Consider the following 72,089-nt stretch of genomic DNA (forward strand, 5'->3'; position numbering starts at 1 on the left):
GCACCTGACCGCCCTCCTTAAGCGGGAGACTCAGAACTTCAGCAGCAACACAGTATAGTCTTTTGTCCCAGAAGAAGTCAACGAGCATTCTCTAGATGTTTGTGACAAAGTCTGGGGGAGGGGTCAAAGTGACCAGCCGGTACCCAAAGATGGCGGCAATCAGCTGGTTTATGACCAGAACTCGACCCCGGTAAGATAGCACTCGGAGCAGTCCTGTCCAGCGCCGCAGGTGAGTGGTGACTTTGGTCTCCAGCTCCTGCCAGTTCACCGGCCAGGATACCTCAGCAGGGCAGAGATGGACCCCCAGGTAGAGGAGGCTGGTCCTGCCCCAGGTGAAAGGCCTGAGCTCCTTGGGTAGGGGATCCATCTGCCACTGACCAACCAGGAGTCCAGAACATTTACCCCAGTTAATCCTGGCAGAGGACGCAGCAGAGTAGACCTCCTGGCACTCACGCATCTTCCGCAGGTCAGCCGGGTCACTAAACATAAGGAGCATGTCATTGGCATAAGCCGAAAGGACCACCCCGATGCCCGGCCCACGCAGAACCAATCCCGACAACCTCCTCCGCAAGAGGAGCAGGAAAGGCTCCATGCAAATAGAATACAACTGGCCAGACAGGGGGCAGCCCTGACGTACCCCTCTCCCAAAGTGAAGGGGCGCCGTCAGGGACCCGTTAACCTTAACTAGACATTCTGCAGCAGCGTACAGAAATCAGATCTGGGCGACGAATTGCGCCCGAACCCGAATGCTCGCAGAGTTCTGAATAAATATTCATGATCCACCCTGTCGAACACCTTCTCCTGATCAAGAGACAGGAAGGCGCTTGACAGACCAGCCCTCTGGGAATAATGGATGATGCCCCGGACCAGATGGATATTATCAAAGATGGTATGGCCCGGGACAGTGTAGGACTGGTCAGGGTAGATCATGTCCAACACGGTGCCAAGGCGAGAAAACATAGCTCCGGCAAAGATTTTGTAATCCATGCTGAGGATGGAGACTGGGCGCCAGTTTATAAAGAGGCGGAGATCCCCCTTCTTAGGCAGCAAGGTAATTACCGCCCTGCACCACGAAAGGAGCATTTCTCTGTTTGCAATACTCTCCCCCAGGACCCCCACATAGTCGCTCCCCAGGACGTCCCAGAACGCCCTGAAGAACTCCACGGTCAGCCTGTCCAGCCCCGGGGATTTGCCCCTGGAGAGACTGTCGAGGGCGCTGGTCAGCTCCCTCAGACTTATAGGGGAGTCAAGCTTTCCGGCACCCTCCGGGCCGATCTGCGAGCATCCTCGCTGGACGGATCCGGAGAGAACAGGGCAGTATAGTAGGCTTTGGCAATGGCCCTAATGCCCTCCGGATCCAAGACAAGGGATCCGTCGTTGGCCAGCAGCATAAGGAGCTGCTGACAGACCCTGTGCCTTGTTTCCAGCGAGTGGAAGAAGGGGAAGCCGCGGTCCAGGTCCTGAAAGAACCAGATCCGTGACCTCATGTACGCGCCCCAGGACCCGACGAGTTGCAGGTCCCGCAGCATGTCCTTCTTCTCATCGTACACCAGCCGCAGGGCCGGGTCCGCATCGGTATGACGGAGACGTGCCTCCAGGTCAAGCACCTCCTTCTCCAACTCCTTGACCCTGGATTTCCACCTCTTTGTCGACCCCCTCGCGTACTCCTGACAAAAAACGTGGACGTGAGTCTTGCCCACGTCCCACCAGAGCCTCAAGGAGGGGAAGCTTCCCCGCTTCTTTCTCCAGCCGGCCCAGAAATGACGGAACAAGTCCAGGAACCGCTCATCTCATCAGGTTGTTAAAGTGCCAGTACGCGGACCCTGTCCGAACACAGAATGGAGCGAGCTCCGCCCACACCAGACAGCGGTCCATGCACGGCACCTGCTGCACAGAAGCCTATGGAACACAGGACACGAACGCCTTGGAAATGTAAAGACGGTCAAGTCTGGACACTCCAACTCCAGGTGACACGAAAGTGAAAACGCTGGAATCAGGATGGAGATTTCGCAGATGTCCACCAAGTCGAAGGACCCCACCAGGTCCCGCAACTTACTCACACCCAGCGTGCGTTGCTGGGCACCGTGACAGTCCCGGGCCTCGAGGGTGCAGTTGAAATCCCCCTCGAGGACAATGCACTCGCTCACATTGATGGAGCGAGATGAGTGGACACTTCCTCAAAGAAGCTTACTTGCTGCTGCGCACCCAGGGGAGCGTACACATTCACAAAGTGAAGCGCCGCGCACCCCAGATGCACAGTAAGGTGCAGCAATCAGCCTGGCACCGGCTCCTTGACCCCCAAGACCTCCGACAGAAAATGTGGGGCCAATAAGATAGCCACCCCCACCTGAGTTGGAGGCCTGGTGACTCATGTAGACCCCCCTCGCCACTCCAGGAGCCACGTAGCTTTGTCTCCCGAAACGATAAGGGTTTCCTGCAGGAAGCACAGCGCATACTTCCTGTCCCGGAGGACCGAGAAGTTCTGGAACCTGCACTGTGCGTCCCTGCTGTCGTGGATGTTGAGGCTGGCTATGGTAGTCTTCATTGTCAAAAGTATGTGCAACCTTCACCTGAGTAAAAGAAGGAAAGTACTTCTAATCCTTCCTCTCTTTCAGGAGCCCAGCGAGACCCTCCACCGAGCATTCCTGTCCAACTCGGGGGCCTTGAGAGCCTCGTGTGTGGACCAGAGCACCAGCGGAAATGAATGCCACCGGTCCAGGGCTGACTGGACCCTGTCTCGGCGACCCTGATTACTTGCTAAATAATCCTGAAGTTCCCGTGGGGGGATGAGGGGAGAGTCAGCAGGGGGCACCAAGGAATCCACCACGTCACCCAACAACGACTCTAAGTCGTCCCCGGTTCTCACCACCAAAACCCCATCCCCCTTTAGGTCATTGCCTCCAGTTTCCAACCCCTCCTCCACATTGAGTATAGAGGTTGGTCCAGAGCTGCCAGTCTTCTCCACCTCCACCTCGATCGCACCTCCAGGATCAAGGCCAGAGGGGTCCTCTCTGGTGTCCATTAGTGCTTTCGGGTCAGAGGGCAGCGGCTTTCCTCCAGGCACCAGGTGGTCCGGGGAGTTCAAGAGTAGCTCCTTCCCTAACACTAGGACACCCAGTGCTAATGGTTAGGAGGGGGTGGGAAGGCATTGTTCACCACCGCCACCCAATGACCCAGTCGGTATTTTCAAACAGGGGGTGCCGCTGTCCCCCGACAAGCCAGATGGTACCTCGGGGGTATTTAGTGTGTCAGTGAGGGGCACCCCATCAAGGGAGGTACCCTCAATGACCTCTGAGGGGCCCTGCTCAGGGGACCACAGCACACTGATGGGGGGAACAGTGGGGATGGGGGTTTGGGTTTGGAGCTCCCCCAGAGGGCAGAGCAAGGTGTCACAGGGTGGAGACGCCACCACCTCTTCACCGGGGGAGGGGACACACCCAACCTCTTCAGCCTGGGTGTCATCCTCCTCCTCTTCCTCTTCCTCCTCTAAGGGGTGACATCTCTTCCGGGATAGGCTGGGGGTTAGGGAGACCTCCATCTGTGAGGCCTCCTCCAACTCATCCAGCCTTCCCGGATGCCCCACCCTGTGGGGTTTGGGTTTTTCCACCGGCTTGGGGTCACGAGTCTCACCCCTGCCAGCCCCGGGAACCCGCGTGGGGACGACACCGGGGCTGGATGTTTGTATTTCCTCCAAGCCGGTGTCTGCAGGGGATTGATGGTCCTGGTTGGTTTGGGGAGTCTGGGGAGTCTCAGGGGCCGCCCCCAGGTTGCGGGTCTTCCTCCGCGCCTTCTTACAGCGCAGGGCTCTCCCCCCGCCTCACCGGCAGCCGATTTGGTGGTGGCTGCCGGTGACGCCTCCCCTTGCGGGGAGGGAGATGGAGTAGTGGCAGAGGGAGGAGGGGCGGTGCCAGCCGCGGCCACTTGGGTGGAGTCAGCAGGCTTGGAGGCAGGGCAGTTCTTCCTTACATGCCCCACCTCCTTACAAGCGTGCCACCGCACGCCCTCCACAGTCAAAAATACCCGGTAGCTGATCCCCTCAAAATTTACAGAAAAGGCCTCCCCCGGGCACTCCTCCTGGGCCAAGTAGACAAATACCCGGCGCCGGAAGGAGTACACATGGTGAAGGGCCGCGTCCTTGAGGCCGAGCAGAATGGGCGCAATCCCGGACCTGACTTCCCGAGTTGACAGAGGTGGGGAGGGAGGGGCTCACTGGAAACAAAGGGCAGGGCGTTGGAAATTATAATTCTCTGGGCGGTGGCCTCAAGGGGGTCCACTGCCAGAAAGGTCCCACCCACAGTGAGCCCCTTTTCCAGGGCCAGGTGCATCACCCGCTCGGATCTCAGGTAAAATATGGCTTTGCCATACATCTTTGAGGCTGCAACTATGGCTGAGGGGCCGACGACCCCAGCCATGGCCTTGACGCACGCCTCAATCGTCATCTCAGGGTGAGTGTAGCTCTTTACCCCCAGGGCCCTCGTGAGGAGGCGGAAAGGTGACAGGGCCACTGGAGCAGCAGGAGCCGCAGAAGCAGCCGCCCCCACATAGGTCTTTTTGGGAGGCCTCGCCACCGGTGACAATACCACCTCCACATTTGCTCTCGAAGGCCCGGCCACAGGTGATGGTGAGCTGGCCATTGGGGCTGAGCCACACTCACCCCGAGAAGGATTGGTCTTAATAAGTCTTTTTCTTTTTTTTTAATAAAGCTTCTCTCTGGGGGGAGAGGGGGAGAAAGGTGGTAATAACCTCCCCCTCTGAGATGTTAATTGAGGAGAGGAGAGGAGGGAGAGGGATAGAGGACAGGGAGGCGCAGGAGGGAAAGGGGAAAGTTTAGGTGGGTGTCTTTCGGTGGAAGATAGACGGTGGGTGAGGGCCTCGATGATCTTCCGGTAGGGGGAAGGCGATGTCTTCACCAGGCAGCCAGTACTGCCTGGCACTCAGAAGTGAGGCTTGTCCCTCTTCACCAGGCAGCACCAGATACCTGGGCTTAGGCCTAGTGAATATCACTGGAAAAGACTGGGGGGGGTGGGGGGGGAAAGTGTGGTGGCAAGATTTTTTTGAAACAGTACACACCCCCTTTTCCTCCCCCAAGTCCTTAGGGCAGTCTTCTGCCCTCTCCCGACAAAACACAGTTCTTGTACAGCCCCCACCTGAACAAACAAAAGTCCAGACACCCACCTAGGATATTTCAAACACAGTCCTGGCCTCCTGGCTTTCCTGTCCTGTAGCACCAGTAACAGCAGCAGCAGTTCTGCCTCTCTCTCCTTCTCTCTCCCTCTTCTGCAGGCCTCACAGCAGGCCTTCCAGGTTCCAAGTCCCCAGCAATGGAGGATGGTGAAGAAGAAAAAAAGGCCTCTTGAGGCAGGCAAGGCAGTCAGCATAATAGGAGGAATTCAGCATTAGTAATCAGCAGAGCAGAAGCAGGAGCACACAGCAGCAACTTCCAACTCTCCTCTCTCCCAGACTGCAACTGCAGCAGCAATGAATTGCAGCTGAGAGCAATCTGCGAGAATTAGTTGCACAGCCTGGGCACGGGTGTTAGTCACTTGTATATACTGTTCACTATTGTCAATAAACTTCCAACTATGATTCCTGCCTATGGCTCCTTGTTCTGATGAACAGTGCTCTTGTCACTTAGATGTGAAACCTTTCTGTACAAGATAAAGGCAGATGTCTGAGTCGAGGGTCTCTTCCTGTGCTCTGTGCAGCCTTCAGGCCAAAGTAATGGTCCAGACTCACATTCCCTGGAGACAATAGTGATGCCTGCACCTTGGCAGTGCTTGTCATTGCCGCTACATTGTAGTGGGCAGGCGCCACAGAGTTTTCTCATTCTCTCAGTGTGCTCTCAGCACCTTTAAGGAGGGGCTGGCCCCCATTTCTTCAGCATCTGTGACCACTGATGCTGTGCTCCAGTTTTCAAAGGGCTCAGGTGCTGAAGGCGGGCAAAGTGTCAGATGCTTCTAACATTTCATGGCTGCATCTCTATGAGATGCCCCTGATCACAGAGCACAAGCAAGCTGCCCTTGACCAGACAGGAATCAGACATTCTCAGAGGCTACGTGAAGACTTATGGAATGTCCTCAATGTATGTCGTCATCATCCTTCTGCAATTAATGACTATTAGGGCCACCAGCAGTTCTCCATGACAGGAGCGTTATCACAGAGGGTATTCGCACTGCCATAAGCCAGACTCGAGTCATGAGCCTGATGCGCTCCTCCTGCAAGATGAAAGAGAAAGACACGTGGTTAGCATGGGTGTACTAAGAACCTGTCCTGGTTATGTGTGATGTCCTCTTAACACTTCCTGGGGAGTACTGGCCATCACTTGGATGGCCAGGGATTCCTGCGCTGCATGCCTGCCCTGTTAGCTTGAACCATGGGCAAGACTGGTGCAAACCAGGGTGCTGACATTGCAAGAGACTGTGATCGCCTCTAGCAATGACTGCTACATGGCCAGCTTTAGCAAGGAGATTGTGCTACATGTGCAGTCCAACTGCTCTGCAGTTCACTAAAGTGCTCATGAATTTGCAGTCTGTGCCTTGTGGGGTGGGGGGGTGTTGCAGTGTAGGGGAGCTCTGGAGAACTTGGTGGCACTTTGATGCCTCTGCATTGCTTGAGTGCTTGTGTGAGCAGATGATGGAGCTGTGTTTACCCTTTCCTTTGAAACTAAAAAAAAATCCTAGCTGTAAATGGTTGCTATGGAAACTGTAAAACTTATATCTGCCAAAAGAATTCTGTATGATATAAATGTTGTGTGGAATTGGTGAAGTCAGGTACAGACACGATGGGCTGAAGGATTTCCTTCTGTGCTGTAAGATATCCATGTTTCTATTTTCTATTTCGTCTTTTGGTAAACGTAGTTTACTGTCATTCCTTGGTAGCAATACAGACTGAAGCACAGTGTGTTTAACCTGTTAAACCCCCAACTGATTTTTACAGTGAAAAGTCTGGTCAGAACATACAAAAAGAAGCCTGATCAGTATAAATTGATAGAAACCCAATTAGATTATACAACTAGAAGCAGAATCAGGATATAGAGACAGAGGCAAAATGCTCTGGAGAAGCTGGAAATCTGAAATAAAAACAGAAAGAAAAAAGATAGACTTCCAATGACATAGAGATAAAAACAAAAAACTGCGGATGCTGCAAATCCAAAACAAAAACAGAATTACCTGGAAAAACTCAGCAGGTCTGGCAGCATCGGCAGAGAAGAAAAGAGTTGACGTTTCGAGTCCTCATGACCCTTCAAGTTCTGTTGAAGGGTCATGAGGACTCGAAATGTCAACTCTTTTCTTCTCCGCCGATGCTGCCAGACCTGCTGAGTTTTTCCAGGTAATTCTGTTTTTGTTTCCAATGATATAGTTCTGTTCACAAACACAGGGCCAGAATTTTCCCGTCGTCAATTTGGGAGCCGGGTCCCGTTCGCCAATGGAAAATGATGCGGGATGACATCGGGAGGAACCCCCGACGTCATCCCAGTCCCTTTAAATCTTTAGGAAGGTGGGGGCACAGCGAAATCAGCTGTCTACCTGCCAACCTGTCACTATCCAATTAGAGCCATTGACAGGATAATTAAGATCATTAAAGACCTGCCCGTCCAACCTTAAGGCTGGCGGGCAGGCCAGGAGCCCCAGTGGGCTTCTGATAAAGCATGAAACCTCATCCATGAGGTTTCATGTCCGTTTTTAAAAAGTGTAATGAAGTTTATGTCATTTTTATTAACATGTCCCATCTCGTGTGACATTGTCACATAAGGGGGGCATGTTAATAATATTTTTATTTCTCTATTTTTTAACTTTTGCACAATGTCACTAATCTCCCTGGGACAGGACTTTGCCTCAGGGAGCAGTGTGCTCTTTTACAGCTGGGGATTCCCTCCCCCCCACACAGAAAGCGTATAGTGCTTCCTGTCGGGCAGGCCGCTGGGTGGGCCTTAATTGGCCCGCCCACTCATAATGGCGGCGGGCCCCATTTCGGAGGCGGGGGTCGGTTGTCCACCGGCCACTAAGCCGGTGGGGCCTGCATGTCCACCAAGGGCAAAATTCTGCCCAGGATGTGCCAAAGCACTTTATAGCCAATTAAGTATGTTTAAAGTGTAGTCATTGTAATAATATAGGAAACCTGGCAGTCAATTTGCACACAACAAGAGCCCATAACCGGAACATCTGTTTTTGTGAATTCATTGAAGGATAATATTGGCCAGGATATCTGAGATAACTCCCCTGCTCTTCTCCAAAATTGTGTATTCTAATCTCTTACATCCACCAGAGAGGGCAGTCTCACCTGAAAGACAGCACATCCAAAGTGCAGTACTCTGTCAGCACTGGGCTGGATTTTCAGCTTTGACTTTGGTGCTCAAGACTTGGAATGGGACAACCTTCTGACTCAGAGGCCTCAGCCGCACAGAAAATGTTGGAAGTATTCAGCAGGTCAGGAGCATTTGTGGAGGGGGAAGAGAGCTAAAGTTTCAAATCCATTGTCAGAATATTGAGTTTTACAAATGAAAGCCCAGGCAGTTCATACAGATAGAAATCCAATTAGATTATATACATTCTAGATAGTAGCCTGGACAGTAAAAACATGTCAGGGAAAGTCAGCCCCCTAGAATGTACATGCTGTGTCATGTAAGAAATCCTAGATGCATTGTGGGGCCAGGATGCCACATGTGCAGGAAGTGTTGCCAGCTAGAGCCGCTCAAGCTCCAGGTTTTGAAGCTTAAGTGGTGGCTGGAGTTAGGACAGGGCATCCATGAGGCTGAGAATTCCGTATATAGCACATTTCAGGAGATGGTCACCCTGGAGCTTAAAAATGTTCAGGAAGAAAGTGAATGGGTGACTGATAGAAGAAAAAGAGGGCCAAATAGGCAGGACAGGGATCCCATGAGTGCATCTTGTTCTTTCACTGGTATTCAGTTCTGAATATGGTTGAGAGCTTTGGTTCCTCTGGTGAGTGCAGGCAGAATCATGTTCATAGCACTGTGTGTGGTTTAACTGCACAAGGGGGAGAAAGAAGAATATTAGAGCAATTGTGGTAGCAGATTTGAATATGAGCCACAGACATGACTGCGGGATAGCATGTTGCCTCCCTGGTGCTGTGTCAAGGATGTCACTGGGTGGCCTTTGTTTTATTCCTTCGTGTGATGTGACCTGAAAAGGGTAGCATTTGTTGCCCAGAATCACAGAATTTTAATGGCACAGAAGGAGGCCATTTGGCCCATCGTGTCTGCACCAGCTCTCCAAATGAGCATTATGACCTAGTGCCATTGCTCTGCCTTTTCCCCATACCCCTGCACATTGCTTCTATTCAAGTAATCATCTAATACCCTCTTGAATGCCTTGATTGAACCTGCCTCCACCGCACTTCCAGGCAGTGCATTCCAGACGCGAACCACTCATTGTGTGAAAAAAAAAATTCTCACGTCACATTTGCTTCTTTTGCCCATCCATAATTGCCTTTGAGAAGGTGCTGATGAGCTGCCTTCCTGAAACTATTACAGGTCATCTGATGCAGGTGCACCCACAGTCTTATTAAGGAAGGAATTCCAGAATTTTGGCCCAGAAAGAGTAAAGGAATAGCAACTATAGTTCCAAGTCAGGTTGGTGTTTGGCTTGGAGGGAAACTTGAAGATAGTGGTGTTCTCAAGGGTCTGCTGCCCTTTTCCTTCTAGGTGACAGAGGTTGCAAATTTGGAAGGTGTTGTCGAAGGAGCCTTGACAAGTTGCTGCCGTGCATCTAGTACATTTTAGAAACTGTTGCCACCACACGTCAGTGGTGGAGGGAGTAAATGTTTAAGGTAGTGGATGGGGTGCTGATTAAGTGGACTGCTTTCACATGGATGGTGTCGATCTTTTTGAGCATTGTTGAGCTGAACTCATCCAGGCTGGTGGATTGCATTCCATCACGTCCTGACTTGTGCCTTGTAGATGGTGAATAGGCTTTGGGGAGTCAGGAGTTGAGGTGCTCACCTCACAAATCCCAGCTTCTGACCTGCCCCTGTAGCTACAGTATTTAGATTAAAGCAACATACTGCGGAGCTGGAAATCTGAAACAAAAACAAAAATTGCTGGAAGAACTCAGCAGGTCTGACAGCATCTGTGGAGAGAAAGACAGAGTTAAAGTTACATTAATTCTGTCTTTCTCTCCACAGATGCTGTCAGACCTGCTGAGTTTTTCCAGCAATCTTTGTTTTTGCTACGGTATTTATATGGCTGGCCCAGTTCAGTTTCTGGTCAATGGTAACCCCCAGGATGTTGATAGTGAGGGTTCAGATATGGGGTGCAATTGAATCTTAAGGGGGGAAGGTTAAATTCTCTCTTGCTGGACATGGTCATTACCTGGCACTTGTGTGACATGAATGGTACTTTCCAAACCTTTGACAAACCTACCGGAGTTTTCTGAGGATGTAATTAGCAGAATAGAGAAGGGACAACAAATAGATGTGGTGTATTTGGATTTTCAAAAAGCTTTTGATAAAGTCCCATGTTTGAAGTTAGTGTGCAAAATGAAAGCACTTGGGATTAGGGATAATATATTGGCATGGATTGAGACTTGGTTAGCAGATAGGAAACAGAGTGTAGGAATAAATGGGTCTTTTTTGGAGTGGCATGCAGTGACTAGTGGGGTAACACAGGGATCAGTGCTTGGGCCCGAGCTATTCACAATATATATCAATGATTTGGATAAGGGAACCAAATATAATATTTCCAAGTTTTCTGACGATATGAAACTTGGTGGGAATGTGAGCGATGAGGTGGATGTTAAGAGGCTTCGAAGCAATTGAGTGAGTGGGGAAAATACATGGCAGATACAGTATAACATGGATATGTGTGGTGGAGATGATTGGCCTCCAACAACCATAACCATCCACTTCGGTAAAAAAAGAATGGCAGAGCATTATTTAAATGGTGATAGATTTGGAAATGTTGATGTACCAAGGGTCCTTATACACCAATCACTGAAAGCAAGCATGCAGGTGCAGTGAGCAGTTAAGAAGGCAACTGGTATGTTGGCCTTCATTGCAAGAGGACTTGAGTACAGGAGCAAGGATGTCTTACTTCAACAGTACATGGCCTTGGTGAGACCACACCTGGACTATTGTGTGGAATTTTGGTCTCCTTACCTAAGAAAGGATATACTTGCCATAGAGGGAGTACAGTGAAGGTTCACCAGACTGATTCCTGGGATGGCAGGATTGTCATATGAGGAGAGATTGGGCTGACTAGGCCTGTATTCACTGGAGTTCAGAAGAATGAGAGGGGATCTCATTGAAACATATAAAATTCTGACAGGGCTTGACATTCTGTATGCAGGTTTGATGTTTCCTCTGGCTGGGGGGATCTAGAACAAGGGGTCACAGCGCCAGGATACAGGGTAGACCTTTTAGGACTGAGATGAGGAGAAAATCCTCCACTCAGAGGTTGGTGAACCTATGGAATTCTCTACCACAGAAGGCTGTGGAGGCCAAGTCACTGAAAGTGTTTAAGAAGGAAATAGATAAATTTCTAGACTCTAAATGTGTCAAGGGATATGGGAAGAGTGTGGGAGTATGGCATTGAGATAGAGGATCCGCCATGAGCATATTGAATGGTGGAGCAGGCTCAACATGCTGATGACCTACTCCTGCACCTATTTTCTATGTTTCCATTTATCAGCCCAATTTTGTCAGATCTTGCTGCATATGGACATAGACTGCTTCAATATTGAGGAGTCCTGAATGGTAGCGAACACTGTCCATTCAGCAGCAAACATCCCTACTTCTGAACTCATGATGGAGGGAAGGTCATTGATTAAGCAGTTGAAGATGAGTGGGTCTACCCTGTGGAAATCCTGCAGTAATGCCTGTGGTGGAGATGATTGGCCTCCAACAACCATAACCATCTTCTTTTGTGCTAAGTAGGATTCCAAGTAGTGGAGAGTTTTCTCCTAATTCCCATTGACTGCAGTTATTCTAGGGGTCCTTGATGTCACACTCAGTTAAATGCTGCCTTGATGTCATGTTACAGAGATGGGAGAGATGGTAGAGAAGTTCCCCCATTTTGTTATGGACAGGGCAGAGATGGCAGGGATGGTTCCCCATTTTGTTTTAGACAGGGGAGAGATGGTAGGGATGGTTCCCCCATTTTGTTTTAGACAGGGGAGAGATGGTAGGAATGGTTCCCCCATTTTGTTTTAGACAGGGGCGAGATGATAGGGATGGTTCCTCATTTTGTTTTAGACAGGGGAGAGATGGTAGGGATGATTCCCCCATTTTGTTTTGGACAGGGGCGAGATGGTAGGGATGGTTCCCCCATTTTGTTTTAGACAGGGGCGAGATGATAGGGATGGTTCCCCCATTTTGTTTTAGACAGGGGAGAGATGGTAGGGATGGTTCCCCCATTTTGTTTTGGACAGGGGCGAGATGATAGGGATGGTTCCCCATTTTGTTTTAGACAGGGGAGAGATGGTAGGGCTGGTTCCCCCATTTTGTTTTAGACAGGGGAGAGATGGTAGGGATGGTTCCCCCATTTTGTTTTAGACAGGGGAGAGATGGTAGGGATGGTTCCCCCATTTTGTTTTAGACAGGGGAGAGATGGTAGGGATGGTTCCCCATTTTGTTTTAGACAGGGGAGAGATGGTAGGGTGGTTTCCCATTTTGCACCTCTCGGCTGACTGAAACCAGCATGTTTTTTAAAAAAGTGTTTCAACCCCTGAGTGCTGCAACTATAAGGAACAGGCAAATGACAGGTTTTCTCTAACTTTAAAAGAAAGATAAATATTTATTGTTCAACACCCCCACATGCACTCATACAGGTACACTCATACTCAAGAAAGGATTGTGATGACAAAAGTAACATGCGTTCATGCCTTAAGAGTTCAAGAGTTCTTTATCACATTTACTTCTCCTGAACTGAAGGATTGAAGTGATGCAAGCCTGTAATCCTTTTTGGTCCACTGGAGGAAAACTCTGGAGGTTTAGGAGGACACAGTCACAGTTGTTTTAAATTTAAAAGGGTAGCAGATTTCTCTTGTTCTTCTCTAGTCATGGTGCAAGGTCAAAGCACTGACACTGTTCTTCAGATAGAGAGTTCACAGAAAACCCAAGTCTCTGCCTACTGGTATTTCTTAGGCAGGGTCTTTTCCTTTACTGGTCTAGATGATTCTCTCCTCTGCTCCAAAATATACCTTAATAAATCTCCTTATCAGAAACCTAGGGCAGAATCTTCTGTTCTCGGCAGATGCCTCGCTCGCTGCCTGAAAAAGTGGCGAGGCACCGACTCAGAGGAGGAAAGCCCGCCATATCTTCTGCCTATCAGGCAGTTAAGTGAACAGCGGTGGACCTTCCTCCAGGCTGAGGACCCCAGGAGACGACTTCCCACCCACCAAGAGTTACCAGACAATTAGAGGCTGGAAGTTCTTGCACTCAACAGCATCATGGAGGAGGCCGTGACTGCTGCTGGAACACCCCCCGGAGTCCCTGGATCTCAGAGCAATCCAGGAAAAAGGTAAGTGCTGTTGTGGGGGTGTCTTGCGTTGTGGGGGTCACGGGGAGAGGGGGCCATGGCAATTGGCAGCAAGGGCTGGCGGTTGGCTGTCAGCGGATGGCTGTGCAACCTATACATTTTTACCAGGAGTGCAGGCTGCATGTCAGCAGGCCATTCTGGAGCTGGGAAGATTACAGCAGAGGCAGGAAGAGGCCCTTAAGTGGTCGTTAATTGGCCACTTATGGGACTCAAATGGAGGCAAGGCAGGAAGGTCTTTCCACACAGAAATTAATACCAGTGGAGGTGGGATGGCATCTGCTATCAGTCCCGACACCAACCCCCAAATTATCAGGACTGCCTGCTTCCTTCCTCGCCTCCTACAGGGGCAGACAATTCCGGTCATAGTTTCAGTCAAGTGACCAGGGCCTCTGTTTCCATTGTTCTCCTAAATAGGATGGCTAGGCCATTGTCAAACAATGTAGTCCGGGTATCACACATCCACACACTCCTTAATAAAATAGAGATTTTCACACCTATTTTCTTGATTTCCAATTTGGAGTCTAAGGCCGGAATTTTCCAGCCCTTCACCACCTCCCCCCACCCCGCCCCCCCCCCCAACAACGGGTTCCCCCACAGTGGGGCTAGCGAGCCCCCCCCCCCCCCCCCACCCCCCACAACGGGTTCCCCCACAGTGGGGCTAGCGAGCCATTGAGATCTCTGTTCACATCGGTGGGACTGAAAGATCCAGGCAATATGAGGGGCTGGAAAATTCTGGCCTAAGAGTCTGTGGAACTAACCTTTTTGACTAGTTGAAGAAATGCAGCCGTTAACCACAAGAAAGGTCATTTGCATTTTAATGATTTCAGCAGACTTGTCTAAAGATGAAGATTAACTCAGGGCTCTTGTAGTTTCACCTATAATGGTAGAAAAGGAAAAGTCACCTGACCTCATAGCTCTATTCTGTTTTATAGGAAATTGTCCATTTCGCATGTATACTTCTTAAGTCCATAGTTGTGGCTCATAAGTTTGTATTGCATAAGCGTGACAGTCAAGAGCAGTTTTTCTGACCTCAACTCTTTTGTACGTTTGGATCCAAGCTGTAATTAGGTCCAAAACCAGTGGCTCTGGCAGAACCCTAACAGGGCATCTGTGAACAGGTTATTGCTGTGTAAATGTTTCTTGATAGTATTGTCATAGATACCTTACATCACTTTACTGATGCTTGAGAGTAGACTGATGGGGCAGCAATTGGCCAGATGAGAGTTGTCCTGCTTTTTGTGGCAGGACATGCCCAGGCAATTTTACACAATCGGGTAGATGCCACTGTTGTAGCTGTACTGGAACAGCTTGTCTAGGGATGCAGCTAGATCTAGAACACAAGCCTTCAGTACTACTGCTGGGCTATTTGTCAGGACCCATAGTCTCTGCAGTACCCAGTGCCTTCAGACATTTCTTGGTATTATGTGGAGTGAATTGAATTGTCTGAAGAATGTCATCTGTGATGTTGGGGACCTCAGGAGGAGGCTGAAATGGATCATCCACTCGACATTTCTGGTTGTCATTGTCATTTGCACTGATGTGCGGGGCTCCCCCATCATTGGCCAGGATATTTGTGGAGCCTCCTCCTCTGGTTAGTTGTTTAATTGCCCACCACCATTCACGACTGATGTGGCAGGACTGCCAAGCTTAGACCTGATCTGTTGGTTATGGAATTGTTTATCTCTGTCGCATGCTATTTCTTCTGTTTGGCATGCATGTAGCCCTATGTTGTAGCATCAGCAGATTGGCACCTCATGTTTAGCTATGTTTGGTACTATTCCTGGCATGCCTTCCTGCACTCTTCATTGAACCAGCATTGATTGCCTAGCTTGATGGCGATGGTAGAGTGGGGGATATGCCAGGCTATGAGGTTAGAGATTGTGGCTGAATGCAGCTCTGATGCTGCTCATGGCCCACAGCGTCTCATGGATGCTCAGTTTCAAATGCAAGATCAGTTCTGAATCTATTCTATTTAGCACAGGGATAGTCCCACACAATACAGTATCCTCAGTGTGAAGAGAAAGACTCTGCAGTGATCACTCCTACATGGCACCCTGGTGTGGACAGATGCCTCTGCGACAAGTAGATTGGAGAAGGTGAGGTCAAGTTGATTTTTCCCTCTTGTTGGGTCCCTCACCACTTGCCGCAGGCCCAGTCTGTCAGTTATGTCCTTCAGGACTTGGCCAGCTCAGTCAGCAGTGGTACTACAAAACCACTCTTGGTGATGTGCATTGAAATCTCCCACCCAGAATATATTCTGTTCCCTTGCTACCCTCAGTGCTGTTCAATATGGAAGGGATGAAAGCAAAACATGCAGATGCTGGAAATCTGAAATAAAAACAGAAAATGCTGGAAAAACTTAGCAGGTCTGGCAGCATCTGTAGAGAGAGAAACAGAGTTAACGTTTCAAATCTGTATGACTCTTCTTCAGAGCTGAAGAAGACTCTCTTACCACTCCAGCAACAGGATATCTGAGGGGTAGGGTGAACAGCCAGAGATCACAATATATATTGGAACAAATGACATAGGCAGAAAAGGGGAGATGAAAATCTGAAGGCAAAGTTCAGGGACCCATCAGATATACTGAAAAATAGGACTTCAAAGGTAATAATCTCCAAGTTACTCCAAATGCCATGTGCTATTGAGTACCGAAATAGGAAAATGGAGCTGTTAAATGCTTGGCGGGAGAGATACCACAAGCTTTAGATTCCTTTGGCATTGGGATTGCTTCCAGGGAAGGTGGGACCTGAACAAGCTGGATGGGTTGCACCGCAAAGGGCCGGACCAATATCCTTGCAGGTGGTCTTGCTGGTGCTGTTACTTGGAGCTTAAACTTGCTAGAGTAGATCCAGAAGGGAAGGAAGTTGGAAGTGTAAGGCAGAAGTTAGTAAGCATCAGATGAATCTTACGCTTCTGGGCAGAGTGCGAAAATGTGCGGATCCTCCCCCCACCCCCACCCCCCACCGGGCCTTTCAAATACACCAGATAATGTGTCTTTTGGCCAATTAATGGTCACCTGGCAGGAAGACAGCCAACTGCTGAGTGGAAAGGTGGAATTGGAATTGGGGATGAAAGGCAGATGTCCAGAGATAGAGGGGGCAGGCCGTGAACTGGAAGTCGGTTATGGTCACTCATTTAAACCCTGGGCATGTGTTGATGGGAGCTGTAGCAGAATTGGTGCTCTGAAGGTTGAATGTTGCAACTGAAAAATTTGAAATCCTTTGACTTATTGGAGCAGCAGCAGTGACCATTTGTGACCATTGTCTTTTATTCAGGACCCTTGCCAGGGAGGAAAGAACATTTGAACAAACAAGTCCAATTCCCCTTGTGAATAACAAGTGTTTAAGAAAATATTCAAATTCTACCCTTTAACTCTTTTCGTCTCTCTGCAGATAGCCAAGAGAATGGAACCACCAGCTGTTGAAGAGCCCAGAACAAGGACAGCCCCATGATTTGATGGTGAATCCCTGTGAGTCCTCCTTCAGTCTGTGAGTAATTGGCAGGAGGTCCTTATGCTTGCAGATAGGAAGTGGAGACCTTCCAGCCAGATCAAAACAGCCTGGCTGGAGGTTGTGACAGAGATCAGCAGCCATGGGGTTGTCCAAAGAATTTGATTGCAGTGCTGTAAGAGGCTCAATGACCTATTACAATTGCCAGGGGGCGTGTGTAACCAATTCGGAGGTGGACCTATATGGAAAGGTGTGAGGGTGATGTATGCCAGGTGTGGGACTGCCTATTTGCAGGATGCACATAATGCCTGAGGGAGGGCCAGGGCTGGAGGTGGTCAAGCCAACATGGCCATTTTCACCCTTATAGAGAAGGAAGTGCTGGAACTCTTTGCAAATCAATGGAATCATTCCATTGGGTGAGGCAAGGTTGGAGGAAGGCCCCGGGGTGGTGAGATTCTTAGGGTGTATAGCTCTCTCCTGCAAACAGTGTTGAAGCAAGCAGGGTTTGGAGACGAGAAGGTGGTGGGAGGTAGCATTGATGGTTTCTAGCTTGAGGAGGAACGTATATCTTAATGTTAAAGGGCCTAAGGTCCAAACTCTGGTTACCATCTCCCAATGGTGCCAGTGTGTGTTTTTAGGATGCATTTCACTCTGAACACACCTGAAATGATGATATCCTTCGCCCTTCTTGTTTCTTTCCCCCACAGAGCTCTGATGCCCAGAGCTGTGGCAAGCAGGGAGGGCCAAATGGACCTCACAGTGGCAGATGAACAGTTGCTGCTGCAATTGGGCACTTCTGATGGCAACATCCTCTGCTTTGCCCTGCTGTCACTGACACAAATGCCTGAGAATGCTGCAGTGATTGGTTAGCCTCCTGCCACTGTGCAGGAGGCTCACACCACACAGCCTCAGGCAGCTGGGGGACACCCACCAAAGTCATTTCAGGGAAACGGGTTTAAGGGTCAGCAGCCTGTCTCCGGCACAGCTGGCAGCGACGGGGGAGTACCATGCTGTAGTACCAGTAAATAATACACATTAGTCACCTATGAGTTCACGGCTTAGTTTTGTTAGGTGATTTATTTTGTCAACAAATAACTGTTCTTTGCACTTGTTGCTCTGGCTACACTAATGTTTCATGCTTGTGATGTGCTGGTTTTGATTCGCATTGACAACATAGGACTCTTATAGGAGTTTGTTCTCATGTGGGTCCCTCTGATTGGCCTCATTTGGTACTTCCACATTGATACATGATGTTGATGAATGAGTGATACCAAGACAAGGTGAGGGTGGCCAAGATGGTCTTATAGATTAAGCTACAGATTGCGAGTTAAATCTTTGCATTAATAGCGAATCTCCTGTCTCGCTGGCATTCAAAGCATCCTGCGCACCGGCTTGCATTGCTGGCTAGCATGACTCAGTCTCTTCCTCACAGGCTCATCTTCAGAATCCTCAACCAAGGATGGGGTTCACTCTATTTGAACCTCATCTGTCAGGGCTCCCGCCTCTGGAGTGCCAGGTTGTACAAAGCACAGCACACCACAACCATAAGTAAAACTTGAGCAGGATAGTATTGAAGAGCAAGAGCTGACCTGTCCATACATCAAAATCACATTTTGAACAGACCAATGGTCTGCTCAATGACATAGTCCTAGTGGAAGTGTGGCACCAGTTGTACCTCCTCTCCAGCTCAGCGCACAAATTTTGGACAGGGGTCATGGGCCATCTCTTCAGGGGCATCCTTTGTCACCTAAAGGCTAGCCGTCCAAAGATTTCTCTCCACAGAACATCTCTGGTACCTGGGAGTGTCTAAATATGTAGCCATCATGACTGCTGCCAAGATAGCGTGTGCACACCTGCATTACCCTTTGCCTGTGGTCACATACAACCTGCACTTTCATGGAATGGTAGCTCTTTTCTGTTAACAAATGCCCCTGACTGCCAAGTAGTGCTTTAATTGCCACATGTGTGCAATCTATTACTCATTGCACCTTTGGAAATCCTGCAAAGCTACCAAAACCTCTTGTTCTGTCTGCCTGACTGGTGTTCTCCTCACTAAATGAAATGAACTCATGGGCACCTGATCATAGCACCTGTGAAAACTTTTATGCTGGCTGCGATATCCCATAAAAGTCTCCAGATGATGCCTGGAAGGACCCTGAGGTGACAAAATTCAGGGTCACTGTGACCTTCAACGCCACAGGCATTGGGTGTCTACAAACACAATTTGATGCAATCTCCCCAGCCAGCATGTTACAGGCTGATTTTTTTATTCATTCATGGGATGTGGGTGTCACTGGCTAGGCTAACATTTATTGCCCATCCCTAACTGCCCTTGAGAAGGTGGTGATGAGCTGCCTTCTTGAACCATTGCAGTCCATGTGGTGTAGGTACACCCACAGTGCTGTTCAGGAGGGTCTTCCAAGATTTAGACCCAGTGATAATGAAGGAGCAGTAATATACTTCCAAGTCAGGATGGTGAGTGGCTTGGAGGGGAACTTCCAGGCGGTGGTGTTCACATGTGTCTGTTACCCTTGTCCTTTCATATGATAATGGTCATGGGTTTGGAAAATGCTGTCTAAGGAGCCTTGGTGAGTTCCTGTAGTGCATCTTGTAGATGGTACAACCTGCTGCCACTGTGCACCGATGGTGGAGGGAGTGAATGTTTGTCAATGAGGTGCCAATCAAGCGGGCTGCTTTGTCCTGGATGGTGTCAAGCTTCTTGAGTTGTTGGAACTGCACTCATGCAGGCAAGTGGACAGTATTCCATCACACTTCTGACTTGTGCCTTGTAGATGGTGGACAGGCTTTGGGGAGTCAGGGGGTGAGTTACTCACCACAGGATTCCTAGCCTTTGACCTGCTCTTGAAGAAGTCCATGTCCAAATGCAGCAAGACCTGGACAATATCCTGGCTTGGGCTGACAAGTGTCAAATAACATTTGTGCCACACAAGTGCCAGGCAATGACCATCTCCCAACAAGAGAGAATCTAACCATCACCCATTGATAAATTCACCAAGGCTCATTAAACAGCACCTTCCAAACCCATCTAGAAGGACAAGGTTGGCAGAAAGATGAGAACGCCATCACATGGAAGTTCCCATTCCTTCAATGTCACTGGGTCAAAATCCTGAAGCTCCATTCCTAACAGGACTGTGGGTGTACCTATGCCACATGAACTGCAGCAGTTCAAGAAGGCAGCTGACCAGCACCTTCTCTAGGGCAACTAAGGATGGGCAATAAATGCTGACCCTGGCAAAACCATCCAGTGAATAAATAAAAAAAGAAGCCATAGTATTTATATGGCTGGCCCGGTGCAGTTTCTAGTCAATGCATGTTGATTGTGGGACAATCAGCAATAGTAATGCCATTGAGTGTCAAGGGGCGAAGGCTAGATTCTCTCTTGTTGGAGATGGTCTTTGCCTGGCACTTCTATGATTGTCTCCTTGGAGAGACAGAGTCTTCTCAGGCACTCGTGATCTGAAATTTGGAGGTATGTCATCCTTTGCTGGTATACTCTGTTAGCAGTATAGTGCCTTTGCCTCTCTTGGCTTTCCTGCTGCTGTTGTCTCCCTTCTGCAGGCCCTTCCTCAGAAGCAGGCTCCACAGCTTCCTGGACCACAGGGCACACCTATCCTTAGCCTGCTTCCCTCCTCTTTTCCCTTCTCCTCTTGACCAGAGGAGGACCCTCCTCCAGAGCATACAATATCCATTGGAACAACGGTCTCAGGGTCCAATACTGGGTGCAGGAAATTCACTTAACACCTATCTCTAGGCTTCCTTCCCTGACAAATATTGCCCAGTGAATGCTCAAAACAGTTATTAAACTATCTTGCAACACTAGCAAACTCTTCAAACTTCTCCACAGACTCTTCTGCTAAAGGCAGCCTTTTTATCCATCTTTGCATTGGCTTCTCATACCTGCTGTGACTCACTCTGAATGTTTCTCCTATGCACCCAACAAAAAATGGCATGGGCAATGTAAAATGCCAATCTATTAGCTTGTTAACAAGCTGAATTACCCATTAATTAGTTCTTTAAAAATGGCTGGCAGGCTGCCAATTTCAGCACCTGTCCAAGTTCCGTATTATCAGAGACTGGCATGATGACATTAGGTTACACTACTGGGTGTGTACTATAAACTATCAAAGAGTCAGAGGGACATAGAAGAGCAAATGTGTAGGCAAATCTCGGGGAAATGCAAAAACAATAGGGCAGAGGGTGAATTCAACTACCCTAACATTAACTGGGATAGAATTATTTTGAAAGGCACAGGGAGAAGGCTCGTCCTGTGGCATGCCACTTCTCATGACCCAGATGAGCCCATGTGCAGGAAGTATCCCCAACTGCACAAGCTTGAGCTCTGCATTTCAGCTTGAGCAGCCGCTGGAGTTACTGCAGTGCATCTGTGAGGCAGAGAACTACCTGGATAGCACATTCAGAGAAGTGGTCACGCTGCAAGTTAAGGGCAGGCAGGCAGATAGGGAATGGGTGACTGCCAGGCAGTACAAGAGAAACAGGCAGGTAGTGCAGGAGTCCCCACTAACCAGTTTTCTATTCTAAATATCAGTGAGGGCAATGGATCCTTGGAGGAGTGCAGCAAGAGCCAAGCCCATGGCACCATGGGTGACCCAGCTGTACAGGAGGGGAGGAAGAAGAGTGGAAGGGCAGTACTGATAGGGCATTCTTTAGTTAGAAGAGCAGACAGGTGTTTCTGTGGCCATCAACATGACTCCAGGATGGTTTGTTGCCTCACTGGTGCTATGATCAAGGATGTCACAGAACGGCTGCAGGACATTCTTGTGGGGAAGGGCAAACAGCCAGAGGTCGTGGTACACATTGTTACTAACGATATAGGTAGGAAGGGGGATGCGGTCCTGCAATTGGAATTTAGAGAGCTAGGTAGAAAATTAGCAATCAAAAGTGGTAATCTCCAGATTACTCCCAGTGCCACATGCAAGTGAGTACAGAAACAGGAAGCTAAGACAGATGATGTGTGGCTGAAAAGATGATGCAGGAGGGAGTGCTTTAGGTTCCTGGGACACTGGGACTGGCTCTGGGGGAGATGGACAAGCCAGACGGGTTGCATCTGAACACAGTTCCTTGTGGGTCGTTTTGCTAGTGCTGTTTAGGAGTGTTTACCCTAACTCAGCAGGTGTGTGGGAACCAGGAGAGAATATTCGAAAGTAATACCAGGGTGCATGAAGTGTTGGGAGGCAGATAACACTAAAATAGAGAATATTAAGTTAATAGATGGAGTCAGAGTAAGGGAGCAAATAATGAAGTCTAAATCAGGGCTTCACTGCATGAATGTGAATGCATGGACTATAGCTAATAAAATTGGGAAGCCACAGGCACACATTGCCTTGTGGGATTATGATGTTGTAGCTATAAGGAAGAGCAGATATGGGTGTTAAATATTCCTGGTTACAAAGTGTTCGGAAAAGATAGGAAAGGGAAAAAGGAGGAGGAGTGGCGTTTTTGGTTAAGGAGAGTATTGCAGTACTGGAGAAAGAGGATGTGTCAGAGGATTCAAGGACAGAATCAATTTGGCTAGAGCTAAGAAATAAGAAGGGTGCAATTACATTGCTCAGTGTAATGTATAGACCACCAGCTAGTGGGAAGGACGTGGAGGAACAAACCTGCAAGGAAATTACAGAGAGGTGTAAACATCGTAGAGTAGTTATAATGGGGGATCTTTAATTGCCCATATATAGACTGTGATAATGGTATTGTAAGGGGCAGTGAGAGACAAGTGTTCCTAAATTGTGTTCAAGAGAATTTCCTGCAGCAGTATGTCTCCAGTCCAAAAAGAAAGAAGGCACTGCTAGACCTGGTTCTTGGGAATGAGGTGGGCCAAGTAGATTAAGTGACAGTGGGAAACATTTACAGTTTCAGTGGGACAGTGATCATTGCATCAAGGTTTAGGATGACAGTGGAAAATGGCATTGGTCAATCCAGAGTAAGAATAATCAACTGGCAGAGAGCAGACTTCAATGGGGCAAGAATGGAGCTGGGCTGGATAAACTGGAACCAAAGGTTGTTGGGAAAAACAGTAGCTGAGCAGTAGCTTCAAAGAGGAGTTGGCTTGGGCACAACCAAGGTATGTTCCCAAAGGGAAAGGTAGGACAAATGAATCCAGAGCTCCCTGAATGACAAAGGAGATAGAAATTTAGTTAAAGAAGAAAAAGTGTAGCAAATACAATTGAGAACTAAGCAACACGGAGAGGCACATCCCACAGATACAAACACAAAAAAGAATGGAAAGACACTATCAGTTCACTCAGACGCAATGCAGTGACATATCTCACTTAGCTCCACCCTCTCCCTAATTATTTAATCCAGGAGGAACAAAAAATTCAGAAGAAAAGCCTGAGGCAAGGAAGAAAAACCTTGTTAAATTTCTCCTCTACCACCTAAGGCAATCAAGAATCCAAGAAGCTGTGGTAACTAAAAAAAATCCTTCTAATTCTAGCTAAGCCACAGTTTGTTTCTGTCTCCACAGCTGTTGCCTGACCTGCTGAATACCTCTAGCAATTATTCTTTTTATACCCAAAGTATATAGGCAGAATTTTGCCCTTGTTGGGCGGGCATGGCAGGTGGGCCCGGGAGCAGTTGGCAAGCCAACTTGAAACGCAAGCTGCAGTGGGCGTTGAGGTGTGGAGGTGGGGTGGGGGGGGTGGGGGGGGTGGTGGTGGGGGGGGACTCTGTCACATGAGCAAGGACGTGTTAAATAGGAGTGTCAAAAGTTTTTTTTTAAATCACTGGTCGAAACATCAACCCGTCCATGGATGAGGTTTTGCCAAAAATGCAAAGGCCACTTGGCCTTTTTTGCCGCCTGCCAACCGAACAGTTGGACAAGCAGCAAACAGTTCTACTCAGTTAATTGATTAAGGGCCTTAATAGGCCACATGAATTGTCGGTGGGCGCACTGCCAACTCCCGTGCATGCTTTCTGACCAAAATATTGCATGAGTCAGGATGCTCGCCCAATGTCATTGCGCTTCATTTTACGCTCGTTCAGGATGGGTGCGCGCCCACCCAATGAGAGAGGAATTCTGCCCCATAGTTTGGGCTTAACTTGAAATGAAGCTGCAGGTTTTAGTCTCTCAGGGAATCTAGCAATTGGAGAGCAGGTGTGAAAGTGGAGTTGAAGCCCAAGATCAGATGGCGGAGCAGTCTCGATGGGCTGTATGCTCTACTCCTGCTCCTATTTCTTGTGTTCTTGTAGTTTCTCAAGTATGAGGAGTTTAATTGAAACACAGAAACTCAATTGGTTGGTGATGTTGTGAAATGACACAAATCTGAGAAGGTAAATTTATTTATTATAGCATTTCAGTTACATAGCAGTACATAGTTTAAATGTATAAAGTTACATTGGGTAACAGCTTATATGAAGCAATGAAGGGCACATATACTTTCATATGCTTTCTTTTCTCATGTTTTACACTCTTAGGACTTGTGATAGTAACAAGTGCTACAGTGGCATTCTGTGTGATTTTCAATCTTCAGATTTCCCATTAATGTCACCTAAAAATATTAAGAAACAAAAAAATGTGTCACGATGGCATCAACATACATACACATCACCTTACTGTGGTTCATCCATGTTCATCAATCAATTTTTTCCAGCATCCGCAGTTTTTTGTTTTCATCAATCAGTGGTTGCCTCTTTCACTGAGGTATAGTGCCACAGCAATCCTCCTCTTTCAACACCTTACTCAACTGGTAATCATTCATATGTGAGCCTTGGCAATGGGTTCTAGCAAGCTATTCAATTGTAGAAAATATCACAGCCAAACCCTTTTCTATTCACACATAGCATCTACACATGGAGATTTTCAGCAGAGCTCACCAGACATCAGTCAGGAGTAGGAAACATGGAAAACCTTCTTCACCCCCATCTCCTTCATTGAACACTGAAAAAAATCTGCATCTTCCCTACCATAACCATGACTCAGCACAGACCTGGTATCTTCCTCATCTGTGAAACTAAATTATTTTTTGGGTAAACTCTCTAAGCCATCAGGAAAGCTTCACAAACATGGGGCCCTGTCATAGACAACTATTATCTTTATGCACCACAGGTGATCACTCATGTGAACATTGAAAATATCGACCACGAGTAGATTTTATTCTAATTTATTGGGACAATACTGGCATATATTACACGAAGAGTTGGTGATGTAAGTAGAAAGTGGATAAATCACCAAAAGCCACATGAGATGCTGTGTCATGGCTGAGACATTTCTGAACAGTTCTTAACAAACTGATGCAAATCCCATCAGAATGCTAACGTGCTAACAGCAGCCAATTTTTGTGGGTTAGTTTACATAGCTAGCTACAGTACATTTGAATGAGTGCAGGGCACACACCATTGGTTGAGGCATGAAAAAGTCTGTCAGTCAAGTTTAAAAACATGTAGACAATTAAAGGAAAGTGGCAAAACAAGGGGAATAAATAAATAATCATCCATTCAAACTCCACTTGAAGGTCACTACTCTTAGAAGCTCATAAAACTGCCAATAAAACACATCCATTCAAACTCCACGTAAAAAAATCGTTCCTCTTACATGCTCATCAATCTGTCAAGATAAAATAAAACAAAATAAAATAAAACAGCCAATCAAATATGTCTTCAAAACACTTTAAACCTATTTACAGCTCTTAAATTGTCAATCAAACAAAGTTCAGTCCCTTTGACAGCTGTGTAAACAAACTCTAATAACTAAATCCATTAGTGGGGTTTGGAACTCTGCCAAGCATTCACAATGAAATTCTACTATATAAACAAACCCTCCAGAGCTCAATACAATGGTGCCCTTTAAGTTGACTGAACAGATGGTTAGTCATCGTTGTGACGATCATTAGCCAGCATTTGTTATCTATCCCTGATTGTTCTTGAGAAGGTGGTGGTGAGCCATCTTCTTGAACTGCTGTAGTCTATCTGTTTTAGGTACACCCACAGTGCTGTTAAGAAGGGAGATCCAGGGTTTTGAGCCAACTCCAGTGAAGGAACAACGATATAATTCCAAGTGCACAAATTGACTGCTTCCCATATTACTTCAAAATTGGCTGTAAAGTGTTATGGGAAGTCCTGTGTTCATGATACAACTGATTATTATAGATTTAATTTAAGAGGTCATTTTTCTTTTCAGATGACTTTCTGGATGAACCAGCTTCCTGGGGAGGAGGATGATGAATTACAAACCTGGCTGATTTTTTGCCTCCCTACCTTATTTGTATTTTGTGGCATTCCTATCACTGGGATCAGCAAACTCATCACCGAATTAGCAATGGACTTCCAGTCTATATGGCTCAGTACCAAAGAAGGGCATTTCAGTTCAGCAGGGTGTTCAGACAGTTATAAGCTGTATGTAGGCCATATGCTCCCATTAATCAGGCATCAAAGGAACTAAAAAGTGCAAAGTGAGGCCCCTGACTTGGAATCTTGCTGAACTAGAGCATGCAAATGGAATCAACGCTGTAATGTTGTGCTCCTATCTAGAGGTAAGTATATACAGATTGTTAAATAGGATAAGCTAATTGGCATTATATAGAATACATTTTGAGTGCTTAAAATTATATAGGATTTCATTGGATATATGGCACAGAAACAGTCCATCCCAAACAGTCCATGCCAGAGTTTATGCTTCGCTTGAGCCTCCTCCCATCTTTCATCATCACTGTCTATTCCCTTCTCCTTCATATGCTATCTAGTTCCTCTTAAATACATCTATACTATTCACTTCATCCACTCCCTGTTCCACATTCACACCTCGCTTTGGACAAAGTTTCTTCTGAATTTCCTATTGGATTTCTGGGTGACTATCTTACATTGATCCCCACAAGTGGAAACATTGCTCTGCATCCACCCTATCAAAACTTTTCATAATTTTAAAGAGCTCTTCTTTTTTCCAGAAAAAAATTAATCCTTTCCTGATAAATATATCCACACATCTCTCATAACATTCTTGTAAATCTTCTCTGTACCTTCTCATGGCTCTATATCCCTTTTATAATATGATGAGCAGAACTGCACACAGTACTCTATGCATGGTCTAACCAAGGTTCAGTACAGGTTTAGCATAACTTTCCTACTTTCCAATTTCTCCCTCCAGAAATATATCCCCGGGCTTGGTTTGATTTTTAAGGCCTCATTAACCCATGGCACAACTTTTAGCAATTGATGTGCTTGTACTCTGAGATCCCTTTGTTTCTCTACCAAAGCTAGGGCTGAATTTTCCCAGAATTGCACTAATTGCGGTAGCAGGCAGGTAAAATGGAGTCCTACCCGTCGATGAAAAAGGCGGGTTTTCACACCATATCTTTCCAAGCCCTCCTCATTATATATCCACTCCTGCGAACACGCCGTTTCCATGGTGGGTGGCCTCTCATTCGCCTGCTCGCCATCACCTCAATGTTGCATCATGCCAGCCACCATCTTTAAAAGGCAGCTGACAGCAAAGCGCTCATCACCACCAGCTCACTGCAAAAATACTGCAGCCCCTCGCTTCAATGACTGGTCTCTCGAGCAACTGCTGGATGCCATGGAGACCTGCCGGGATGTGGTCTACCCCGGCTCTGGCCGCAGGATGGGTATCAATGTCACCAACGCGGCTTGGGAGCAGTGGTCAGTGTCAACATCCTTCAGAAGAGGACGGCCACCCAGTGCCGCAAAAGGATGAATGATCTCCTCCGTTCCGCCAGGGTAAGTCCCTCTTCATCACTCCCAACTCACACACTCACAAACCCATCACACACCCACAGGTTTGTCCCTACAACCACACCAACCCCCTCCACTTCTCTCTCTCTCCCCCCACCCAAACCACCACCCGCCCCACCCCCCCACCCCCCCCCACCCCCGGCCCCCGACACACACACCTTAAACCAGCTTATATTTCACCCCTTTTCTTGGACTCACTCAAGTTCTGTTGAAGGGTCATGAGGACTCGAAACGTCGACTCTTTTCTTCTCCGCCGATGCTTCCAGACCTGCTGAGTTTTTCCAGATAATTCTGTTTTTGTTTTGGATTTCCAGCATCCGCAGTTTTTTTGTTTTTATTTTTGTTTTTACACACCCACAGGGTCCTCACTCACTGCCAGTGCAAGGGACATCACCATTCATTCTTTCACATACACTATCATTGTCAATGGGACCACTTACCACCCAAACAGGTCAGGCATACTTAACATCTGGCCCAGCAGGAGTCCTGTCACACTCTATGCATGCAGGACAAACTGGCTCACAACAGGAGGGAAAGAACTCAGACAGGTGGAGGGATGCTGGAATTCAAAGTTCTCACAGAATTTAAAAACAGAGCCATCCAGCTGGCCGGCAAAGATTGGGACCGGTCCTTTGCTAACGGTGAGGTCAGTGCTGCTCTACCAAGTGAGGATCCAGCAGTGCAACATCCGTCAGATAGCCATGCCATAAGTGATGTGTCCTCTTTCACAGGCCACTACCATGCACTAATTATCTCCTCTTGCTTTTGCAGGCACATCTGGGAAGCAGCAGACGGAGGCCATGACCCAGAGCCTCCAAGCAAGCTCCGACGAAGAATCTGAAGGCACCCTCCCTGAAGTCCCATCATAGCGCTCACCCACACCGTCCACCAGCGCAGAGACACACACCTCAGTGGGACCTAGCTTTAGAGTAGCCTCGGTTCCACAAACTGATGTGCACATCGCACTTTCTGATCCACAGCAGGTGGAGGCTGGGACTTCCCAGGTCCCCAGCAATCGGAGGACTGCCGGAGTCCAGAACATTGCTCAGTCCGAGTCAGATGACGAGCCTCTGGACTCGGTCATGGCACAGTTGCTGGAGCTACAAAGGCACGCTCAGGTACATCAGGAAGGGATGGCCGCTGCACTCCTCAGATTGCAAAGCACGATGGAGGAGTCCATCCATCTTCAGGCTGAGGTGATAGCACCAGCATTGCAATGCACTGAGGTCAACACTGGCAAGATGGCAGCTGCCAAGGGGACCTTGGTCCAGGACGTCACTCCTGCACGACTGCACAGGCTTAACTCCATCGCTGATGCCATAGTTGGCCTCTAACAGTGTGAATGCGAGAGGGGTGCTGGGCAGCTCGATCCCACTCCAGCTACCCTTCCACTCACAAAGTCAGCCAGGGGCCCTCGGGCCCCCATAGGGAGGAGGATCAGCAGGTGTACGTTCCGGGGCTATCCACCCAGATGACTCTGGGAAAGATCGGCTCATGTGGGTGAGCGCTACGATGGGACTTCAGGGAGGGTGCCTTCAGATTCTTCTTCAGAGCTTGCTTGGAGGCTCTGGGTCATGGACTCCGCCTGCTGCTTCCCAGATTCACAGGCCGACGAGAGTGCCCCTGCCACACAGCAGGACCCCGAAAGCAGGCCGGGGCCCTCCAAGTCTTGACCTTCCAGAGGATGCCCACCAAAGTCGCCACAGACAGGACGTCACAGACAGCAGCCTGCCTCCACCTCCGCTGTAGATGTCCGGGGAGCATCAAGATGTAGCGGCAGGGTTAGGCCAGCTAAAGAGAATTCATTGCAAAGACTGGGCACGGGTGTTAATCACTTGTAAAATAATGTTCACTATTGTCAATAAACTTCCAAGAATGTCTCCCTGCCTATGGCTCTTTGTTCTGATGTCACTCAGATGTGAAACCTTTCTGCACAAGACAAAAGGCAGTTGTCTCAGTCCAGGGCCTCTCCCCTGTGCTCTGTGCGGCCTTCAGAGCACAGTGATGGTCCAAGTAGCGAGCTGCTGCATGAGACTCATTATAGCGTCACTCTGTTGCAATTTGAGGCCGCCGTATGTGTGTCATCAGCCACAGCCTCTGCCCTTGTCCCCAAGGAGCCAACCCTGCAGCCTCTGTGGACATTGGAAGACTGCGGGGATCTGCGAGTGACTCAGGATGTAGGCGTAGTGCACACTCCCTGGAAACTGTGCGCATACCTGCAGGATGCATTTCTGGTGGTTACATACCAGCTGCACATTCAGTGAGCGGAAGCCCTTGCGGTTGATAAAGTCCACTGAGTGTAGCGATGAAGACCTGAGCACTACATGAGTTCAGTCAATCGCTCACTGCACCTGTGGGAGTCCCAAGATCAGGGCGAATCCAATGGCCCTTTCATCCTGGCTATCCTGGTCCCAGGCAAAATGCACAAAGTTGTGTGGCATGGAGAAGTTGGTATCTGTGACCTCATGGATGCATTTGTCATTGACAGATTATGAAATCCCACAGAGGTCACCTGTGGAGCCCTGAGAAAAGCCACTGGCATAGAAATTGAGCACCATGGTCACTTTCACAGCCACTGGCAGTGGATGCCCTCCACATCCCCTTCATGCCAAATCCTGCAGTAAGTGGCAGAAATGAGCCACCAGGTCCCTAAACATGCACAGTCCTCAGTGACACTTGTTCCCAATCATTTGCAGAAATGGCAGGCAGTGTCTATAGACCCTGGGTGTCGCTAGGCACCTGTCGCTCCTGGGCAGCATGTGCGGGAGCCCCTGCTGCCCCTTTTCATGAGGTTGCTGCCAGGTGCCTCAGTCACTCTCTCCTCCATCTTCTGCTGTCTCTGTAAGCCATCTGGCATACAGCTAGGTTACTGGGATCCATGATCCTGATATGGTCCTCCTGCAGCATGGCTGTACTTAGCACCTGCAAGGCCAGGCATCAGTTTCCCCAGCACCCTTGTGGTCTGTAAACATTGGGCGAGCTATGATGAAAGCTGCTGCTCACTCACCTCGGTTCCCTCAAAGTGGAGGCTGCCAAGTGCACGTTGCCTGCCTGTTGTTGTGAAACACGTCGACGGGAAAGCACGCTGACATGGACAGATGATACAGCGGGATTCCAAGAGCTTGGTGGGATGGCCTTTTAAATACATGCTAATGTATTACAAATAGCTCCCCGCCGACCAGTGGCTGGAAACCCGACCCGCCGTTGGCGGGCTGAGCGGAAGATCACTACCTGCCTTCACACCGTCATGAAGTGGGACCCACCATATTTTCTGCGCATGCCACTTATCACGCCAGCCGCCAGCGGGCTCGGAAAATTCTGCCCCTAGACTTGCACCTTCCAAGTAATAGGTGACCCCGCTATTCTTCCCACCAAAATGCACTACCTTATATTTATCTGCATTAAAATTAATTTGTCGATTATTTTCCCATTCTACAAGTTTATTAATGTCTTCTCATAATTTGTTGCAGTCCTCTTCGGGATTATATATTCCCCGTGCCCCACCACCACCAATTTGGCGTGATCTGCAGTTAGAAATTGTGTTTTTGATTCCAAAGTCCAAATTGTGAATGTAATCTATGAACAGCAGTGATCCCAGTACAGCTACTTATGGGACACCATTTCCCACCTTCTGCCAGGCTGAATAACTACTATTTACTCCCACTCTCTGCTTAAGATCAGCTAGCTATCCATTTTGCCACTGGTCCCCTGACTCCATGTTCTCTAACCTTATTCATTAATCTATCATAAAGCACCTTAATGAAAGCCTTTTGAAAATGCAGATAAATAACATCTACTACGTTGTCATTGTCTATTCTCTCTGTTGCCTCCTCAAAAAATTTTATAAGGCTGGTCAAACAAGATTTTTCCTTTTGAAATCTATGCTATTACTATAGTTCTCATTTCTAGATATTCCTCTATTCTCTCCTTTAGTAAGGATTCCATTATTTTCGCTCCCATCGATTTGACTGACCTGTAATTCTCTGGACATGTTCCATCACCCCTCTTAAATATAGGAATTATATGGGCTATCCCACCAGCCCTCTGTCATTACATCTTTTTCTAAAGAATTACTGACTATTGGTAGTGATGCCTCTGTTATCTCTCCTCTGGATTATTTTAAAATACATGGATGAAATCCATTTGGACCAGAGGTTTTTATCCTCCTTGAGTTTGATTAGTTTATTCCATACATTCCTTTTTCTTTTAAATGCACTTATCTCATTACTCAGCTCATCATTCAATGTTATTTCTATATGTTCTACCCCCAATAAATTCTGAAGTGAAATAACTATAATTTAAATTTCCGCCATCTCACTTTCATTACTTGTGGTATTTTCCGATCTATCCCTTAATAGTCCTATTCCCATCCCAGCCTTCCTTGTATTATTTTCGTATCTGTAACATATCTTTCTATTTTGTTTTATGTTCCTTGATAATTTAATTTCATAGTTTCATAGTTTCTCTTTGCCTTCCTAATTTTTTTTACTTCTCTCGTAATCTCTTTGGGTGGAATTTTCCGTACCATTTGGCGTTGAGCGTCATGGCGGGCGTGAGCGGACAATATACCAGGAAGGCCAAAAATTGGTTTCACGATGTTGTGAAACCAATTTGCGATCGTCCATGCTGCCCGCCAATGGCAGGCCGCCTTTCCCACCGCCAGACATCAGGAACGTCATTTTAATACATCTGCATATCATTATAAGTCCTGCTCGCTGGAATCATCCCCTCACGTTGGATCATCCATGTATGTCAGCGTGATTACACATCGACATGTTTCACAACTGTACATAAGCGACACGCACCTGGCGAGCTGCACTTCGCTTGGGACTTCAAGGTTTGTTTGCCTGCCTTGTTTCGGGCACCACTCATGGTCATCAGCGCCAGGCTTTGCAGGCAGCACCACATCACTTTTAGGGGGGCTCACGGGCCAGTATCTATCGACCAGGCCAGCTGTAAGGTAGAGGCAGCTTTTCAACTGCTGCAGGACTAGGACTTGTTTGGGGAAGGGGGAGAAGAGGCCTCAGGTAAGGGAAGAGGCTGCAGGGTGAGGGCTGTACTGGGGAATGGGGTTATCCTAGGCTGTGTGTGGAGGTACATGTTGATCTGTGCAAGTGGCCTCAAGATGGTTAGGGCTGAGGAGGCTGTCTCCAGAGGAGATGATGCCAGGTGGACATGTGAGGGTGTGTGTGAGAGTGTGAGCTGGCAGTGAGTGAGATGTCTGTGAATGTGTCTTGGCCTTGTGAATGTGTGAGTTTAAAGTGATGAGGTGATTGCCTTACCCTGATGGCACAGATAAGATCATTTATGCTCTTTCTGCATTGGATGGCCAACCTCTTCTGTGCAGTGTTGACATTGACCATCACTGCCACAGCCTCTCAAACCGGAGTGGTGAGATTACTGGACCTCCTGTGGCCCGAGCAGAGGTGGGGAACAGCACGTCAGGCCTCTAAAAGGCGTTGTGGTGACAGGTCACTGAACTCTACCTGGCTTTCAGGGCCATGTCTTCACTGGAGCAGTCCTGGACTGCAAGTATTGAGAACTGTGTGCATGGCTGTAGTTTAGATATGGCACCTGGAGTGAGAAAGCAGTGTGCTAACAGCATAGCGGGCAATTCAGAGGCTGCCAGCCAGCGAAACAGCATTTTTTCTGTGGCTGCATAATTAATGAAGCGGAAAGCAGATGAAATGACTTGAAAAGTCAACATTGCGGCCAGCGGGTAAAACATCCTCTTTCCCACCCACGACTGCATTTAGTGCAAATCTGGGTTTATTCCGCCCTTCGCATTTTCACTTATGAGCTCCTCAGCTGTCCATGTATGCCTTTTTCCTAATGCTGAATTGTTTTCTTATGTCTCAATTCATCCATGGAGTCCCACTAGTGTACAGTTTGTTCCTTCCTTTAAGGTGAATATATTTTCCAGTACTCTGTCGAACACCGTTTTAAATATCTCCAACTGTTATCCTGCATTAAGATAAAAGCAAAAAAATGCAGATGCTGGAAATCCAAAACACAAAGAAAAATAAAAATACCTGGAAAATCTCAGCAGGTCTGACAGCATCTGCGCAGAGGAACACAGTTAACGTTTTGAGTCCGTATGACTCTTCAACAGAACTAAGGAAAAATAGAAGACAGGTGAAATATAAGCTGGTTTAAGGGGGGATAGGACAAGTAGAGCTGGATAGAGGGCCAGTGATAGGTGGAGATTGCCAAAAGATGTCATAGACAAAAGGACAAAGAGACGGTGGTGATATTCGCTAAGAAATGTGCTAATTGGTGACATTAAGGGTAGAAAGCAGGATGAGCAAGGTACAGATAGCTCTAGTGGAGGTGGGGTGGGGGGAAGGGATCGAAATAGGCTAAAAGGTAAAGATAAAAAAACGGATGGAAATACATTTAAAAATAATGGAAATAGGTGGGAGAAGAAAAATCTATATAAATTATTGGAAAAAAGGGAGATCGGAAAGGGGGTGGGGATGGAGGAGAGAGTTCATGATCTAAAGTTGTTGAACTAGGGAGGAGCTGGCCAAAATTGACTGGGAGATGAGCCTAGCAGGAAAGACAGCGGAACAGCAATGGCAGGAGTTTCTGGGAGTAATTTGGGAGACACAGCAAAAATTCATCCCTAGGAAGAAGCATACTAAAGGGAGGATGAAGCAACCATGGCTGACAAGGGAAGTCAGGGACAGCATAAAACCTAAAGAGAAAGCATACAATGCGGCGAAGAACAGTGGATTGGGAAGCCTACAAAGACCAACAGAGGACAACTAAAAAAGAAATAAGGAGGGAGAAGATTAAATATGAGGGTAAACTAGCTGGTAATATAAAAGAAGATTGCAAGAGTTTTTTTAGACATATAAAGGGTAAGAGACATGCAAAAGTGGACATTGGGCTGCTGAAAAATGACGCTGGAGAAGTAGTAGTGGGGAACAAAGAAATGGCGGAGGAACTGAATAGGTACTTTGCGTCAGTCTTCACGGTGGAAGACACGACTACCATCCCCAAAGTTCAAGAGAGTCGGGGGGCAGAGATGAGTATGGTGGCCATTACCAAGGAGATGGTGCTAGGAAAACTGAAAGGTCTGAAGGTGGATAAATCACCTGGACCAGATGGATTACACCCCAGAGTTCTGAAGGAGAAAGCTGAAGAGATAGTGGAGGCGTTAGTTGTGATCTTTCAGAGATTACTGGAGTCAGGGAGGATCCCAGAGGACTGGAAAATCGCTAATGTAACCCCCCTGTTTAAGAAGGGAGTGAGGCAAAAGACGGGAAATTACTGGCCGATTAGCTTGATCTCGGTCGTTGGTAGGATTTTAGAGTCCATTATTAAGGATGAGATTTCAGAATACTTGGAAGTGCATGGTAAAATAGGGCAAAGTCAGTATGGTTTCATCAAGGGGAGGTCATGCCTGACAAATCTGTTAGAATTCTTTGACGAGGTGACAAGTAGGTTAGACAAAGGAGAGCCAATGGATTTTATCTACTTGGACTTCCAGAAGGCCTTTGACAAGGTGCCGCATAGGAGGCTGCTCAGTAAGATAAGAGCCCATAGTGTTAGAGGCAAGGTACTAGCATGGATAGAAGATTGGCTGTCTGGCAGAAGGCAGAGAGTGGGGATAAGGGGGTCCTTCTCAGGATGGCAGCCGGTGACTAGTGGAGATCCGCAGGGGTCAGTGTTAGAACCATAACATTTCACTTTATACATTAATGATCTAGATCAAGAAACTGAGGGCATCCTGGCTAAGTTTGCAGATGATACAAAGATAGGTGGAGGGACAGGTAGTATTGAGGAGGCGGGGAGGCTGCAAAAGGATTTGAACAGGTTAGGAGAATGGGCAAAGAAGTGGCAGATGGAATACAACGTGGGGAAGTGTGAGGTCATGCACTTTGGTAGGAAGAATAGAGGCATAGACTATTTTCTAAATGGGGAGAGAATTCAGAAATCTGGAGTGCAAAGGGACTTGGGAGTCCTAGTCCAGGATTCTCTTAAGGTTAACTTGCAGGTTGAGTCGGTAGTTAGGAAGGCAAATGCAATGTTGGCATTTATTTCAAGAGGACTAGAATATAAAAGCAGGGATGTGCTGCTGAGGCTTTATAAGGCTCTGGTCAGACCACATTTAGAATATTGTGAGCAATTTTGGGCCCCGTATCTCAGGAAGGATTTGCTGGCCCTGGAGAGGGTCCAGAAGAGCTTCACGAGAACGATCCCAGGAATGAAAGGCTTAACATATGAGGAATGTTTGAGGACTCTGGGTCTATACTTGATGGAGTTTAGAAGGTTGACGGGGGATCTGATTGAAACTTACAGAATACTGAAAGGCCTGGATAGAGTGGATGTGGGGAAGATGTTTCCATTAGTAGGAGAGACTGGGACCTGAGGGCACAGCATCAGAGTAAAGGGAAGAACTTTTAGAACAGAGATGAGGAGAGATTTCTTTAGCCAGTGAGTGGTGAATCTATGGAATTCATTGCCACAGAAGGCTGTGGAGGCCAGGTCATTGAGTGTATTTAAAACCAAGATAGATAGGTTCTTGATTGGTAAGGGAATCAAAGGTTATGGGGAGAAGGCGGGAGAATGAGGTTGAGAAACTTATCAGCCAGGATTGAATGGGGAAGCAGACTCGATGGGCTGAATGGCCTAATTTCTGCTCCTACGTCTTATGGTCTTATGGTCTAACTCAATATTCAGTCCGGAAGGCTGTAAAGTGCCTAGTCGGAAAATTAGGTGCTGTTCCTCCAATTTGCGTTGAGCTTCACTGGAACATTGCAGCAGGCCAAGGACGGACATGTGGGAATGAGAGCAGGGTGGAGTGTTGAAATGGCAAGTGACAGGGAGGTCTGGGTCATGCTTGCGGACAGACCGAACGTGTTCCGCAAAGTGGTCATACAGTCTGCATTTGGTCTCTCCAATGTAGAGGAAACTACATTGGGAGCAGCGAATGCAGTAGACTAAATTGAGGGAAGTGCAAGTGAAATGCTGCTTCACTTGAAAGGAATGTTTGGGCCCTTGGACGGTGAGGAGAGGGGAAGTAAAGAGGCAGGTGTTGCACCTTCTGCGGTTGCATGGTAAGGTGCCATGGGAGGGGTTTGAGATGTACGGGGTGATGGACGAGTGGACCAGGGTGTCCCAGAGGGAACAATCCCTGTGGAACGCTGCCAGGGGGGTGAAGGGAAGATGTGTTTGGTGGTGGCATCATGCTGGAGTTGGCGGAAATGGCGGAAGATGATCCTTTGAATGCGGAGGCTAGTGGGGTGATAAGTGAGGACAAGGGGGACCCTATCATGGTTCTGGGAGGGAGAGGAAGGTGTGAGGGCGGATGCGCTGGAGATGGGCCGGACACGGTTGAGGGCCCTGTCAACCACCGTGGGAGGAAAACCTCGGTTAAGGAAGAAGGAAGACATGTCACAGGAACTGATTTTGAAAGTGGCATCATCAGAACAGATGCGATGGAGGCGAAGGAACTGAGAGAATGGGATGGAGTTCTTACAGGAAGCGGGGTGTGAGGAGCTGTAGTCAAGGTAGCTGTGGGAGTCAGTAGGCTTGTAATGAATATTGGTGGACAGTCTATCACCAGAAATTGAGACAGAGAGGTCAAGGAAGGGAAGAGAAGTGTCAGAGATGGACCATGTGAAAATGATGGAGGGGTGGAAATTGGAAGCCAAATGAATAAATTTTTCCAGGTCGAGACGAGAGCATGAAGCAGCACCGAAGCAGTCATCGATGTACCGGGAACTCATTTCTTGCTATCTCGACTCCATTCTCTCTCCCCTTGTCCAGTCCCTTCCCACCTACATCTGTGATTCCTCTCACACCCTACAAGATATCAACAATTTCCAGTTCCCTGGCCCCAACCACCTTCTCTTCACCATGGACGTCCAATCCCTCTGCACCTCCATCCCCCACAAGGATGGTCTGAGGGCTCTCTGCTTCTTCCTCGAACAGAGGCCTGAACAATCCCCATCCACCACTACTCTCCTCCTTCTGGCTGAACTTGTTCTCTCACTGAACAATTTCCCCTTAAACTCCTCTCACTTCCTCCAAATAAAAGGTGTGGCTATGGGTACCCGCATGGGCCCCATTATGTCTGTCTCTTTATGGGGTATGTGGAACATTCCTTTTTCCAGTCCTACTTTGACCCCCTCCCACAACTCTTTCTCCGGTACATCGATGACTGCTTCAGTCAAAGGATCATACTCTGCCATTTCCGCCAACTCCAGCATGATGCAACCACCAAATACATCTTCCCTTCGCCTCCCCTCCGGCAGCATTCTGCAGGGATTGTTCCTTCCGGAACATCCTGGTCCACTCCTCCATCACCCCCTACACCTCAACCCCCTCCCACGGCACCTTCCATGCAACCACAGAAGGTTGCCCCTTTACTTCCCCTCTCCTCACCGTCCAAGGGCCCAAACACTCCTTTCAAGTGAAGCAGTATTTCACTTGCACATCCCTCAGTTTAGTCTACTGCATTTGCTTCTCCCAATGCAGTTTCCTCTACATTGGAGAGACCAAACGCAGACTGGGTGACCACTTTCCGGAACACCTTCGGTCTGTTCGCAAGCATGACCCAGACCTCCCTGTCACTTGCCATTTCAACACTCCACCCTACTCTCATGCCCACATGTCTGTCCTTGGCCTACTGCAATGTTCCAGTGAAGCTCAACGCAAACTGGAGGAACAGCACTTCATCTTCCGACTAGGCACTTTACAGTCTTCTGGACTGAATATTGAGTTCAACAACTTTAGATTATGAACTCTCTCCTCCATCCCCACCCCCTTTCCGATCCCCCTTTTTGTCAATAATTTATATAGATTTTTCTTTTCCCACCTATTTCCATTATTTTTAAATGTATTTCCATCCATTGTTTTATCTCTACCTTTTAGCCTATTTCGATCCCTTCCCCCCTACCCACCCCCACTAGGGCTACCTGTAACTTGCTCGACCTGCTTTCTACCCTTAATGTCACCTATTAGCACATTTCTTAGTCAACACTTCCTTGTCCTTTTGTCTATGACATCTTTTGGCTATCTCCACCTATCACTGGCCCTCTATCCAGCCCTACCTGTCCCACCGCCCCTTAACCCAGCTTATATTTCACCTCCTCTTCTATTTTTCGTTAGGACTGTTGAAAAGTCATACGGAGTCGAAATGTTAACAGTCTTCCTCTCCGCAGATGCTGAGATTTTCCAGGTGTTTTTATTTTTGTTTTTGTTATCCTGCATTGTTGTTTGCCAGCATTGTTGCCCATTTTATTTTCCCCAAATTCTATTCTCAGCCCCTCAAAATTAGTTCTTTTTTCGAAATTTTAACCTAGTTTTCATCATACTTATATACTTCCCTATCATCATTTTAAAGTATTATATTATGCTCACTATTGTATAGATGTTCCCCTTCTCTTATCTGCTCTGGTTCAATTCCCATTGCTAGATCTAATAACAGATCTTATCTCGTTGGGTTTTTGACATATTGGGTTAGAAATGTACTCATTTTAGGAACTCCATTTCCTTATCCCCTATACCTACCTCTTCAGTTCAGTTAATATCAGGATAGTTGAAATCCTCCATGATTGTTTTATATTTTTTATTCAGTTCCTTAATATTATCACTACATGTCTCCTTCTACCTCCCTTCCACTATTGAGTAGTCTGTAGAATAGATTTATTAGTGTGAATGATCACAGAATCACACAGTGCAGAAGAGGCCCTTTGGTCCATCAAGTCTGCACCGACACATAAGAAACAACTGACCTACCTAGATAATCCCATTGACCAGCACTTGGCTCATAGCCTTGAATGTTATGACATGCCAAGTGCTCATCCAGGTACTTTTTAAAGGATGTGAGGCAACCGACCTCCACCACCCTCGCAGGCAGCACATTCCAGACCGTCACCACCCTCTGAGTAAAAAGGTTTTTCCTCACATCCCCCCTAAACCTCCTGCCCTCACCTTGAACTTGTGTCCCCTTGTGACTGACTCTTCAATTAAGGGGAACAGCTTGCTCCCTATCCACCCTGTCCATGTCCCTCATAATCTTGTACACCTCGATCAGGTCGTCCCTCAGTCTACTCTGCTCCAGCGAAAACAACCCAAGTCTATCCAATGTCTCTTCATAACTTAAATGTTTCATCCCAGGCAACATCCTGGTGAATCTCCTCTGCACCCCCTCCAGTGCAATCACATTCTTCCTATAATGTGGCAACCAGAACTACACACAATACTCCAGCTGTGGCTTCACCAATGTTCCATACAACTCCAACATGACCTCCATACATTTGTAATCTATGCCTCGATTGATAAAGGCAAGTGTCCCATATGCCTTTTTCACCACCCCACTAACATGCCCCTCCATCTTCAGAGACCTATGGACACACACGCCAAGGTCCCTTTATTCCTCAGAACTTCCTAGTGTCATGATGTTCATTGAATACTTCCTTGTCAAATTACTCCTTCCAAAGTGTATCACCTCACACTTTTCAGGGTTAAATTCCATCTGCCACTTATCTACCCATTTGAACATGCCGTCTATATCTTCCTGTAGCCCAAGGCACTCAACCTCACTGTTAACCACCCAGCCAATCTTTATGTTATCTGCAATCTTACTAATCCTACCCCCCACATGTCATCTATGTCATTTAAATAAATGACAAATAATAGGGGACCCAGCACAGATCCCTGTGGTATGCCACTGGACACTGGCTTCCAGTCACTAAAGCTTCCTTCTGTCTTTACCCTCTGTCTTCTACAACTAAGCCAATTTTGAATCCACCTTATCAAATTACCCTGTATCCCATGTGCATTTGCCTTCTTTATAAGTCTCCCATGTGGGACCTTGTCAAAGGCTTTGCTGAAATCCATAGAAACTACATCAACAGCACTACCCTCATCTACACACCTGGTCACCGCCTCAAAAAATTCAATCAAATTTGTTAGGCATGACCTCCCTCTGACAAAGCCATGCTGACTATCCCTGATCAAACCTTGCATCTCCAAGTGGAGATAGATTCTCTCCTTCAGAATTTTCTCCAATATTTTCCCTACCACTGACATGAAACTCACTGGCCTGTAGTTCCCTGGCTTATCTCTACAACCCTTCTTAAATAGCGGAACCACATTAGCTGTTCTCCAGTCTTCTGGCACCTCCCCTGTGGCCAGAGAGGAATTAAAAATTTGGATCAGAGCCCCTGCGATCTCCTCCCTTGCCTCCCTCAGCAGTCTGGGACACAAATCATTCGGACCTGGAGATTTGTCCACTTTTAAGCCTGCCAACACTTCATCACTCCCTATGTCAATTTGCTTAAGAATCTCGCAGTCTCTCTCCCCGAGTTCCATACCTTCATCCTCATTCTCTTGGGTGAAGATGTTTGTGAATATTCATTCAACACTCCAGTGATGTCACCTGGCTCCACCCATAGATTGCCCTCTTGGTCCCTTATGGCCCTACTCTTTCCCTGGTTATCCTTTTCCCATTGATATACTTGTAGAATATCTTGGGATTTTCTCTTTTTTTACCAGCCAGAGCTTTCTCATGTCCCCTCTTTGCTCTCCTAATTACTTTCTTAAGCTCCACCCTGCACTTTCTGTACTCCACTAATGCCTCTGCCAATTTGCTTCCCTTGTACCTGCTAAAAGCCTCTCTTTTACTTCTCATCGTAACCTGAATATCCCTGGTCATCCATAGTTCTTTGGACTTGTTACTCCTTCCTATCACCCTAGAGGGAACATGTTGAGCCTGTACCCTCCCCATTTCCGTTCTGAACACCCCCCACTGTTGCTCTGTAGATTTCTCCACAAGTAGCTGTTCCCAGTCTACCTTGGCCAGTTCCTGCCTTATTTTACTAAAATCCACTCTCCCCCAGTCCAAAACATTTTTTTGCAACTTGTCTATTTCTTTGTCCATAACAAACTTAAACTATACCACGTTGTGGTAATTTTTGTGTTATTCATATGGATTCTATTTTAGTCTCGCTGATATCTGTGCTATTGTGTTATCCCTATTTGCTTCTACATCTCCCTTTTTACCTTCTCTATCTTTTTTAAATATACCTTGCAATGTTTAATTCCTAGTTCTGATTTTTCTGTAGCCAAATCTCAGTAATCCCTCGTCTGTCTGGTTCCTCCCAAAACATGATTGCCTCCAACTCCCCTTTTTTTATTACAAATACTGTACGCTTTGCTGTATGGGCTTTTAAATTAATTTTAATTGAATTTCCCCTCCCTTTATTTAAACACCTTTTCAGGTTCCTGTTCTATAACTCTATTTATTCCCTTGCCTATCAATATCTTCCTTTACTTTATTCTATCCTGTTTTTCAGTTCTATTTCGTTCACATTTAGGCTGCTTATGTTTCTTGTAGATCCTCCTCCCACCTCTCTCTCCACTGGCCCCCCACTCCCCTCACCCCCTTACTAGCCTAAAGCCTTTGACATCTCCCTATTTAACCTTTATGCTAGGACACGGGTAGAGAGAACAGGCTACAGAGAGGGACACAGAGCCTGTCCAGACCGGCTTTACATCCCAGTGGCAGGGGAAGAGAGGTGGCAGTAAGTGTTTATACTCCTTCGCAGTAAAGATTAGAAGACATAAGGCACAACAGTCAGACACAAGAAAGGATAACAGCAGCTGCATTAACAGGAAACACAAAAGGTAATAATGATAGCATAATTTCAGCACATTTGTCCTACTTAATGAAAGGTGTTAGAATCGAACTCCTAAAAGCTCAAGAGAGGAACCCTTCAATTTACTCTGAGACTAGAATAAGCAGAAAAGATATCCCATGAAGTATGTGAATATTATTGATACCCATGTCTCATATGTACTACATGTAAGAGGTTATGTTTTGTTAGCTCATCACTTGATTTTATAAATATTCCTCATTTTCATACATTTTCAGTGCTTTCCTACACCTTGTCACAGGGATAAAAGATGATTGACAACAACATATAAACTTCCATAAGGGAAATTAGGATATATAACATTATCCTATATAAAAATATATTTTATGTATTTCACTTAGTGCACCACTTGTTTAGGTGAAAGAAAGGAGTACATTTTCAGTCTCATCATCAAACACAGCTCTTGTAATAAGATTTTCTACATCATCCAAAAGTCTTACCCTGGAAAATAATTTAGCTACACAGCATGTTGCCTCTGAAGTGATATTCTTGGGAACCAGCATTGTTTTCTTGGACCGCATTGGTGTGGGATAAGCACGGGAGAAACAACATCCTTTACACTGGAAGATGGGCACTCCTGTTTTTGAGAAACGTGTGTTCTCTTTCAGTCTACAGTCTGGACATCCTTCACAGAGAAACAGAGAAAGAACAGATTGGGTCATTCGTCCAAATAATGGATTTGGTACAAATTACAAAGGTGATATAGTGATATAAGTCACGTCAAAATGTGCCATCAAGCTTGTTATGTCATGTCAATGACATTTGACCTGTCTGATTATTCTTTTCTTACCATCTGTCTCAGAACAGAGCTTATTAAGCGTTCCTTAATAAATATACAGGCTCTTAACTTTGTTCGCATTTGGTCCCCTCAGAAGTGACTAAGAGTTATATTTGCACTGTATAGGGAACCAGAATGATCCTTATGGCTTATTTTAAATGGCAGATTGCGAGGACCAGTGAGAAATCTACAAATGTGCATTACTTTGATTTACTAGAGTTTATGGCAGAGAAGCAGGTCATTAGGCCCAACTGGTCTATGTCAGCATTTATACTCCAGTCGAACCTCTTCTTCTTCATATAATCCTATCAGAATATCCTTCTACTCCTTTCTCCCTTAAAAACTTATCTGGCTTTATCTTAAATTCAGTTATGCCATTTGCCTCAAATACTCAAGGTGATAACAAATTCCACACTCTGGATAAAGTAGTTTCTCTTGAATTCTTTAAGTCCATTATTAGTGACTATTTTACATTTATGACCCTAGTTTTAGACTTCCCCACGAGCTTAAGTAAGATAGTGATGAGGATGGAATTATAGGGGACATTTTCTGACTTCGTGGTCCCAGAGAGAAGCTTTGGCAACTGAGAAAACATGTTGGAAATTAGGGCAAGAGCTATGCATGATTTTCCAATATGATTGAAATTATTTTAGAATTTTTATTGTTGTATATTATTGTCACTGAAAGTGACGTACATATGCTTGACAAATTAGGGTTGGAGCAAGGCAGGCCCCAGGAAAATGGTAAGGGGAACATCAACCCCTTGAATCCTGCCAGCCAAAGGCACCAGTTGCACAGATTTGATAGGCACTGATGAATTATAGTTTTTTACTCTGTGAAGCTTTTTGGCAAAAAGAAAAGTAAGCAGAACACTGTACATACATTCTAGTTTTATGAAAAGAATTTAGTTTTATGAAAAGAGAAGCTGCAACCAAAAGTATACCTGAACAAATCGCACAACATACTTGTATTTGAATTGAATTTAAGTGTGAGGTTGAGCATATTGGTAGGAGTAAAGACGCCACATTCATTTTGAAAAATGTGCGACTAAGAGTGATTGGGGAGCAAAGACATCTAAGGGTACACTTTCACTAACATTATAAGTCAATAAGGCAATTAGAAAATGCCAAGGGGTTCATTGCCAGTGGAATAGCAAAGCAGTTGAAAAGCAAGTAAGTTCAGTTAAATTTGTATATAATAAGGGGGAGGAGGTTGAACAGTGGCATTATCACAAGATTAGTAATCCAGAGACCCAGGGTAATACAGAGGCCCAGGATAATGCTCTGGGGACCTGGGTTCGAATCCCACCATGGCAGATGGTGGAATTTGAATCCAATAAAAACTGAAATTAAAAGTCTAATGCTGACCATAAAACCATTGTCAACTGTGCCCTTAAGGGAAGGAAATCTGGCGTCTTTACCTGGTCTGGCCTACGTGTGCCTCCAGAATGTGGTTGACTCTTAAATGCCCTCTAAAATGACCTAGCATGTTGTATCAAACTGCTAAAAAAAAGTCTAAAAGGAGATCCTTCCCTAACAGCACTATGGGGGTTCCTACACCATAGGGACTGCAATGGTTCAAGAAGGCAGTTCACCACCACCTTCTCAAGGGTAATTAGGAATGGGCAATAAATGACACCCACATCCCATAAATGAATATAAATAACTAAATAAATAACCTTAGGTAGACTACTGTATAACGTTCCCCATATAAAAAGGAAATATATATATAATAAGCAAAAAGGTGAAAAGGGCATTTACAAGGATGATACTACAACTGAAGGTATCAGGAAAGCCTAAGTAGGCTGGGATTCTTTTCTCTAGAAAAGAGAAGGGCTGAGATGTAACAGAGATCTTTAAAATTATGAAATGGGTTTAGAATCATAAATCATAGAAAGATACATTGCTGAAGTTGGCCACTCAGCCCATTGTACCTGCACCGGCTCTTTGGCGGAGTTATTCAATTGATCTCTCCTGCTCCTTCTGTAAATCCCTGTATTTATCCAGCTCTCCCTTTGAATGTCATTGCTGAAATGCTTCCAGGACGTGCATTCCATATCACAACAACTTACTGTGTAAAATAAATGTTCCCTCATGTTGCCTCTGATCTTTAGCCAAACACCTTAAACCTGTGTTTTTTGATTACCAACCCTTATACCACTATAAATAGTTTCTCCTTGCTCTATCAAACCCCTTCATGATTTTGAACACCTTTATCAAATCTCTCAACTTTCTCTGTTCTAGGCAAAATTACCCGAACCTGCTGTGGACCTCCACAGCTGAGTTTTTCCAGCATTTTCTGTTTTTGTTTCACAACCATTCACTGCTACTCCCAGCTTTCAATACCTTAATCCATTTTGTATCCATGCTGTCAGAATCCCTTTATCCAAAGGGCTTTAATTTTGGCAACAAGTCTATTATGTGGTAATTTGTCAAATGCCTTTTGGAAGTCCATATACACAATGTCAACTACACTACCATTATCAACTCTCTGTTGCTTCATCAGAGAGCTCAATCAAGTTAGTCAAACATGTTTGCTGTTGAAAAACCTATGCTGACTTTCATTTTTTTAACCCATACTTTTCTAAATACCAGTCATTTTGTCCCAGATTATTGTCTGTAAAAGTTTCCTTTCAGTAACGTCAGGTTGATTATCTGTAATGCCTGGGTTTATTTTTTCTTCTCCTTTACAAACAGTGGTGTAAGCTTCATTACGTATTCTTGGCTGAGAGCCCATACATCAAGTAGAGTATTAAACATCTGAGCCGCAGGGAAAACAATTGCTTGATTGACAATTCTGGTGCTCTGATCCATGTTGTCAATTGCACAATGTTTATTTATACAAAATGAAGAGGTTTCAAGTGTTTGCCATTTCTGTTGCTGATACTTTAAACGGATTGGATGATTGACATTTTTATTAGCCTGCAGTAAAAGGGAGTGTTTCATTTTAAGAAAATGGCTATTATCAATAAATGATTCCCTTTTAAAGCTTTTTTTTTATACACAGTCTACTGTTGCTCTATGGTTCATTGGTTCTATACAGCGTATGGTCAGTGAATGTGCATGGAAATACCATAGTTTGGCTTGGGGAGCATGAAGAGTCTTGGGGGTAGGTGGAGGGCATACCTTGGCATGGGGGCATAAGGGGCCATAGGGGTGGGTGAAGGGGCCTATTATGGTATGGGGGCATGAGGTGGCATGGACAGGGGGGTGACGGAGTGTGAGGGGTGAGGATCTTTCTGTTTTTATTATAACTGGGACAAAGTCCAATAGCACCAAGACAGGCCTTTTAAACATTCCACCTCAGTGCCCAGCAGCCCCTATGGCTGCCTCTGAACATTTTCCCAGGTCAGCTGGCCCGACTGCAGTCTGCCCCCCCCCCCCTCCAACACACACAAAATGGTACCATCCTGGCACTGTTTCCTGAGGCAGGCGGGCTGAGCCTGGAATTTTCGCAACTCCTGCTACTCACCTCAAGGATGAATATCCAGACCTATATTAGAATAATTGAAGTTCCCCCTTATCACTATTCTGTCATTCTTGCATCTTTTTAGAAATTTGCCTGCAACATTCCTCTATTTCCTTTCTACTATTTGGTGGCCTATAATATACACACATTAGTGTAATGGCTCCTTTATTGTTCCTTAATTTGAACAAAACTTTAATCTGATCTTTGGCTCCTCAACTACATCATCCCTCTCCAGTGCTAAAATAGTTTCTTTGATTTTTTTTCCTTTCCTTATCTTTCCTGAATACCTTTTAGACAGGAATATTAAGCCCCCAATCCTCCCATTCTTTGAGTCAGATATCTGTTATTGCCACTATACCATATTCCCACGTGGCAAATTGTGCCTGCAACTCAACACATTTATTTACCATGAATGCACATGCATTCAAAACCCATTTTAGGCTGCTTTGCATTTGCGCCCTGCCTGAATCCTCCTATTTCTGAACTATTCTGATGGGATTAGCGTGGGGAAGATGTTTTCACTTGTTGGGAAGTCTGAAGTCCTGAATGATAGGGGCCATAAATATAAAACAGTATAAATAAACCCAATCAGGAATTCAAAAGAAACTTCTTTACCTAGGGAGTGGTTAGAATGTGGAACTTGTTACCATATGGAGTAGTTGAGACAAATAGCACAGGTGCCTTTAAAGGGCCAGTAGATAAGCACATGAGGGAAAAAGAAATAGAAGGATACTCAAATATAGTTAAATGAAGTACAGTGGGAGGAGGTTCATGTGGAGCATAAATGCTGGCATACACTGTTTATGCTGAATGGCCTTTTCCTGTGCTGTAAATTATGTGTAATTCAAGTTATAGCTTGGTCTTGCCCTCAAACAAATCATAATTCTGTAACAACTGTATCAAGTTAAGATGGGATATGAAGCTGTATTTTAGGCTCCTGTGCATGATACTAAGTGCATTCGTGAAGGAGGCAGGGAGAGGTAGGGTGGGAGGGGGAGGTGGTGGGGAGGGGGAGATGGTGGGCGTGTGCAGAGAGAAGGGTGGGAGACATCAAGGCCAAGTTCTGCAATAATTTCCAACTGATGGGAGAACCAAAGGCTTATGCCACAACAATGTGCAAGCCTTATCAGCAGTCAAAAATAACATAAATAGGTGTTCAAGCCTGAGACCTTCCATATTGCAGCACCTATTGAATGATATCACACCAACTTCATAGCCAGGAGTTTGCACTTCCATGCTTACATTGCTCAGTGATTAGGGGAATACTTATTGCACTTCATTTTTTTTCAGTTACTGCATTTGTCTAAGTGCATTATTTTGCATTTTGGTTTAATCTAGTCTCACTTTCCTTTTAAATCATTCCCCTTTTAGACCCTACTAGCGAGGGGAGTTTCACTTTGATTTTGCAACAGTGCCTAGTGGTCAGATATCCATATGTTTTGGGATTCTCTCTTGCTCCCTGAGAGTTAGAGGTTAGGAAGCTTTCCAGAGGATTCCTGCACTTGAGGCAAGCGGCACAGAGCCTCGATTGCCCAACTGGAAGGCTGATCCATAGATTCATCAGGTCTCCTTGTGTATGTCAACAAAGATGTGCCTTTTCCACCTCATCATGAGTAAGGAGACCTTTCTGTAGGTCTCATGGTACCATCTTGTTTTGTCAGAAAAGTAGTTTTGAGAGGTTGGAACATAAGGGGATATAGAATGATGTGTTGGGAGAAAACTACTGGCAAAAATACAATCTGAGACTGCCCAATAGGAGATGGGGTTTATGGAACCGTGTATATAGTATATCACAAAGGGTGCATATAGTGCACAGGTCTTTTAAGCAGGATTTATCGGTTAGTGTTTTTGATTTCTTTACTGATATTTTCTCTTTGAGTGGTTGCTTAAACTCAACCACTTGCTGGTCCTATTGACACTATGATATTTACCCAGCGCTGCAGCCTCCACTTCAGGGAAGGAACGCACACCCTGCTCTATCACGAGGAGAACAACCAAAGCCAGTCCACCACACTTCATGTAACGAGGCATCCTGTACACAGGCTGAAACATAAATAGCAACCATTAAAAATAATTATTATTGTCACATGGTCAAATCAATCTAAAGTATGCTGAGCCATTTATGTTTAGAAGACCATCTGTTCAGTTGCCTCCGCAAACCCCTCCTTAATTCCCCTAGACCACCATCAAGCTTTACCCAAGTTATGGATAAACCTGCTTTAGTTTCTCTTCTATCTCTCCTCGTGACCTCTCCAAGCTTGTTTTGTCCATCAGATCCACCTCATGTTCTCTTGACATGATTGTTCACTATCCAACTTCCTTTCCTGACCCTCATTCTAGCTGATATTGTAAATGGTTATATTTCCTCAGGTACTCTTAGCCCTTTCATCACCTCCTCCTCAAAAAATGATCCTTGATCTGTCTTCGCAAAGTATCGTTCTACCTCCAACCTTCCTTTCCACTTCAAATTTCTTGAATACATTGTTGCCTCCCAAATCTATGCCATATTTCCTCAATCGAACCTTTCTGGTCAGGTTCCTGCCGCAGCGCTGAAATATCCTCGTCAAAGTCAGAAGTGACATCCTCTGTGACTGTGAAAGTAGTAAATAGTCCGACCTCATCCTTCTCAATATATCAACCATGGTTCAATTGATAGCATTCTCACCTCAACTCCCACTCCAGGTCTCAAGCACAAAAATCAAGACCGACACCTCAGTGCAGTACTGCACTGTCAGGGGTGCCACCTTTGGGATGAAACAGTTGCCCGCTTATGTGGTTATACAAGATTCTATAGCATTGTTTCAAAAAAGAGCAAGGGGGTTATCTCCAGTGTACTGGCCATTATTTATCTCTTAATTAATATCACAAAAGAAGATTATCTGGTCATTATTACATTGCTGTTTGTGGCACCTTGACAATAAGAGATGGTTAGATTCTGGAGAGAATCCCTTGACATTCAATGACATTACCATCGCTGAAACCCCACTATCAACATCCTGGGGGTTACCACTGACCTGAACTGAACTGGACTAGCCTTATAAATACCGTGGCTACAAAAGGAGTCAGAGGCTTCCTAGTAGCAAGTAACTCACCTCCTGACTCCCCAAAAACTGTCCACCATCTAAAGGCACAGGTCAGGCGTGCGATGGAATACTATCCACTTGTCTGGATGACTGCAGCTCCAACAACACTCAAGAAGCTTGACACCATCCAGACAAAGCAGGCTGCTTGACTGGCACCCCATCCACAAACATTCACGCCCTTCACCACCAACGCACAGTAGCAGCAGTGTGTACCATCAACAGGAATTCACCAAGGCTCCTTAGACAGCAACTTCCAAACCCATGACCACTACCATATCGATGGACACAAGGCAGCAGGCACAAGGGAACACCACCACCTGGAAGTTCCCCTCCAAGCCACTCACCATCCTGACTTGGAATTGTATCGCCACTCCTTCACTGTTGCTGGGTCAAAATCCTGGAACCACCCCCTCCCTAATAGCACTGTGGGTGTACCTATACCACATGGTCTGCAGCAGTTCAAAAGGCGGCTCACCATCACCTTCTCAAGGGCAATTAGGGATGGGCAATAAATGCCAGCCTAGCCAGCAATGTCCACATCCCATGAATGAATATTAAAAAATAAGAATATGGGCATTTACAGGTATTTAGGGAGTTTAGGCATTGCAAGAGTTAAATGACCCTTAACATTTCTCTGAAAGGCTTCTTTGTGCAAAAACACACTGCCTTGGATTTTCAGCTGGCTCAAGGTTCTGAGTGTATCAGAGTTGGCATTGGTATTAAAAAAGTACATGTCTTATAATTAGGAAAGAATAAGGGAAACTCTCTTCGGAATGTAGGAATATACAAAGCTTTCGTAAACTGTTGAACTAAGCTTTGATACAGTTGGAAATCTTGTTATCATCAAGATCTTGGGTTGCATCATCACGATGAAAACAGAAAGCATATAAAAAGCTTCTGCTATGACAGATAAAGGAGCCCCAGAACCTTTGCTTGGAGACAGAACTTACCAGGCTCAGGATGGGGTAGAATGGGGCATATTCTTCCAATCTAGAAGTTTTGGGATATTGTCAATGTAAACCAATCTAAACATATGCAACTGTGCATGTGAGTAAGAGAAATGGTGAATGGGCTATGCTTACTATCCAAATTAATTTAATTCTCATTTTTACTTTGTAAAATGCTGCTGCTCAAATACTGAGTATAATAAGTCTCATCCTATGCTTAAATAAAATCATAACTTTCACCATAGCATCATGGACTGGTTACAGCACAGAAGGAGGCCAATTGTCTTGGTGTGTCCATGCTGTCTCTCTGCAAGAGCATCTCAATGAGTCCCATTACCCTTACACCTAGCCCTGCAAAGTTTTTTTCCCTGCGTGCCCAATTCCCAGTACCAATATGGAGTCAGCTTGAAAATATTGAACAGCTAGTACAAAGAGCCACAAAAATTTCTTACAATGGCAAGGCAGCCAGGAATTGATTAATAGTTATTGATATATTTTGACATAAACAGGCTTCTAGGATCATAGGATTCTAGAGCTGCCTCGCCAGTTACAAAAATAAAACCTTGGCTACCAGCAGCGTTCTGGCAATTCATTATGGGTGGCAGACTCAAAAAGAGTTGAGAGTTCCGGAGCGAGGAAACTTGTGAAGTTACACATGACAGATTTATTGTCATTTTTGAGCAATCCAGAAGGGGACTCTTATCAAAAGGTGACAGAATGAATCCAAAGCCAAGTAACTTTGGGCAAAATCAAATTAAATAAAGGCAGGCAGTTGCTACACTATGTAGACCATGTTTGCGTGCATTGTGGCAACATAGCAGTTAACAGATATCCAAGAGATGAAGTAGAGAGGTGAAAAAGTACACCAGCAGCTAGAAATCAGGAATGATGATCATCGTTGTATACTAATCCAACTCTAGGCTGGACTGCAGTAGTAACTCTTTCAAGTACAAACACATTTCCATCTGTTCCTATTCAGATGAAGTTACATTGTTTCATAGTTTGCCATTGTGAGATTTAAACTCTTGATACTCTTTTGAGTAAACCTGTTTCCATCTGTTTCAGATGAAGTTACATTGTTTCATAGTTTGCCATTGTGAGATTTGAACTCTTGATCTTGGGGTTACAAACCCAGTGCCATAACCACTTGGCTATTTAAGCCAAGCACACGTTTCCATCTGTTTCTGATGAAGTTACATTGTTTCCCATTATAAGATTTGAACTCTTGATGAAGTTACATTGTTTCATAGTTTGCCATTGTGAGATTTGAACTCTTGATCTTGGGGTTATAAACCCAGTACCATAACCACTTGGCTATTTAGGCCAAGCCAAACTCTTGATCTTGGGGTTACAAGCCCAGTACCATAACCACTTGGCTATTTAGGCCAAGCAAACACTGTAACTCTTTCGAGTACAAACATGTTTCCATCTGTTTCAGATTAAGTTACATAGTTTCATAGTTTGCCATTGTGAGATTTGAACTCTTGATCTTGGGGTTCCAAACCCAGTTCCATAACCACTTGGCTATTTAGGCCAAGCCCACACTTTTTAGAACCTCCCACGTAATAGCTTGCTTGTAAAGGAGAGGGGGTGGGGGTAGAGGTAGGGGTAACTCTTTCGAGTACAAACACGTTTCCATCTGTTTATACGGATGAAGTTACATTGTTGCATAGTTTGCCACTGAGAGATTTGAACTCTTGATCTTGGGGTTACAAGCCCAGTACCATAACCACTTGGCTATTTGGGCCAAGCACACGTTTCCATCTGTTTCTGATGAAGTTACATTGTTTCATTGTTTGCCATTATAAGATTTGAACTCTTGATCTTGGGGTTATAAGCCCAGTACCATAACCACTTGGCTATTTAGGCCAAGCACACGTTTCCATCTGTTTCTGATGAAGTTACATTGTTTCATTGTTTGCCATTATAAGATTTGAACTCTTGATCTTGGGGTTACAAACCCAGTACCATAACCACTTGGCTATTTAGGCAGCACAAGCTCTGAGAAGTCAGCAAAGGAATAAAAAGAACAAAGAGTTAGAGAACCAAAACAAACTGCTGAGACAACAGATCAAAAGGGGAAAAAAAAGAAACAAAGTTGAAACTGTCACTGAAACTGAAGGTAAATGCTGCCATCTTCTGTACCCAGAAAAACGAAACATGGGAGTCACTGAGTGAAAGGATCAAGGCTGCTTGAATTTCACTTTGTTTGAAAGCGTGTGATGGTTTCCCTATCGTGACTGTTTAGGAAGTTGCAACATTTCTTTTGTTTGAAAGTCTATCTTTAAAAGTCTATCTTTAAAAAGTGTCTGTAATTTTCTTTCTCTTGTAAGAACCACCGAATAGGGATCAATATTTCTAAGTTGGGCGGCAGTGTGAATGTAGTTGATTAAGTACATTTGTTTCAATTTAAGATTGTGCGTGCAAAATTGGGGAAAATATTGAATTACATTTTAAATTAAAGACACTCATGTGGATTTATTTTGACTAAAATTTACTTGTGCAACTACGGAATGGTACCAAACAAACAGTTTGTTTTATAAATGATAAGTTTCAGCCTTGAAGTTATGGTTGTTAGGTTTGTCTAGTAGAAATTTAATTTGAATTTTTCAAAACACTTTTGAGTTGAATTTTTGCCAGAGGTGGAAAAGAGGAGTCAGGTCTTTTATTGGGTCAGAAACCTGCTTCTATTGGTAAGGTAGCTTCCCTTAGACAAGGACAACCCACAGTGAAACTGATAAGCAGCCAAAAGAGCTGGGTGTCAGGGGAATTAGATACAAAAACCTTGGACAATTGTACTGATGTAGCTGCAATTACAGTTAATGAACCTATAGACCTAGGAACTTGCAGCAACAATATAAATGCTATGCTACTGTAATTGAATGGCACAAACAAGATAGGCCTCTCCCACAGCCGACTTCTTGGATTGCAGGCACTATCTTATCTCAAGTGCTAAATGCAATGCAAACCAGCTGCTAATGCACAAGACAAAAGTCAAAGCCCCCATTTTTTATGTCCCTCAAGGGGATATAGGAATTGCTATATCATTCTATAGTGCTGCCCGAAGCAAGATAGGCAAACAAACCTCGAAGTCCTGAGCAAAGTGCAGCTCACCAGGTGCATGATACTTATGTGCAGTTGTTAAGTACGTCAGTGGGCAATCACGTCGACATGGGCGGATAATCCAACTGGGGGCATGAGTTCGTCGGGCTAGCCTTATAAGGATATGCAGATGCATTACACTACTTAGCTGAAATCCCTTATCACAAAATTACTGACACAGCATGGTGGCTAGGCAAATTATTGCATTAAGGTCATAACCAGTCATGAAACAGATAATCATACAAGTAATGAGCCTTGATTGAGTTGTAATTAATGAATCAATAATCATATTTATTGTGGATATCTAGCTCATGGTTATGAGTTTTGGAATAAAGGGCGGAATCGTTCCAGATTTGCACTAAGTCTGTTAGTGGGTGGGTACGCCGTATTATCCCACACCTGCCGCATTAATTATGCATTCCTGGGAAATACGTCATTTCAATGGCGGGTGGGCTCTGATTTGTCCACCATGCTGTCACCTGACCGCTTCATCACGCTAGGCACCACATGTAAAGAATGGCCACACGCACACCTCTCAGTGCTTCCAGCCCAGGGCTGCTGCAAATAAGATATGACCCTGAAAGACAAGAAGACTGCAACCCCCAGGTTTAGTGATGCATCCCTCGAGTGCCTTTTGGACTTTGTGGAGGCCCGCCATGATGTCCTCTGTCCCACTCTGGCCACAGGAGGGGCAGCAACATTACCACTCCGGCTTCGTAGGTGATGGCAGTGGTGATCAGTGCCAATGCTGCACAGAAGAGGTTGGCCATCCAATGCAGATAGAAGATGAATGATCTCATCCATGTCACCAGGGTAAGGCAATCATCTGATATGAAAACAAAAAACTGCGGATGCTGGAAATCCAAAACAAAAACAATTACCTGGAAAAACTCAGCAGGTCTGGCAGCATCGGCGGAGAAGAAGAGTTGACGTTTCAAGTCCTCATGACCCTTCAACAAAACTGATCTTTCTTTACAAGGAGAGGGAAATATAAGCTGGTTTAAGGGGGATGATCTGCTCCTATCCTAACACCACCCCCATTTCTCCTCCTCCTCCACACACCGCCCCCCCCACCCCCTTAAACCAGCTTATATTTCCCTCTCCTTGTGAAGAAAGATCAGTTCTGTTGAAGGGTCATGAGGACTTGAAACGTCAACTCTTTTCTTCTCCGCCAATGCTGCCAGACCTGCTGAGTTTTTCCAGGTAATTCTGTTTTTGTTAAGGCAACCATCTCATCACTCTAAACTCACACACTCAAGCCCATCACACATTCATTGGCATCTCACTCACTGCCAGCTCAATGGACATCACCACTCACTCTTTCACACACACCCTCACATCTCCATCTGGCCTAATTCGTTTTCGAGACTGCATCCTCAGCCCTCACCATCTTGAGGCCACTTGTACAGATCAACTCATGCCCCCACACAAACCCTGGCCTACCCCACTTCCCCAGTACAGCCCTCGCTCTGCAACCTCTTCCCTTGCCCAAGGCCACTACTCCTGCTTCCCCAAGCGAGCTCTAGCCCTGCAGCCACGTAAAGCCACCCCTATCTTAAGGCTTGTCTGGTAGGTACCGACCTGCCCATGAACCCCCCTAAAAGTGATGTGGCACAGTCTGCGAAGCCCGGTACTGATGACTGTGAGTGCTGCCCAAAGCAAGATAGGCAAACAAACCTCAAAGTCCTGAGCGAAGTGCAGCTCACCAGGTGCATGATACTTATGTGCAGTTGTGAAATACGTCAGTGGCCAATCACGTCGACATGGGCAGACAATCCAACCGGGGGCATGAGTTCGTCGGGCTAGCCTTATAAGGATATGCAGATGTATTACAATGGGGTTCCCAATGTCCGATGGCAGGAAACATGGCCTGCCATCGACAGGCTGTGCGGACGATTTAGAACTGGTTTCACAACGTTTTTGGCCTTCTCGCTATGTTATCTGCGCACACCGCCGAGCACATCCAAGGCCAGCGGGCAAGGGAAATTCAGCCCATTATTTTTAGCTTTAGAAATTAAAGTTCTCACTAAAGTGGGTTAAATGCAATTAAAACAAGCTTGGAGTTTATTGTACGTAAAAGAATAGGGCCATGTTGACTTACGATATTAACAGCTAGAAAGATAGGATCATAAAACAGCAGATGGAGATACTTAAACAATGCATGACCATTCTGTGGACTTTTTGTTGGAGACATGGGGCTGTATTTTTCTGTCGGCGAGCAGGGGGCAGGGCCCGCTCGCCGACATGAAAATGAAGCAGGATGATGTCGGGAGAACATTTAAATTCCCATTTAAATCTTCAGGAAGGCGGGGGCACAGCAAGATCAGCTGTCTGCCTGCCGATCTGTCAATGGCCAATTGAAATTGGCCACTGACAGGATAATTAAAACAATTAAAAGGACCTGCCCATCCAACCTTAAGGCTGGCGGGCAGGCCAGGAGCCCCGGCGGGCTTCTGAAAAAACATGAAACCTCATCCACCGGCGGGATGAGGTTTCATGTAGGGTTTAAAAAACTTTATTAAAGTTTCAGTGAAATTTATTAACATGTCCCAACTCATGTGATATTGTCACATGAGGGGGACATGTTAAGGATTTTTTTATTTTTCTACTTTTAAAGTTTATAAAGCTGTCAGCGATCTCCCTGAGGCAGCACTTAGCCTCAGGGAGATGTGCGTTCTTTTGTGCGCATGTGTGAAATAGTGCCCTCTCGCATTTGGGGAATCCCTCCCTGCCCAGGAAGCGCATAGTGCTTCCTGCCGGACGTCACACTGGGTGGGCCTTAATTGGCCCGCCCACTTAAAATGACGGCAGGGCCCGCTTCTCCGATGGGGATTGGCTCCCTGCCCGCCGGAGATTGGGTCGGGCCCACCCGCCCTACAGGCAGAAAATTCTGCCCATGGTGTTTGCAATCATTTCAGTAAGGTCAGTCCAGAGAGATGTTTCTGTTTAGGAAGTTAGACTGAACTTAGTTTAAAAGCATACATTGAAGTGTTGTAAAATCCATTTAATTCATTAGATCAAGGAAGGAATTTTAAATTAAGGTCTGTTTCAGGAATTCCCAGGGCATGCTAAGTCATCATGGAGATGGGTGGAGCTTAGGGAGGTTCTTTGGTTTCAATTTATCTGGGTGTTTGCTGAGAGAGTGAATTGCAATCTGGACATGGTGTGTGCAGTCTGCAGCTCATAAAGAGAAGATAGCCAAAGTAAATGATAGTTAGTATGCACCCTAAGCAAAGTAAAAACTAACTTCATCACTCACCTTGTGATTGCAGATAAGGCTTAATCTCAGTTTCAATTTTGTGAGCCAACAGAAGCTTGAAGATTGTCTGGTTTTGAAACTAGTGGAAGAATTTACAATGGTCCTCACAGTGTCTTGTGGCAAAAAAAAACAACCCCCAGATTAAGCTTGGAGATTTTGAAAAACTATCCAGAACAAGGTGAGGGATCCACAATCAAGGGATGGTAAATGAAAGTTTTGCCTCTGAGAATAGCTGGAGATGAGAAGAATTAGTCTCCCGAGGACTGTGGCATACTTTTGGTTGCACCCTATAGAAGTGAATAGCTTCAAGATATCATAATATATAAGATGGTTCTGCTACACATTACTTCAATCTCCAGTTCAACCATGAAATGTAACCCCCAGAACACTTACACATAACACTAGTTCCTAGCTAATTGGTTCCTAGCTTTATAGAGATAAAACAATACATATTAAAGAGGGATGTTATATAATGTCCCTATCCACGTAGCTGTTCTAATCATTAACTTTTATAAAGTAAACAAGATTATCAATTGACTTTTGAAAATAAATTGAAACCCTTAGAGCCTTTTTCGCATGTAAAACATATTGTTAATGGTACTGATTGGACGATAAGATGTGCCTCCATCTTGCATATTTGACATTTGTTGCTCTTAGTGGTGAGTCGGCATGCTGCACAGGTGATATTGTGCATGTTGTCCCTGTTGTTGCAGGAGTCATGCTTGCTGTTGCTAATATTATGTCATTTTCTGGTGACGTTAATGTTGTCTCCCTGGATAATTGATGTTTCCAGTGTTGTTGAGTCTTCTGTTTTTCCAGCTCTGGCATAGATTGAATATGGATTCTGTTTCTTTTCATTTGTTTACTGGTTTCATGCTCAATTATGTATGATCTTGGAGTTTCTGCTTCAGCAGCAACTTTTGCTGGGCTCCAGGTTTTCGTGATTGGATCGAGCATATGTAAATTTTGTCCTTTCAACAGCCCAGGTAGGGATTTAGCATGTTTGTCAAAGGGCTGACCTCTTTCCTGTGCTTCAATAAGTTGTTCTCTAACTTTTTCCTGATCACCTAGAGGATGTATTATGCTTGGCACAATATTATTATATTTTCTTCCATTCAGCAACTCTACAGGTGATCTCATATCAGCCTTGAGAGGTGTGTGGACTGAGTGATAATACAACAAAGTTTGGGTCTTCCTTTGTCTCTTGGCATTTCACAAGGGTTCCTTTGACCATCAGGACATGTCTTTCTATAAACCCGTGCCCTCGAGAATAGTGTTGTGATGAGGTGTTATTGAACCCATACTGCTCAGTGAATTCCTTAGCTTCCCCGGATGTGAACTGGGTGCCACTATCACATATTAATCTTTCAGGAATCCTTTGCTCAGCAAACAGAATTCAAACTGCTGAAATGATTGTTGCGGCTCTCAAGTATTTTATTTTCTGGATAAAAGGAAATTTTGAGTAGTAGTATGTGATCATTCTTGATTGTATGTGAAGAAATCGACTCCCATGGGCAGAATGTTCCATTGATCAGACTAAGTGCGGTGGCAGGCAGTTTTGGCAGCGCCCACCCCGCTGTTCAGAATGGCGGGAACTCATGCCCAATTCCAATTAACTATGCACAGGCAAGTTTTTGGGCCGAATGACCTGGCAGGTCGTTCGGCTCACCATCAGCTGGCAGGGTCAAAGGTGCCATATTTAAACATGAGTCAAGCACACACATCTCACTCTCTGCAGCCCACCTGTCTCCAAGAGGCCATTACAGATGTCTTCCATGCACAACAAGAAGGCTGCACCCCACTTCAGACATGACACCCTCCAAGTCTTGATCAGAGGAGTGTGGGCACATGGAGGTGTGCTCTATCCCAGGGTTGGTTCCAGGAAGCACACAAGCCTCACCTCTTAGGCCTGGAAGGCCATCACTAAGGATGTCAGAGCAGCTGACAGCAGCGTCAGGAAGGAGATCCAGTGCAGGAAGAGGATGAATGATCTCATCCACTCTGCTAGGGTAAGTCATCCTTCAACTCCCTCTAATATCAAACTCTCATCATAGCATCATGTAGTCAAATAACTATTCTCTTCAGGGATCTCACACAACCATTACCAGGGGGCACCTATCAGCACTGATAGACTAAAGCAACCTTTTACCTCACCACCACCCCACCTATCATGATGCACAGTATCCATCCTCAAACCTGCTGAGGACGGCTCACCACACACAGTGGCATGGATCTGTGCTAACCTATGCTCCATCCCTTCTCATCACATGTCTTTCTTCATCCAAGCCAAGCTTGCCCACAGCAGGCGGAAAGATTCCCAAACAGGGGGTGCACAGCCGACATAATTGACCTCACAGAGCTAGAGAAGGCTGCAGCCCAGATTGCTGGGGAGGACAGGACTTGCACCTGTGGGGAAGGGGAGATTGGATTGTCTCAGCAACCCAGTATGGATCACTTCATGAGTTCATCACATTCTGATAACTGTAGTGAGTGACATGCAGTCTTATATTCCTCATGCTCATCTACTAAATCTCCATTCTCTATCTTATAGGCACCTGCAAACAGAGACCCAGGAGTGAAACCACCAGAACTCCCAGCCCTCAGACCACATCTGAGGAGGAAGATGAAGAAGAACTGTCACAGCGCTCACCTGCACCCTCCAGCAGCACACACCTTGGTGGGGCACCTCTCCAGGTGAGGCTCGGGCTCACTTTCTGGAGAACACTTCCCTGACATGTCCCTGCAGCAGTCGGGGGCAGGGACAGACCAGGTCTCTGGCACCCTAAGGGCTGCTAGAGAATAGCCACCCTCTCAGTCCAAGGCAGTTAATGAGCCTCTGAAAGATGCCTTCCAACACATGGTGGATAGTCAGCAAAGGGCAGGGGGGAACATCAAGCAGCAGTGTTTGAAGCCCTCAGAGAGGATGACTGCCGAAGTCATCGAAGGCAAACAATTCCGCAGGCTGCCTCAGCTCCTGCTGCGGATGTCAAGGCAGTGCCCAGAAGCGGAAGGCCTGGAAAAAAATCAAAAAAATTTTGATCACAGCTTGTTGCACAGGTGACGACAATAGTCGTTACTAACTGAACATCTGCAAATATATTCACTTCCAATGCATATTGTCTACTGTTTTCTTTCAGTGTCCTTCTAAAGGCTTTATGAGCAAAACCCCCTCTCACAACCCCCCCCCCCAAGTAGTTTTCCTGCACGCAGCCGATCCCACAACTGAATCTGCAGAAGGAAGGGTCTGCAGCAGTGCACTCTCCCCCGCATACGGAGTCTTCATCCATCAAACTCATCTCACTGGCCCCTAGCATATTCCATTATGCTTGCTGCAGTTCCCTTTCTGTTGTCCAGCTGAAACGACCTGCATCTCCACACTCACACTGACCCAACTCTCATGCAGTACTTGTGCCTGCAGCACAAGGCTCCGCTCACTTTAAATTTGACAACTATAGTTGTAGTAACTTTCCTTATGAGCTCCCCCACAATTTCCCCTACACCAGTCATCCAAGTCCTTCCCCCATCACCATTCATCCCCTTGCATCACCTTCCAGCCTGAACCCTTCTCCTTCCAGCATGTCCATGTGAATGTGCATTTTCCCTTCCTTCCAGAGCACCTCACCCTCGTTCACATTGACCTCCCTGACCTCTTCCTTCCCAACTCCCCTAGCGTCCATCTCCATATCCCAACTAACAACCCTCACCGCCTCTTCACCTGACATTGTTGAACCGTCACCCTCCCCCTCCTGCCCTACAGGCTCCCTCTACCCTCTGTTACCTTAACCATCACCTGGACACCCCCCACCCCTCGAGACCTAGACATTGCCCTCCCACCACCCCACCTTTTGCTGATCAGTGTCTTCCATCCTGCAGCTCGAGGCTCCAATTCCCCCATGCCAAAGCCCCTGGAAGAACGCAACAAGCTTATGCTGAAGTCCCTGTAAGTCTGAAGCCTCAGTGAAGCCAAAGCTGCAGTATGGAGATCTCCCACCTTCTGAAAGCTGCTTTGTGGAGGAACCATGTGGTTGAGGCTCCCCCTACCATGCAATGCAAATGTTCCTCCAGGGTCCTGTGGCTGTAGGCCTCCATCATCCTCTCTTCGGATGTCCACAAACTGAGCAAGGCCCTAAAAGGTAAGTCTAGACTTGTGCATGTCACTCATTTTCAAACGGGTTTGAGGCTGACGTAATTTCCTGCTGGTGTGACGCAAGATTGGAAGGAGTGAGTAGATTCTGGCGAGCTGTTTTAATGAGCATTCATGAAATGTTAATGACTACTAATGGCATTTACATCATTAGACAGTGGGATAACTGACCCACCAGTAACTTGCCATTGGGAGAATTGTAAACTGTTTTTATATCAGCAGGTTTCCAACTTTTTGGCTCCCACTAAATTCTCTGCTCCCACCTGCGTCAAAATCAGCTGTGGGAGGGATGGGAAAATTCCACCCTGTATTTTCAATGTCTTTGTACATGCCTATCTAATACATAGCTGATCTGGCTCTGAGGTTACACATCCCCACTCCATGTGGCCTTCATATGTCTTCTGGAGAAGTTCTTCCTGCATTGTTTTGGGTATGATTATTCTGGATCTACCTACCAGAACACCATCTTCAAGTGAGATGTCATCTCTGATAGTCCAGTACTGCCTGATTGCTGGCTGTGCTTGCTGTATCTTATCAGGCCAACACTGGATCACTTGCTGAAAGAGTGTCTGTAACTCATCTTTACTGGTCTCATCTCGAATTTGACTCAGTTTCAGTTGCATTACATTCACTAGGTGATGGATCTTTATACCTAGATCTTCTATCTTGTGTTTCTCCTGTTGCAACATTCGAGGTAGGGTTTCTGCCAGCTCCATTTCTCTTCCTGGCTTGTATTTCAGAGTGAAGTCATAACTCTGAAGTCTCAGCAGTAACCTCTGTGGTCTTGCTGGTGCTTTTCACAGATTCTCCTTGTAGATCTGCTGCAGTGGATGATGATCATTCTCCATTATGAACATTCTCTCAGAGATACATATGGAATTTCTCACATCAATACACGACTGCCAAAAGTTCTCTTTCTATGTTACATAACAACAATGTGAGGAGAGGTGAAATAACTCCTCTATTCTCCCAATCCAGATTTAACCGTAACAGGGCTTTTGTGTGAATTGAACGAGGATGTGCTTTGCCAATTCTGTTGGAGTCCGACTACTTCCTCTCCTCATTCTTCCTACCAAAATGAATCACTTCACACTCCTCTGCATTAATTCCACATGTCACTTGTCTGCCCATCCCACGAGCTTGGCTGTGCCATCTTGTAAGTTATCACTTTCTTCTTCACTTTTCACAATAAGTCCAAAAATAGAATAGTATATATGTATTAGGGATTCATTCAGTCATTGGCTGAGTTATTTGCTGATTCATGTCGCCGACTGATTTGTGCCAACTCAACTGATAGTTATTGCTAGATTGGCTTTGGAACTCTCTGCCTCAGAAGGCGGTGGAGGCAAGGTCATTTATAGATTCTTGTTAGGCAAGCGAATCAAAGATTATCAGGGTAGATGGGAATGTGGAATTCGAAACAGGAACAGATCAGCCATGGTGGAGCCATGAGGGATCAAACGGCCTACTCCTGCTCCTGTTTATGTCAGACAGGTTTTCTTAGGTTAAACAGAGAACAAGTTTATTGAATCTATTTCCCAAATAACAAAAACTAGGTAAAATGCATTCATAAGTCACACTCATTCATCTGGGTGCACACACACCCCAGTACAGATGGCAGAGTAAGAGGATAGGCTTATCTGAATGCATGTAGCATTCATAACAAAATAAATGAATTGACAGCACAATAAAAATAAATGCGTATGATATGAAAGCCATTACAGAAACATGGCTGCAGGATGGCAAAAACAGGGACCTGAATATTCAAGGGTACATAACATTTAGGAAAGACAGAAAGCTAGGACAAGGTGCAGGGGTAGTTTAGTTAATTAAGCATGACATTCATACAAAAGAGAGAGATGACATTAGTTCTGGAAATCAAGTTGTAGAATCAGTTTGGGTAGAGATAAGAAATGGTAAAGGTCACTTGTGGGACTAGTTGAAAGAATGGTTGACAATAACCATACTGTAGGACGGGGTACACTGGAAGATATAATGGGGGCTTGTGAGAAAGGTACGGTGATAATCATGGGTGATTTTCTTCTACATATAGATTGGCAAAGGTATCCTGGATGATGAGTTAGTGTGTTTTCAGGGCAGTTTCTTAGGGTAGCACATTTTAGCACCAACCAGAGAGCAGACTATACCATATCTGATTATGTGCAATGAGACAGGATTAATGAATGACTTCATAGTGAAGGTGCCTGTAGGCAGCAGTGATCATAATATGATTGAATTTCACATTCAGTTTGAGGGAGAGAGGAGTGGATCTAAGACTAGTGTCTTAAACTTAAATAAGGGCTATTTGAGGGCATGTAGACAGTACTGGTGAAAGTGAACTGGGAAATTAGGTTATGAAAAAAGAACATAAGAAATAGGAGCAGGAGTAAGCCATTCTGCCCCTCAAGCCTGCCCCGCCATTCAATATTATGGCTGATCTGCCCCAGGCCTCAACTCCTCTTTCATGCCAGCTCCTCATAGACCTCAACTGCCCGATATTTCAAAAATCTATCTACCTCCTCTTTAAATACTTTATGATCTAGTCTCCACAACTCTCTGGGTAGATATTTTAGACATTCATTACCCTCAGGAGAAGAAATTCCTTCAATTCTCAGTTTTAAATGAGTGTCCCCCTGTTCTATATCCCCTAGTTCAAGATTCCCCCACAAGTGGAAACATCTTCTCAACATCTATCCTGTCAAGCCCTCTCAGAATCTTGTACATTTCAATAAGATCACCCCTCATTCTTCTAAACTCTAATGTGTAAAGGCCTAACCTGTTTAGCCATTCTTGATAAGTCAACCCCTTCATCCCGGGAATCAGTCCAGTGAATCTCTTTTGAATTGCCTTCAATGCCAGTATATCCTCTCTTAAATATGGGAACCAAAACGATTCGCCAGGACACTGGTCCCAGCATGGTTCAAATGAAGCCCATCCCAATGGAACAGCTCTCTCCTTCCCCAGTACTGGTGCCAGTGCCCCATGAATCAGAACCCATTTCTCCCAAACCAATCTTAGAGCCACGCATTTACCTCTCTAATCTTTATTTATTTTTATTTATGCAAGGCCAATTTGCACATGGCTCAGCTAATAATCCGGAGATTATTACCTTTGTGGTTCTGCTTTTTTAATTTAGCCCTGAGCTGCTCGTAGTCCCTCAGCAAAACCTCTTTCCTACTCCTACCTATGTCATTGGTACCTACATGGGCCACATCAGTTGGATTCTTCCCTCCCACTCCAAATTCCTCTCCAGCTCAAAAGGGATGTCCTGAACCTTGGCACCAGGTAAGCAACACAGCCTTCGGGACTCTGTCTTTGCTGCAGAAAACAGTATCTATTCCCCTAACTATGCAATCCCCTATTACTACTACATTTCTCTTTCCTTCCCCCAATTGAATGGCGCTCTGCACCACGGTCAGTTCGCTCATCCTCCCTGCAGTCTGTGCCCTTGTCTATACTGGGAGCAAGAACCTCGTACCTATTGGACAAGAGCACTGGCTGAGGCTTCTCCTAAGCTAAGTCCTGGATTCCCATACCTGCCTCACTCACAAGTCACACTCTCCTGTACCTGACCACAGTCCAAATTTGAGGTAATTAATCTAAAAGGTGTGACTGTCTCCTGAAACAGTGTCCAGGTAATTCTCCTCCTCCCCGACGTGTTGCAATGTCTGCAGCTCGGACTCCAGCTCATCAACTCTGAGCCGAAGTTCCTCGAGCAGCCAACACTTGCTGCAGATGTAGTCACTGTGGATCACACCGGCGTCCACCACCTCCCACATACTACAACTGCAACCTATAGTCTGCCCGGCCAGCTCTTAATTAATTAATTTGGGTGTTAAATATTTTAAATGTGAATTTCTTAACTGCATTCTTTACCTGTAATAATGTCTCCTGACTTAGACCACTGGGCCAATCAAAAGAGACATGGAAGAGATACCCACCAATCACCTACCTGTTTTCCTGCGACATCACACTTTGGCTCTGACAGGTAAAAACAAGTTGAAGGGGCTCTCTGCTGCTGGTTTTTATCCCCTGCTGCCCTTCTCACGCAAGTCTCTTTGCATTCTTTTATCCTGTATCTCCGCTGCTCTCCTCATGCTCTTTTATCCCGTGTCTCCCCTTCTCTCCTTGTGCTCTTTTATCCTGTGTCTCCTCTCATTCTTTTATCCTGTGAGATGGGTCAGTAGAGATACAGTGGCAGACATTTAAGGAGCTATTTCAGACTACTCAGAAAAGATACATTTCAGTGGAGAAAGAAAGCTCTAAGGGAAGGACACATCATCCATGGCTAAAGAAGCTAAAGATAGTATCAAACTAAAAAAAAAGCATATAATTCTGCAAAGATGAGTGGCAGGGCAGAAGATTGAACAGAATATAAAGAACAGCAAAGAATAACTAAAAGATTAATAAGGAGAGAGAAATTAGAGTACAAGAGAAAGCTAGTTAGAAATGTAAAAACAGATCGTAAAAGTTTCTACAGGTATTTAAAAGGTATTTAAAAAAGAAATTAGCAAAGTGAGTGTTGGTCCACTAGAGAGTGAGAATGGGGAACTAATGATGGAAAATAAGGAAATGGCAGATGAATTGACAGGTATTTTGCATCCGTCTTCACTGTAGAGGATACAAATAGCATCACAGAAATAATTGTAAATAAGGAGGTGGAAGGGAGGGAGGGACTTAAAACAATTACCAGGGAAAGGGGACTGAGAAAATTATTAGAACTGAAAAGCTGACAAGTCCCCAGGTCCTGATGGACTTCATCATAGAGTCTTAAAAGAAGTGACTGCTGAGATAGTAGATGCATTTGTTTTAATTTTCCAAAATTCTGGAAAGGTCCCATCAGATTGGAAAAAATATGAATGTCTCTTTCCTTTCTTGAATAGAGGAGTCACAAAGCAGAAAACTACAGGACAGTTAACTTCTGTTACAAGGAAATTGCTGGAATCTATTATTAAGGTTATAGGGGGGCACTTGGAAAATCTCAATGCAATCAAACATTATCAACATAGTTTTGTGAAGGGGAAATCATGTTGTTTGACTAATTTAGTGGAGTTCTTTGAGGAAGTAGCAAGCAATGTGGATAAAGGGGAACGTTCAGTTTCCAGAAGGCATTTGACAAGTTTCCACAAAGGTTACTACGCAAAATAAGAGTTCATGGTGTAAGGGATAGAGGATTGGTTACCTAACAGGAAGCAAAGAGTAAGGATAAATGGATGAATAAAAACTTTTCATTCTAATTTTTTTAGGGTTGGCAAGATGTGGTGAGTGGAGTGTCATAGGGATCAGTGCTGGGCCCTAAACTATTACGATTTATATCAATGACTTGGATGAAGGGACCGAATGTATGTTGCTAAGTTTGCTGATGACAGAGATGGGTAGGAGTGTAAGTTGTGAAGAGGACATAAGGGCTGGGATTTTCCTATTGCGGTGGGCATCGTGGCAGCTACAGGAGCTAAATCTCGCGAGCAGGCCCAAACCTGGTTTTATGGTGACATAAAAAGAGGAAGAAATTGTGCTTTTCAGTCATCAATGGCAGGCTGCGTTTCCCACCAGCACACATTGCAAATACCATTAGCATAAATCAGCATCTCCACGGAATTATTCCTTAACACTGGGTGGGGGCCCACGTCTGCGTGCAAATTAGAACGATGTGTTTCACAACAGGATTTAAACAACGTGCAGCTGGCGACCTGCCCTTCACTCCTGGCCCTGAGGTGAGTTTGCATACCTTGCACGTACAGCACTTGCTGGGGTCAGCGCCAGGCTTCAGATTGCACCTCATTCGTTTTAGCGAGGTCTCAAAACAAGCCTCCACAGGTACTACAGCAGGGTTAAGGCAGGGGTGGCTTTAACTGTGCTGCAGGGCAAGGGCTCTACTGGAGGACAATGAGCAGGGCAGTTGCACTGAATCGCATGACTTGAGGGAGTAGGCCATGCAACTGAATCAATAGTTCCAAAATGAGGGCAGAGGCACAGCTGAGACAGTTTAGCAGCTGATCAATTGACATGCTGGGATTCAGTAACTCTTTCGAGTACAAACCCATTTCTATCTGTTTTAGATGAAGTTACATTGTTTCATAGTTTGCCACTGTGAGATTTGGACTCTTGATTTTGGGGTTACAAACCCAGTACCATAACCACTTGGCTATTTAAGCCAAGCCTGGGATTCAGTAAAGCGAAGCAATAATGCCATTCATGCAACACTGATCAATCAAGAGGCAGTGTTCCCCTAGTTTTAACCTCTCATTTGCATCCTTCAAATTCAGAGTATTATGGAACTGCAAAACTATTGGGTGCGTGGACCAGTGGACAGGGAGTTGGAGGGCATCCATTGCCAGTGGCTGTGAAAATAACTGCCGCAGTCAACTCCTACACCAGGGGCTCCTTCCAGCACTGGGGATCTCTGCAGCATCTCTTGAGCATCTGCACACAAATGCATCCAGGAGGTCAAAAGCACCCTTTTTAAACGATGGCCTATAATTTTGTCCACTTCGGCAGGGATCAAATAAGCCAAGACACAAGAACACTGGGCTTTGCAGAGCTTTCTGGTTTCCCACAAGTGCAGGGTGTCATCAGCTTCACTCATGTGGCTAGAAAAGCTCCCTGGCACCGGACAGTCCAGTAACCGGAAAGGCTACCACTCGCTCAATGTGAAGCTGGTGTGCGACATAACAAAACTTATGCAGGTGTGCGCGAGATTCCTAGGTAGTGTCCATGACTCATACATCCTAAGTAGGCCTCAGACATCTTTGGAGGAACCACACAGGATGCAGGGGTGGCTTTCCTCGGGGAAAAGGTAACCCGCAAAAGGATGTGGCTGATGACGCCTGTGCAATGGCCTCAGACTCCTGCAGAGAGAAGGTACAACGAGGCTCATGACGCAACCCAACATTGGTGGAACACGCCATAGGGATCCTGAAAATGTGGTTCTGATGCCTGGGCAGATCTGGTGGAGCGCTCCAATACACTCCCCAGAGGGTCTTGCGTATCATCGGGGCTTGCTGTGTGCTACAAAGCAGGGGCAACTTGGAGGAGCTGCACGTCTTCTTTGATGAGGAGGACTTTTATGGTGATGAGGTCATGGAAGCTGAGGATACAGGCGAAGAGGCCATTGAATGGGCCAGATGAAGCATGCTCATGAGGCTGTCATTGCCAGCACATTTCAGGAGGAGGATGACAAGATGCACCGAGGATCCTCCTGGACAACTATCCTGCATTGAGAGCCAGCATGACCACCAGCATAGGGACTCCTCTAATTTCACCCGTGAACTTCCAGATGACTGTGCAACATTGCACAGGATGCTCACATTGCCTTGATGCTGTGAAGGTTAAGAGAGCCTGGGGGGCTGAGATGAGTTGCCAGCTGCAGGATGGCATCAGAAAGTGCTGCCTCTTCACACATCCATCCAGCACCCCAGTCGCAACATCACCTTACCAGACGCAGGGGCACTAGCATGATCCTCAGTGGCCTAGCGCCTGCATGCCTTCAATCTGGCAAGGCTCCTCATGGAGATCTATCAGAAACAATGCAACCATGCATAATGTGTTATATCATTGGTGAAACAGAAACATAACACTTGGGACAAAGCAGCCAATGAAATACCGCTGCTGTGACTGCACTGAGAGAGTGACTCAGCCAACTGTGATACACTCCCTGAAATGACAGTAACATTCGACAGTTAAAGTCAAGATCCTGAGCTACATTTCTCCTAACTTCACATTGGAGGCAGAGCACCTGAGCATGACAAGATTAGACACTTGGCTGCCTGATACTGAGTTGCCCCCTCTTACAAACAACCAGCCCTAGCCTGAACCCTAGTAAAGTCCAACATGATCAGAGAACATGAAGCCCTCAAGGGTAAGTGCGATTGCTAATGAGTAGCATTGTTCTGCTTCATCACTTACTTGTTCCTTTTCCCTAATCCACCTTGTCTGAAGCAACAGTGTTCAATTCCAGATCATGCCTAAAAGCTGTCCTGGCCTCCAGAAACCACCATTTGGAAGTAGCATCAGTAACCTCTTGGCCTGTCAAGGTGATGGGACGCACACCTCTGTCTACCAACTTCATGACCAGACCTTTCTCCCTGCAATAGTCACAACTACAGGGTGAGAAACACTGTCTTTAGACATGGTTATAATGACATGAGCCTGAACTTAGAGCTTATGTACAGTGCCCTCCGCTAAACAGGTTTCCAACATTCCCGGTGTCAATCTGCTGAGCTCAGCAAAAACCTGCACATCTCAGCACCTGCACACAAATGTGCCATTGCTTCATCACCTTGAGGCGGCAAGGTTGTCCCAGTTTTTGCTGAGCTCAGCAGATTGATACCGGGAACGTTGGAAACCTGTTTGGCTGAGGGCACTGTACATAAGCTCTGAGTTCAGGCTCATGTCATTATAACCGTGCCTAGAGACAGTGGCCAGATGGAGTTGGACGATACATGAGCCTTCCCCCTGCATTAGCACATCTTTTCTTAAACAACTCACCTTCACCTGTCAAGAATGTTGACAAGATTTGGGAAGGGGTGTGCCCCAAAGGTTCAGAGCCAAGAATGCACATGAGGGGACCCTATGAGGAAGCACACTTAACATGAAGGTGTAGGCATTACTTACATGGAGCATTATGTTGAAACAGGACATTCACTGTGGTGAGATGCTAGCACAATGCACAGAAGAGGATAGAGACAATTGTCACAAGTGGGCGCAGGAACTAGGGTATCACATGATTGACAGTAACACAGCTTATCTTAATAAGAAGGAGGCATATACAAGTAAAGATTCAAAATGATTGCGAGTCTGTTTACATTTGTGAACATTATATACATGTGGTTAACATCTGTGCCAACATTGTGCAACTACATCTTCTTCACTTTCCTTGCCCTTCTGCTACGTCTCAGTGCTCCCCTAGCATCCACAGCAGTGGTGGAGGTAGTCTGCTGGCTGCCACTCCCTGTTGTCTGTGATGACCTTGGCAGGCATCACCTGGAGGGCTGGACCTGGTGTGGCCTGCTTTGGGTGTCCTATCAGACAGATGAACCCTCCTTGACCTGTGGAGCTGGAGCTGATGGGGTAACAGGAAGAAGAGATTTGGCTCAGCCGGACACTCGCGGAATCACCTTGGTGCATGGCCCCCAGGTGTTGAGCTGCTGGTCCTCCTTCCTATGGGTGGCCAAAGGCCCCTGGTGACTCCTTGAGAAGGGCCAGCTGGAGTGAGATCAAGGTGCCCCACAGTCCTCTCACGTTGACATCAATAGGTGCCGCCAATGGCCACTCCAATGGGGTGCAGCTCCTTTAGCAGTGCAGCACCAATGTTCTGGATCAAAGTCTCCACGATGGCCACCACCCTACCGGTGTTGACCTCGGTGCATTGACATGCTGGCACTATCACCTCAGACTGAAGGCAGACAGACTCCTCCATCATGGGTTGCAATCTGAGGAATGCAGCTTACATCCCTTCTGGATGTTCTTGTGCTTGACATTGCAGTGCCAGCAACTGATTTAGGAGAGTCCAGAGGTTCATCATTGGACTCAGACTTAGCAGAATTGTGGCCTCCAGTTCTAACATCCCTGCCTTAGCCTGCTAATAGGAGCAGATGGTTTGTTGTGCTCACAAGGTTGTGATACTGAGGCTACCCTAGAGCTAGGTCCCACCAAGGTGTGTCTCTGAGCTGGCAGAGAGTATGAGTGAGTGCTATGATAGGTCTTCAAAAAAGGTCCTGTTCTCCGGATTCTCATCCGAGGTCTCGTCGGAGCTGGAGTTGAGGGTCTGGTTCATGGATGGTTCAGCAGCTTCCCAGAGTGGCTTACAAAAGAAGAGAGACAATTAGTGCATGGCAGGTGACTCTGAAACAGGGGAAATCACTCACAGTTTGGTTGTCTGATGGATATTCTAATGCAGAATCCTCACTGGAGTGTGTGCCGCTGACCTCAGTCAGCCCAGGCATGATGTATGTCCTCTCCGGCCAGCTCTACAGCTGTGTCCTTGAAGTCCAAGAGATCCCTGTTCACGAGAACTCTGTCCCCGATATGGGGGGTCTCCATCTTATTGTGAACAAGCTTGTCCTATATGGACACAGATGGAAAGTGTGAGAGCAAGACGCATGAGGGGGCAGATGATAAGTATACCTTGCATGTGTGGGTGGTGAGTTGAGCTCTGGACAGGATTAGGGCGCAAACTCCAGGAGAGATTTTTTTTTCCATATATTCGTTCACAGGCTGTGGGTTTCACTGGCTGGGCCAACATTTATCGCCCATCCCTAGTTGCCCTTGAGAAGGTGGTGGTGGACCGCTGTAGTCTATGTGGTGTAGGTACACCCACAGTGCTGTTAGGAAGGAAGTTATGGGATTTTGACCCAGCAACAGTGAAGGAACGGTGATATATTTCTGAGTCAGAATGGAGAGTGACTTAGATGGGAGCACCACCACCTGGAAGTTCCCCTCCATCTGCTGCCCTTATCCTTCTAGATGGTAGTGGTCATGGGTTTGGAAGGTGCTGTCGAAGGAGACTTGGTGAATTCCTGTTGTGCATCTTGTATACACAGCTGCTGCTGTGTAAGTGGTGGAGGAAGTGAATGTTTGTGGATGAGGTGCTAATTAAGTGAGCTGCTGTGGCCTGGACGGTGTCAAGCTTCTTGAGTGTTGTGGGAGCTGCACTCATCCAGGTAAGTGGGGAGCATTCCATCACACTCCTAACCTGTGCCTTGTAGATGATGTTCAGGCTTTTGGGGGATGGGGGGCGGGGGGTGTAGTCAGGAGGTGAGTTGGTCATCACAATTCCTAGCCTCTGAGCTGCTCTTATAGCCATAGTATTTATATGGCTAGCCCAGTTCAGTTTTTGGTCAATAGTAACCCCCAGGATGTTGATAGTGGGGGATTCAGTGATGGTAATGCCATTGAACATCAAGGGGCAATGATTGGATTCTCTCTTGTTGGAGATGGTCATTGCCTGACATTTGTGTGGCGCAAATGTT

General features: G+C 46.0%; 1 protein-coding gene across 1 annotated transcript; it reads right to left on the reverse strand.

Annotated features, from left to right (window-relative positions):
• Positions 1–24,371: 24,371 nt before the first annotated feature.
• On the reverse strand, positions 24,372–48,615 carry cga (glycoprotein hormones, alpha polypeptide). The gene is made up of 3 exons (XM_041175569.1): positions 48,516–48,615; positions 42,779–42,963; positions 24,372–24,470 (listed from the first exon to the last, which is right to left on the reverse strand). Exons 1-3 carry the CDS (start codon positions 48,613–48,615, stop codon positions 24,393–24,395), a joined length of 363 nt encoding a protein of 120 aa, XP_041031503.1. The 3' UTR covers positions 24,372–24,392.
• Between the last annotated feature and the right edge of the window lie 23,474 nt (positions 48,616–72,089).

This window comes from Carcharodon carcharias, chromosome 2 (assembly GCF_017639515.1).
Source record: "Carcharodon carcharias isolate sCarCar2 chromosome 2, sCarCar2.pri, whole genome shotgun sequence".
Classification (NCBI taxonomy): domain Eukaryota; kingdom Metazoa; phylum Chordata; class Chondrichthyes; order Lamniformes; family Lamnidae; genus Carcharodon; species Carcharodon carcharias.

Excerpts from the sequence above, each read along its gene's own strand:
- cga (XM_041175569.1), bottom strand. The coding sequence starts at position 48,615 with ATGCCTCGTTACATGAAGTGTGGTGGACTGGCTTTGGTTGTTCTCCTC. Across the intron at positions 42,964-48,515 it reads AGTGGAGGCTGCAGCGCTGG|GATGTCCAGACTGTAGACTG; the intron begins GTAAATATCATA and ends TTCTCTGTGAAG. Across the intron at positions 24,471-42,778 it reads TAGCTAAATTATTTTCCAGG|GTGACATTAATGGGAAATCT; the intron begins GTAAGACTTTTG and ends TAATATTTTTAG.